This window comes from Rhamphochromis longiceps, linkage group LG16 (assembly GCF_057381845.1).
Source record: "Rhamphochromis longiceps isolate RC_006_pf linkage group LG16, R_longiceps_female_GT1.1, whole genome shotgun sequence".
Classification (NCBI taxonomy): Eukaryota; Metazoa; Chordata; class Actinopteri; order Cichliformes; family Cichlidae; genus Rhamphochromis; species Rhamphochromis longiceps.
In genome coordinates this window covers 15,472,020-15,543,034 of record NC_140572.1, presented here as the reverse complement: position 1 = coordinate 15,543,034, position 71,015 = coordinate 15,472,020, and the positions used below count along the sequence as shown (strand labels likewise).

At 41.0% G+C, this 71,015-nt stretch overlaps 4 protein-coding genes and 1 long non-coding RNA gene across 5 annotated transcripts; 2 read left to right on the top strand and 3 right to left on the bottom strand.

The window, feature by feature from the left end:
- Positions 1-12,816: 12,816 nt before the first annotated feature.
- LOC146650817 (solute carrier family 22 member 4-like) lies at positions 12,817-21,949 on the top strand. Its single transcript, XM_085383984.1, has 11 exons — positions 12,817-13,026; positions 14,877-15,092; positions 17,307-17,410; positions 17,975-18,129; positions 18,397-18,568; positions 19,305-19,431; positions 19,524-19,726; positions 19,973-20,187; positions 20,444-20,626; positions 21,345-21,480; positions 21,841-21,949. The coding sequence occupies exons 1-11, from the start codon at positions 12,817-12,819 to the stop codon at positions 21,947-21,949; spliced, it is 1,830 nt and encodes a 609-aa protein (XP_085240110.1).
- A 1,352-nt stretch (positions 21,950-23,301) lies between these two features.
- Positions 23,302-46,532, top strand: sestd1 (SEC14 and spectrin domains 1). The gene is made up of 19 exons (XM_085383981.1): positions 23,302-23,593; positions 25,173-25,242; positions 25,373-25,481; positions 26,127-26,217; positions 26,316-26,429; positions 31,300-31,413; positions 31,533-31,627; positions 31,740-31,795; positions 33,732-33,803; positions 35,324-35,481; positions 37,677-37,799; positions 37,960-38,154; positions 38,324-38,438; positions 38,537-38,702; positions 39,427-39,508; positions 39,603-39,725; positions 42,801-42,992; positions 43,124-43,227; positions 44,097-46,532. The coding sequence occupies exons 2-19, from the start codon at positions 25,173-25,175 to the stop codon at positions 44,368-44,370; spliced, it is 2,253 nt and encodes a 750-aa protein (XP_085240107.1). The 5' UTR covers positions 23,302-23,593; the 3' UTR covers positions 44,371-46,532.
- A 118-nt stretch (positions 46,533-46,650) lies between these two features.
- On the bottom strand, positions 46,651-52,087 carry dnajc15 (DnaJ (Hsp40) homolog, subfamily C, member 15). Its single transcript, XM_085383987.1, has 6 exons — positions 51,951-52,087; positions 49,868-49,919; positions 49,672-49,745; positions 47,618-47,694; positions 47,448-47,518; positions 46,651-47,300 (listed from the first exon to the last, which is right to left on the bottom strand). The coding sequence occupies exons 1-6, from the start codon at positions 52,053-52,055 to the stop codon at positions 47,230-47,232; spliced, it is 450 nt and encodes a 149-aa protein (XP_085240113.1). The 5' UTR covers positions 52,056-52,087; the 3' UTR covers positions 46,651-47,229.
- A 2,417-nt stretch (positions 52,088-54,504) lies between these two features.
- Positions 54,505-57,119, bottom strand: LOC146650814 (uncharacterized). The gene is made up of 3 exons (XR_014907863.1): positions 57,038-57,119; positions 55,316-55,511; positions 54,505-55,191 (listed from the first exon to the last, which is right to left on the bottom strand). It is a non-coding gene; the product is annotated as an uncharacterized LOC146650814 (long non-coding RNA).
- A 2,959-nt stretch (positions 57,120-60,078) lies between these two features.
- Positions 60,079-65,790, bottom strand: LOC146650813 (CD209 antigen-like protein C). Its single transcript, XM_085384712.1, has 6 exons — positions 65,721-65,790; positions 65,529-65,630; positions 64,256-64,453; positions 61,552-61,694; positions 61,327-61,430; positions 60,079-60,229 (listed from the first exon to the last, which is right to left on the bottom strand). Exons 1-6 carry the CDS (start codon positions 65,788-65,790, stop codon positions 60,079-60,081), a joined length of 768 nt encoding a protein of 255 aa, XP_085240838.1.
- Positions 65,791-71,015: the final 5,225 nt, after the last annotated feature.

The following is a 71,015-nucleotide window of genomic DNA, read 5'->3' as shown; positions in this document are numbered from 1 at the left end:
GCACTGTGTAAAACAGTCCCCCTGAAAGCTAACTGGTTTAGCTTAGCAGAGTGGTTTAACTCTCTCTGCCATTTTTTCCAACAGTAGAATCCGTCTGTTTTCTTTTGATTTGTGCAACATGAAATCAGACACTTGAATGAAGCTATTAAAAAATATTTTGACACAGGCATGATCAAATGAACAGCAATATGTGTTTGTAGGCGTTTTAATTTCCTGCTCTCTGTTGTTATTTTTACACATGAACTCAGGTTCAGGTGAATGAAGTCAGGACATCATCCTGAAGTTGCCCTTTCTCACACAGCAGAGAGTACACTCTGTTTGGTTTATGTCAGGGTGCTGCTGGGTACAGCACGTAGGAGGCAGACTAGCTCAAATGCAAATGGATGGACTCTGGTGGGTTAAAGACTGCTCCATCTGAATGCACCTGCTCATTTGAATTTTCATACACTCATCCACTGGGCAGTGCCGTTGTCAAAGTTCAAGTCAAAACAGATAACTCAGCCTCTAAAGGTTTATTTTTTTACATTTATTATTAAAATGCTTCCCAAAATCCATCAAGAATATGGGAAATAGACTAGTTCATTATATGGCACACTTTTCTAAAGCCTGAGTGCTTCCTGTCTAACATTCACTCTCCGATGAACACATTGGGAACAACTCTTCTCACCCAAGAATCATCATGGCAAGCAGACTGGAGCAGCCAGGGATCAAACCACCAACCTTCGTGATTAGTAGATGACCTGCTCTACTTCCTGAGCTACAGCCACCCTGAACTTTATATTCACAAAAACCTTAGCTATACTGTTACACATGTTCACTATGTTTAACCCCTTAATGCCTCATGTATCATATTTCATACATTTAATTTTTGTGAATTTTTGAGACACTATCTGAACAATGAATATATTCATATGTGAGCATGTGTGCTTGTTTGGAATAAATGTTAGCTAATTAAGTGTTACTTGTGGATTTTATCTTTAAACATTTTAAGCTGTATTTTGCCAAATATCTTTTAAAATGCATTCAGGTTTTGAAGCTGGAAGATAAAGTGTCCAGAGTTAGTAAATTCCACTAACTAATCATTAAAGAGGGAAGATTGTGTATGTTAATCAAACATCATGCAACATTTTTCTTATTTTATTTCTGTTATTTTCTTTTAAACTCATGTCATACATCTACCATTTTATTTTCTATTTGATAAAGAAATTCCTTGATACAGAACAAAAACAAAACTAGCCAGCCAAAATTAAGTTATGAACTTAATATTGTAATATATTTCTATAAAACTACTTGTTTAACTAGAAAACAAATAAAAATGATCATAAAAACAAAATCATTTGAGCTAGCTTATGCTAGCTCTTAGCATTAGCTAAATATAATTTAGCCACTTCTTGAAGTTGAAAAAAATCTATTTTGTGGCTCAAACATCTTATGAAATGATTTAATTGATAAATGTGAAAACATTTCAGTCATAGTTCATGGGTTTTAATGCACAACTGCATAAAATAGAGCTGCTGAGAGCTAACTTGCTCAACAGACTTCTCTGCAGTGTTTGCCTCCACTTTGCTAATCCATGTGTTTTTTGGTAACCCATCCATCCATCCATTTTCATCCGCTTTGTCCGGGGCCGGGTCGCGGGGGCAGCAGCCTAAGCAAAGAGGCCCAGACCTCCCTCTCCCCAGCCACCTCCTCCAGCTTATCCGGGGGAATACCAAGGCGTTCCCAGGCCAGCCGAGAGATATAATCTCTCCAGCGTGTCCTGGGTCTGCCCCGGGGCCTCCTCCCGGTGGGACATGCCTGGAACACCTCACCCAGGAGGCGCCCAGGGGGCATCCTTGTCAGATGCCCGAACCACCTCAGCTGGCTCCTTTCGATGTGGAGCAGCAGCTGCTCTACTCTGAGCCCCTCCCGGATGGCCGAACTTCTCACCCTATCTCTAAGGGAGAGGCCAGCCACCCTTCGGAGGAAGCTCATTTCTGCCGCTTGTATCCGCGATCTCGTTCTTTCGGTCACTACCCACAGCTCGTGGCCATAGGTGAGGGTAGGGACGTAGATCGACCGGTAAATTGAGAGCTTCGCTTTTACACTCAGCTCCCTCTTCACCACGACGGACCGGTGCAGCGTCCGCATTACTGCAGCTGCAGCCCCAATCCGTCTGTCGATCTCCGGCTCCCTTCTCCCATCACTCGCGAACAAGACCCCGAGATACTTGAACTCCTCCACTTGGGGCAGGAACTCATCCCCGACCCGGAGTGGGCACTCCACCCTTTTCCGGCTGAGAACCATGGCCTCAGATTTGGAGGTGCTGATCCTCATTCCCGCTGCTTCACACTCGGCTGCGAACCGCTCCAGTGCGAGCTGGAGGCCCTCACCCGATGAAGCCAACAGAACCACATCATCTGCAAAAATCAGAGATGAGATTCTGAGGCCACCAAAGCGAAAGCCCTCCGCCACTTGGCTGCGCCTAGAAATCCTGTCCATAAAAATTATGAACAGAACCGGAGACAAAGGGCAGCCCTGGCGGAGCCCATCACCCACCGGGAACGAGTCCGACTTATTGCCGGCAATGCGAACCAAGCTCTTGCAACGGTTGTATAGGGATCGAATGGCCCGTAGCAATGGGCCAGACACCCCATATTCCCGCAACACCTCCCACAGGACACCCCGAGGGACACGGTCGAATGCCTTCTCCAAGTCCACAAAACACATGTAGACTGGTTGGGCAAACTCCCATGCACCCTCAAGTATCCTGGAGAGGATAAAGAGCTGGTCCAGTGTTCCGCGACCAGGACGAAAACCACATGAAGTTTTTGGTAACTTCAAGTCAAATTCTTGAGTGTAGCTATTATTATTATTTAAAAGAAATGCTTGTTAAGACTTCAAAACACTGACTGCTGCTGTAGACAAATGCCATCACTGAACAGATATCAGCCCTCCCCTATTAAATATCAGGGATGTGTGTTTATGCAGTTTTTAGGTACTTATATACAGGGAGTGGAGAATCATTAGGCAAGTTGTATTTTTGAGGAATAATTTTATTATTGAACAACAACCATGTTCTCAATGAACCCAAAAAACTCATTAATATCAAAGCTGAATGTTTTTGGAAGTAGTTTTTAGTTTGTTTTTAGTTTTAGCTATTTTAGGGGGATATCTGTGTGTGCAGGTGACTATTACTGTGCATAATTATTAGGCAACTTAACAAAAAACAAATATATACCCATTTCAATTATTTATTTTTACCAGTGAAACCAATATAACATCTCCACATTCACAAATATACATTTCTGACATTCAAAAACAAAACAAAAACAAATCAGCGACCAATATAGCCACCTTTCTTTGCAAGGACACTCAAAAGCCTGCCATCCATGGATTCTGTCAGTGTTTTGATCTGTTCACCATCAACATTGCGTGCAGCAGCAACCACAGCCTCCCAGACACTGTTCAGAGAGGTGTACTGTTTTCCCTCCTTGTAAATCTGACATTTGATGATGGACCACAGGTTCTCAATGGGGTTCAGATCAGGTGAACAAGGAGGCCATGTCATTAGTTTTTCTTCTTTTATACCCTTTCTTGCCAGCCACGCTGTGGAGTACTTGGACGCGTGTGATGGAGCATTGTCCTGCATGGAAATCATGTTTTTCTTGAAGGATGCAGACTTCTTCCTGTACCACTGCTTGAAGAAGGTGTCTTCCAGAAACTGGCAGTAGGACTGGGAGTTGAGCTTGACTCCATCCTCAACCCGAAAAGGCCCCACAAGCTCATCTTTGATGATACCAGCCCAAACCAGTACTGCACCTCCACCTTGCTGGCGTCTGAGTGGGACTGGAGCTCTCTGCCCTTTACCAATCCAGCCACGGGCCCATCCATCTGGCCCATCAAGACTCACTCTCATTTCATCAGTCCATAAAACCTTAGAAAAACCAGTCTTGAGATATTTCTTGGCCCAGTCTTGACGTTTCAGCTTGTGTGTCTTGTTCAGTGGTGGTCGTCTTTCAGCCTTTCTTACCTTGGCCATGTCTCTGAGTATTGCACACCTTGTGCTTTTGGGCACTCCAGTGATGTTGCAGCTCTGAAATATGGCCAAACTGGTGGCAAGTGGCATCTTGGCAGCTGCACGCTTGACTTTTCTCAGTTCATGGGCAGTTATTTTGCGCCTTGGTTTTTCCACACGCTTCTTGCGACCCTGTTGACTATTTTGAATGAAACGCTTGATTGTTCGATGATCACGCTTCAGAAGCTTTGCAATTTTGAGACTGCTGCATCCCTCTGCAAGATATCTCACTATTTTTGACTTTTCTGAGCCTGTCAAGTCCTTCTTTTGACCCATTTTGCCAAAGGAAAGGAAGTTGCCTAATAATTATGCACACCTGATATAGGGTGTTGATGTCATTAGACCACACCCCTTCTCATTACAGAGATGCACATCACCTAATATGCTTAATTGGTAGTAGGCTTTCGAGCCTATACAGCTTGGAGTAAGACAACATGCATGAAGAGGATGATGTGGACAAAATACTCATTTGCCTAATAATTCTGCACTCCCTGTATTTTGAGTTTGTCCGGCCAGCCATTCTTGCAGTAGAGTTTGATTTGTTTTAGTGTTTCGTCTTTGTCTTGCTGCTCTCTTATTTGTTGTAGTCTCTCCTCTGTTGCAGGAAGACCTGAAATCACCTGATGTGCATACAGATTCATTTCGTCTCTTAATGTCTCGTCACAAACAGTTTTTTCTGGTGCTCTGGACAGCACGTCTGCAGTTGCAATGTGTTTGCCTGGGACATGTGAGATGGTGAAAGAGTACCGCATTAATCTCATTCTCAGTCTTTGTACTCGTGGTGGCAGTTCGTCTAAGTTCTTGGAGCCCAAAAGTGGTACTAAAGGCTTGTGATCTGTCTCAACATGGAATTCAATGCCTATAAGAAAATCAGAGAATCGCTCGCATGCCCAGGTTATGGCTAATGCTTCCTTCTCTATTTGAGCATACCTTTGTTCTGTGGGGGTTAATGCTCTTGAAGCGAAGGCCACTGGCTTGGTTGTGTCATCCTCTTGTTTCTGAAGTAGCACCGCTCCCAGTCCATAAGAGGATGCATCAGCTGATACTGCTGTTTGTGCTTTGGGGTTGTAGAGTGCCAAGTTCGGTGGTTTACTCAGTTCTGCCTTAATGTTGTTAAACGCTGTTTGTTGAGCCTCACTCCAACACCACATGTTTTTGGTACTGAGTAGTTCTCTCAACAGCTGTGTTTTCTCTGCTAAGTGGGGAAGGTACTTGCCTAGATGATTAACCATTCCTAGGAATCGTCTCACTCCACCCACATCGGTGGGTGCCTCCATGTTGCTGACCGCTTTCACTTTTTCTGGGTCTGCTTTGACTCCTGTAGTGTCAATGATCTGTCCGAGGAACTTGATTGAGGTCTTTGCAAACTCACATTTCTCACTTTTCAATGTCACCCCTGCTTTTGTGAGCCGTTCAAGGACTGCGACCAGTCTCTTGTCGTGCTGGGTCTGTGTGTCAGCATAAACCAGAATGTCATCCATCTGGCAGACAACTCCGTCCAGCCCCTCCAAAAGCTGAGACATTCGTTTTTGAAAATGCTCAGGGGCTGAGGATATGCCAAAACAGAGTCTATTGAAACAGTACCTTCCGAATGGTGTGATGAACGTTGTGAGAAGAGCTGACTGCTTGGACAAAGGTATTTGCCAAAACCCTGAGTTAGCATCGAGTTTTGAGAACAACTTTGCGCCCTCTAGCTGTCCTAGGGTGTGCTCAACTGATGGCAACATGTGTCTTTCTCTTTTCACAGAATTATTTAGTTTGGTCAAGTCCACGCACACACGCACTTCATCTCTGTTTGCTTTAGGTACTGGAACTCCTGTGTCAATTTTGAGCCAGCAGTCTACATGGTTAACTTTTATTTTAGTCAACCACGCATCCTCAGTTCTCTCTGAGGCTACTGTTCCCAAAAATGCTACCTCCCTTTCTTCACTGTCACCACCTGCTGCACGTGTTTCTCCTACTGCCCCAGACCTGCACACTCTTGCATAGTGACCTTTCTTTTTACACTGATTGCAGAGTACCTCTTTGGCTGGGCACAGGTTCTTGCTGTGAAAGGGTGTCTTTCCACATCGGTTGCATTGGCTTTTCACATTCCTCTCTGTGGTTTGTGGCACAGTCTTTCTTGGTTTAAAGTATTTTATTTTTGCTTTAATGATGTCCACGTTACAAAGATTTTCCTGCTTGAAGTTGTTTTTAAGAAGATCCTGCTGCTTCTTAACAAGCTCACTTTGGCGAATCCCTATCACTGCTTTTTCTAACGTGAGCTCCGCGTCCATTTGCAGTTGCTCCGAGAGCCTCTTGTCTCTTATTCCGACAACGAGTCTGTCTCTTATCATTTCACTGTGCAGCGCCCCGTAGCCACAATGCTCAGCCAAGGCATATAGGGATGTAATAAACCCGTCTGCAGTCTCTCCTGCTTCTTGCTGCCTTTGGTTGAACTTTGCACGTTCAAAGATAACATTTCTTCTGACTACAAAGTGTGCCTCGAGTTTGTCTTTGAGAGTGTGATACTCACTCGCCTCCTCTTCGGTCAGGTTCAACGAAGTGATCACGTCTTCAGCTTCATCGCCCATTGTATATATCAGAGTGTTAACCTGGTTTTCGTCCGATTGTAGCTCGAGTCCGGATGCTATCCTGAACCTCTCAAAGCGTCGGATCCATTTCAGCCACTCTTCTGGCTTTGAAAAGTCGAACTTCGGCGGCGGTGATACTTGGAAGGCTGCCGGCGCGGCTGCCATGCTGCTCGCGAGATGCTAGTTAGCATTTGCTAATTTGTTAGCTTAGCTCTTACTGTGGCTGTTAATGCAAACTTAATTTTATTAATCCATCGGGTGGGTTCCTCCAGGGTTTTCACACAGCTGAATAAACATCAAACAGAAAACTGATTAAACAGAAGTGTGAGACGGTCGAGAGTATAAGTCAGCGCCCGGTTATATTTTAGATAGCAAGGAGCAGACGGCAACATTTCACTCTACCGAGGGAGCTCGTGACGTACTACCCGGCTTTCTTTAGAAAGGCCGGGTCCTCAGGTGGAAGCAGCCTCTGAATTTGGACACCCCCGCTGTTTCCAGGCCGGGTACATTGGGTAGGATGTTTTTCCAGGTAGGATGGATTCCCAGAACACCGGCCAATAATAATGGTGACATTTAACGTATTTTATCCGATAAATAAACACTGTAAAATGTATTTATCACCCCCCCACCCCAACAGCCCTTTTGAATATCTCCCTAATTCTGAGGTCTCAAGGTTGGCAAGTATGGTCACAACACCTCACTTTTTGTCACATGTATAGCAAACCACGTCTCAGCTGTTTGTGGAGGTAAAATAAGTCCGCACAATTACGCTAAGCCATTGTTGTGAGTTCGCGCGCCAGCGGCTGCCAGACATTAATACAGTGTATTTCGCACATAAGTATGAAGGCGGAAGAGGAAGTAGTTCCTTTGAATGTAGACAATCCGAATGATGTAGTTTCTTTCCACTGTGTTCCTGTTAATGACAAACTACAAATTTACCCTAAAGTACTAAAATATCGATATTTTAATGTGAGAATCGATTCTAGAACATAAATGATTGGTACCGGAGGAATCGATATTTCAGGATCGATCTGCACATCTCTAGTGGAGACTTTACATGACGATAAAGCAGCTATGTCTGAAGCAGGCAGATGGACCCACATTAATTTTAACGGCTTCCTTTTGGAGAAAGCCGTCAGATTTCAAGTGAAGAGAGACCAGCGACTGACCTATGGGAGCATCAGGAAAAGAAGCCCTGCACTTGCCCCAGCCAGAGGGTTCAAGAAAAGAGCTTTCATTTCTATCTGGGATATCAGCAAGAATGAGAGAGGGATATAACTGAACGCCATCAACATCTTTATCAACGAGGGTACCTGCTTGGACTTACTCTTCAAATAAAGTAAGCCTGTGTCTGTTATTAACCTTTTATTAATATTGGCAGCTACTTTCCTGTTGTTGTTGCTTCTGTTTGGTTGTTCTTGGATTTTGTTATTGTAGTTTTAATGGAAATATTTATGGACAGGTATTGTGCCAAAAACTCATCTTATGTCAAAAAGCGATTTTCGGTACTTGCCAAAAAATGACTGCTAGAATTTAAAGTGTTATAAATGACTTGTTGGCCTTTAATCTGTCAAAAAATATCTGAAACATGTCTCTCACAAATAATATCAGGTCATTTTGAGCCAGAAAGAATATTCCTATCACAAAGTAGAATCTGCAGTCAGTTTTTGCAAAGTTACTGTTGTTTTTTTGTTCTTTTTAAAAAGTGTCAGTGACATCAAAAATGTATTTTTCAAGAGAGATCTGGCTAAGAGAGGGCAACGGAAATTGTAACAAATATAACATCACAATTCTGTAAACACACTTTTAAGTGAAAAGAACTACATACAATAGCCCAGATTCATAACTTGCAAAACGGGCCATTTCTTTATTTTATATATAACCCATTCATAAGTCCTGATCTCTACTGTCTATTTACAAATATTAGTAAAGGTATCAGACATAAAAGAAACATCAAAATATCACTACACAGGTAATCAAATATCAGATAAGGTTACCTGATGATAGCTTTGTGGGATTGCCTGTGTTATGTGTTATTTGTCTCTTTTACTCAAGCAGTGCAATCACTCCTAATGACATGTATCCTGCTAGGGGAGTGTAATTGTGACTGCAGTAAAGACATAGATTAAGTTTTGGCATTGTATTATTCATCATACATCAGAAGTACTTGACATAAGAAATTCTCACTGGTATTTGCATCCTAGCATCATGCCAAAAAAATAATAATTTTATGTGTGTTTTTATGTGCAGTAGTTTTGGCTTATATTGCTAAATAAGTTGTAGTAATAGATAACATTACAAAAAGCCCTATTTTGCAAGCGTCCTATAGTGTCACGGCGAGTGAGAGGAGCCGTGTGGAGGAAATGAAGGAGGATCCAAACGCAGGCGGTAGTGGAGAAGTGAGGGTGGTTTATTGAGCACAAAATAAGGACAAACAGCAAATGGAGCTCGAACTAAACTATACTGGGAAACAACTAAACTATAGCGCAGAAACCAGAACATGAACATGAAGCAGGGCGAGCAGAGGCAGACGATGGTAGACAGCAGGGTGAACACACGAGCGAGACACGATGGTTACACAGACGGACCAGCAACTACAAACACAGAAGGCACGCCTTAAATACACTCAGAGAATCACAGGGAGATTACACACAGGTGGGAGACACAGCTGGGAGTCATTAACGAGACGAGAGGTAAAACTGAACACTCACATGAGACGCAGACCTTCACAATAAAACAGGAACAAGAAACCATCACACTAAGACACAGACTTGACATTTGAGAGACAGACAGAAAATGTCACATGGAACTAGACATATACTAAGCAGACCCAACCGAAGAACAAATCCTAAACACAAACAGAAACATGAAACTCTAATAATAAACATCATAATCATCATCATCATTTACACAACAAGAGAACAATAAAACAATCCCTGATGCAAAATTACACCAAAACATAATAAACTCAAAATACTGGGTCCAACGGACCCAGAACCGTGACATATAGCCTCTGCATTATTACTCTGTTTGCTGCATTATAATCTGTCAGTCATCTTGGGCCACTGGAAATATCTTTATAGATCTCTTATATTTGTTGCAATTTGTGCTCCACTCTTGTCAGGTCTCTTTATAAAGATTTTTTTAAACTTGAGACTAACTACAAAAAGAAAGTAACAAGTCATTTATAGCAGTTTTAATACTTTAAATCACTGTGAAATTGGTCTGACTGCCTGCCAGACCCAAATGTTTTGAGGTCTGCATGTGGAAAAAAGGGTAATTCAGTCTTAAATATCCCTTGTTTTTGGTTTCACAGTGGGTTAAAGCATATCAGAAACTATAAGAGATCTGCAATATAAAGCCTCTCCCGAAGTCTATAAACACTTTCCACTGGCTACTCACAAACTGATTGTATTAAAAGGCTGAGGATTGCCTGCATAATCTTATGCACTGATAGACCTTTGGTCTAAGCCAGCGGTCCCCAACCCCCAGGCCATGGACCGGTACCAGTCTGTGAATGTTTGGTACTGGGCCGCGAGAGTTGAGGTTCGGGTGTGAAATTTATGGTTTTCAGGGTTTTTATTGGTTTTTATCATTATTTATTTATTTTTAATCGTTTTTATTAACCATTAACTTGGTTTCCCTGAGTTTTTTCCCATGTGTTATTAATAATTCCTTTTTTTGTGTACCGGTACTGGTTTTATTTTGTTGTATTTATCCACGACACATTAAACGCAGGTCTGTGAAAATATTGTCGACCATTAACCAGTCCATGGCGCAAAAAAGGTTGGGGACCGCTGGTCTAAGCTTCATAGTCCTTGCCTCAGTATTTTTCCTTTGAAGGGCTGAGTGTTTTCTTTTTAATTTTCACCCGAAGGCAAACATCCCAAATTCCAACAGTAACTGTTTAACATCCGTGTAGCCACACTAAATAACCGTGCATGCATGGACGCTTCAAGCAACAATATCTACCCGTTCACATGCTGTAGCGGGAACATAAGAAGAAGAAGAAGATAACTGGCTATTATAACAGATCAAATATATTAAAACAGTTTTAAAAATTCTCAACTAACAGATTTGGATGTGACAGAAATCGAGCGCAGTTATTCTGCGCTCTATATAATCAGGTTAGTACGAACTGTATATTATAATGGATTCATGATATCATTCAGCCATATGTGACATAGATTGGATGAGATTCTAGTAATTTTGACTGTGACAGTTGATTATAGCGTAAAATCAGTAGTTTACGTTGTGGAAGATAGGATTGTAAGACTCTTATTCTTTCTTTCACAGATTATCGTATGAGCTCAAATTTTGTATAATCTTAAAAATATTCATTGAAAGACCGATGAGGGCAGCCTTTAAAGCTTTGCTTGGGAGCCACGTTATGAGCGAAGCTGTTTAATGAAATGTTCATAGTGAACAGAATCATTCTTCCAGTAATCCAGTGTTATATTCAACACACGTTGAACAACTTGGCTAACTTCTTTGTCTAACATTGTATAACCTCTGATGACAAATCGCTCACTCTCGTCCTCCTCCCTCTCCTAGTAATTCAAAATCTGCAGACGACTTCCAAACACCAGTGTCAAGGTGTAGATCGTGCTGTTGGTTTGTGTTCTTGGTGCCACTACAGAAGGGCAAAGGCAGTTAAAGAAAGAGAAAAGCTTTGAATCTGAGCTGAATGAACAAAGAAAATCAGAAAAAGAGCTGAAATGGCCTCTTAAAATAACCCATATAGTAATAATAACTATTAAAGAGATTTACTTTTATTCTTATTCTATTACTTTATTAATCTTCTGACACTGGAAAAGACCCAGTGCTTTAGCCCTTCACCTAAAGCTGGAAGACTATTCAGGAAGGTATTTTAAAAAGTGTTTATCGAGTTTTCCTTCCAAATAACTGAAAAACAGTCTGTCCAGTCAGCTCTTATTAGGTCAGCCGCAGCATCTCATTTAATTCATGGCAGCAGTTCTCACTTCAGGTGGGGTGGATGGAATAAGGAGTGAAGAGAAACTGAATTTGTTTGTTTTGGATGAAATTTAACCAACAAGAGTTTTCTGGTGCTATAGTTCTTGCTTTTACTGCAGTGAAAGTGATAAGTGATTGTAATCGTGGGCTGTGGGGCATTACTTTTTCAGACTCTGATGGAAGGAATATCAGGAGATGTTTTTCAAGTTTGAGACTCTATAAAAATGCCCTTTTTTTCATTTACCAATTGTTGATTAAGTTGTGTGCTTTGATTCATTTGTCTTGTTGAATCACCCACGGACTTCTAACCTTCAGGTGATGTCCTTACACCTTCCAGTAAAATTATTACCATTATGACTACAAGGCATCCAATGTCCCGAGGTAACAAAACATCCCCCACTGGTTTCTTTTGGGTGCTTTTGCCCTTTAGTTCATTTTTTTTTTTTTGTCTTGTAGTGGACGTTTGAATCAAGATTTGAGCAAGCTGGAGCGATTCTTCTCACAACCTTTGCTGGTCACAAACTCTTGTGAAGAGTAGCAACATATTGTTTTACAGAAGACTGACATATAGACTGGATCTTGAGATCTTTAGACATTTCTTTACTTCATATACAGTATCAGTCCATATGGTGACTCTCGGTGAACTCCACAACTCCCCACTGTGAACACATTTTGTGCATAAACTAACCACGAATGAAACACTGTCCAAATTCCTTTTGTCTGTCTTCCATTTGTGTACTATGTGACAAGGCTGTGTTACCCATGTGGCTGTCTTAATCTTAAAAGCAACCCACTCAAAACTTGACACTTTAACGTAGTACCTTTCCCCCCCTTTTTTTCTGAATATAAATGTCCTGGAGCTCAGGGGCAGTGAGTAGTTTGTCCTTTTGTGTCCTGCCCCTTTCCCCTCTCATTCACACATGTGGTGAAACGCCTTGCCATGTGAGAAAGCACATTATGGTATGGAGTTAATATTATGGAGGAGTTAATATGCACCGAGGGTTTTAGAATTAGTAGGATGAGAGGTGGAGTCTTTCTGTCTTGTCTGGGATAAAAGATCTGAAGCTGCGGAGCACTTGTTGAGAGAGAAGCTGTGACTGGCGCGACCCGTATTCTACTTTTTGATACGATTTTGCTGTTTGAAGAGAGAGCTGACTTTGTCATTTTTTTGAGTGACAGCTGAAAAGAAGAAGAATACAATAGAATACCAAAATGAGGGACTACGAGGGATCCATTGCGTTCCTGGGGATCTGGGGCTGGTACCAGGTGAAGGTCATCTTCTTCCTCTGTACCCTCAGCTTTCCTGCTGGGTACAACATCCTGTCTGTCATCTTTCTGCTGGCCATTCCCCCACACCAGTGCTACATCCCAGCACACAGCAACCTGAGTCAGGACTGGATCCAGGCTAGTATCCCGATACAGGTGAGAACCAGTGGCAGGCCTGATCAAGCTAAATGATTTTGAATGATTGTTTGAGTGAAGGACAGCGGCTAAGAAAACTCAGATTCAGCAAGTATTATTTTATTTTATTTTTCGGTAATTTAACATTATTTTGTTAACTAACTCCTCAACCTTAAGTTTCTATCATTTCTTCTGCCTTTCTATTACACACATGAGAAAGCAGTGATACATTTTGATCACTTTAGCAGTAGATTTAATAAAAGCTTGCCTCTCTGTTCCAGCAGACGCCTGCTTCAAGTAAAACACCTCGAAAAGAAAAACACATCCAGTGCAGGACCAAACATTTGAAAGATCCACTCAGCAGCTAGCTGGCAAACATAATGAAGGACTAAGCTTGATTTTCCATGAGGAGGTGGTTCCAAACACTGTCAGCTACAGTGTCTTGTCATTAATATAAAAAATATATATTTTCCTCTTAATGTCTTTTAACTGTCTTTGCTAAATATTCTCGGTGGTGATGGTTATGTTTAAACCTTCATTAGACTTTCTACTCCTGTGAGTCTGCTAGGATACAATTGGGTTTGTCACGGGGATGTGGGGAAAAGGAGGACCCAGGCGCGGTACTCTGTGTATAAACAGTGCGTTTATTTACAGTGATGGAAACAATAACAGTAAATCCCCGTGCTCTCCCGTGACTCCCGTGTCGTGTCTTCCCAACAAGTCTGTGCTCCGTGTTCTCCACTCTCGTGTGTCCACACACATCCCGTGCCTGCTGCCCTCCGATGTTCCACGCTCCTCCTGAGGGGAAAATGACAGAGGCAGCCGTCAAGACACATAATTCCCGTAGGCATACACTCACAGACTAAACTGAACAGAAGACTAACGTGGAGTCTCATGCAATGATCCCGCGTCGGTGGGAGCTCCAAGACTCTCTTAAGTAGCTCCCCCGACGAGGCCTGATCAGCAGCAGGTGTGTGGCTTCAGGTGTGGCCAGTCCCCTTGCAGGGCCACACCCTCCAGGCCTGACGCCGCCTATAAACAAGTGCTCAGCCACCCACACACACATATACACAAGCACAGAGAAGGGGAAGCAACACCAAAATACACAACAATAACACAGGTCCATGACTGCCCAGGGGTCCTGGGTCGCCCAGTCCCAGGACCCTGACAGGGTTTGAGTGATGCAAGTTGGTGTAAGGATCCATGCAGACGTGCTTGACCTTGGTGACTCTAGGTGTGCGTGTGCGCCGCAGAGTATAATCAAGGGTTTAACGACTCGGCTGTTCCTAGGGTGTTTGCAGCTGTAGTTAAATTATATTTTTGTAAAGCCAGTGTGAGAGAACCTTACACTGAAACGCTTAGTTTACCTAAATCTGCAGCAAGTCACTTTCCCCTAAAGCATTCTTGCGCCGCAGATTCACGTCATCACGACAGTTATTTGTCATTAACGTCTTGTGAAGTTCCAGTGTGGCGGGTGCAGTAGAGTGTACAGTGGGTCGTGGGTTGGATTTGGGGGACGATTCACATAGGAATAAGTCACATAATAATTTGTATCGCCAACTCCAGTCGATTTTCTTTGTGGACAAGCTGCGGTTACCTGAAGTGTGCTTCTATGAGTTTTACTGCTCTTTGTAGATTTAAAAAGCGGATGTTAAATCAGCTGTCATGGAAATGGTCTGTACAGAATATTGACCCACATCTGGTAAAAGCTTACTGATTATACAGCTCACAAATAAGATTTTAAAGGCTTTTTTCCTCTGGCAGTTGAAGTCTACTGTTGACTTCGACGTTATAGAATTCTCGTATAAATTTCAATTCAGGACTCTTTCACTGTCTTGTCTGTCTCTTATAATATCTCTGCTGCTGTACAGGGTCAAAATCTGGAGAGAAGCAGTTGTAGCCGCTATGAGATGCACATGATGCAGAACTTGTCTGCACTCGGAATAAAACCCAACCTTGCCCAGATCCACAACGATTCTGAATTCGGAGCAAGTGCAGGGGTCATGCTGTCCAACCTGAAGCAGGAGGAGTGCAAAGATGGATGGATCTACAGCACAGAGCACTACAAGTTGACTGTAGTCACTGAGGTACTGTTACTGTCTTGATGATATTGTTCAGATCCAAGTCTCCCTGGATCACAAAGGACTTCCTGGTTCAATTACTTATACAAAAAAAACACCCAGCACGCCCCTGCGGGCGGTTTATCCTTCAAGCTCGGGTCCTCTACCAGAGGCCTGGGAGCTTGAGGGTCCTGCGCAGTATCTTAGCTGTTCCCAGGACTGCGCTCTTCTGGACAGAGATCTCCGATGTTGTTCCCGGGATCTGCTGGAGCCACTCGCCTAGCTTGGGAGTCACCGCACCTAGTGCTCCGATTACCACGGGGACCACCGTTACCTTCACCCTCCACATCCTCTCGAGCTCTTCTCTGAGCCCTTGGTATTTCTCCAGCTTCTCGTGTTCCTTCTTCCTGATATTGCTGTCATTCGGAACCGCTACATCGATCACTACGGCCGTCTGCTTCTGTTTGTCTACCACCACTATGTCCGGTTGGTTAGCCACCGCCATTTTGTCCGTCTGTATCTGGAAGTCCCACAGGATCTTAGCTCGGTCATTCTCCACCACCCTTGGGGGCATCTCCCATTTTGACCTCGGGACTTCCAGGTTATACTCGGCACAGATGTTCCTGTACACTATGCCGGCCACTTGGTTATGGCGTTCCATGTATGCCTTGCCTGCTAGCATCTTGCACCCTGCTGTTATGTGCTGGATTGTCTCTGGGGCATCTTTACACAGCCTGCACCTGGGGTCTTGCCTGGTGTGATAGACCCCAGCCTCTATGGATCTTGTACTCAGAGCTTGTTCTTGTGCTGCCATGATTAGTGCCTCTGTGCTGTCTTTCAGTCCAGCTTTGTCCAGCCACTGGTAGGATTTCTGGATATCAGCCACCTCCTCTATCTGCCGGTGGTACATACCGTGCAGGGGCCTGTCCTTCCATGATGGTTCCTCGTCTCCCTCCTCTTTCTTGGGTTTCTGCTGCCTGAGGTATTCACTGAGCACTCGGTCAGTTGGGGCCATCTCTTGGATGTTTGTTGTCTCATCCTGGACTGTGGTGCTGACACTCACCAGTCCCCGGCCCCCTTCCTTCCGCTTAGCGTACAGCCTCAGGGTGCTGGACTTGGGGTGAAACCCTCCATGCATGGTAAGGAGCTTTCTTGTCTTTATGTCAGTGGCTTCTATCTCCTCCTTTGGCCAGCCTATTACCCCAGCAGGGTACCTGATCACGGGCAGGGCGTATGTGTTGATGGCCCGGATCTTGTTCTTACCATTCAGCTGACTCCTCAGGACTTGCCTGACCCTCTGCAGGTACTTGGTGGTTGCAGCCTTTCTAGCGGCCTCTTCATGGTTCCCATTTGCCTGCGGGATCCCCAGGTACTTGTAACTAATAGGATGAGGGACCTATGGATATATATATATATATATATGTATATATATATATATGTATATATATATATCGTTAGCTTCATAGCATAATTGCCTAAGTCATTGACTTAGTCAAATGACTTAGGCAATTATGCTATGAAGCTAACGATATGTATATTACCCCGTGGTAATCGGAGCACTAGGTGCGGTGACTCCCAAGCTAGGCGAGTGGCTCCAGCAGATCCCGGGAAAAACATCGGAGATCTCTGTCCAGAAGAGCGCAGTCCTGGGAACAGCTAAGATACTGCGCAGGACCCTCAAGCTCCCAGGCCTCTGGTAGAGGACCCGAGCTTGAAGGATAAACCGCCCGCAGGGGCGTGCTGGGTGTTTTTATATATATATATATATATATATATATATATATATATATATATATATATATATATATATATATATATATGTGTGTGTGTGTGTGTGTGTGTGTGTGTGTGTGTGTGTGTGTGTGTGTGTGTGTGTGTATAATATATATATATATACCTCATTACAGATGATGTGTCAGTAAAGGCAACATTGAATCCCTCCATCACACAGTAATTTATGAGAAGCTATTGCTTAAGGATGTCCTCTAAAGTTTACCTTAGCCTTATGCCACTTGTGGTCATACAAACAGTGACAGGAATAAGAAGTCAAACAGCCTGAGGAGTAAAATATGGACAGAGACAAACTCATGTTACACACCCATCAAAACAAAGCAACATGGAGGCTAATGAAGCAAACAGTCTGCACAGGGACTGCTGGAAGACAGAGATTAGTGCCCAAGTATTTCCTTCTATGTTCTTATGCCTGCTTTAGATCACCCTTATGTGTACCCTGTCTTCTAGTTTAACCTGGTGTGCGACAACAAGTGGAAACAGCCAATGTCCTCTCTCATCTACTTCCTGGGATCACTTTGTGGCTGTTTCCTCTCTGGACAGATCTCTGACCGGTAAATTCACAGTTTCAGCTCAAGCAGTCTCTAAAGTTAGCAAACCTGCAATGTTTTTCACTAAAATATGTCTGCTAGTTAGCTGTGAGCTAACTCATCCAGGACTAAATAAAATAAAGGATCTATCTTCCCAAATCTCGGTTACCTTTAAGTTTGAGCTAAATGAACTCCATTTTGTTGTTGATAAATCCTATTGTAGGTGCACTGAGCACATGACTCCTTTGCTCTTGGTTAATAATAATAATAATAATAATAATAATGTATACTTTATTGATCCCCATGGGGAAATTACTTGGTTTTTCTCTGCATTTGACCCATTCACTCAGTGAAGCAGTGGGCAGCCACTAAGCAGGCGCCCGGGGAGCAGTGTGTAGGGACAGTACCTTGCTCAGGGGTACCTCAGGGTAGCTGTCATGCTAGCTGCTAAAGCCCTGTTGAGGCTAATGGGCCTATTTTGAGGCTGTTGAGGCTAATGGGCCTATTTTTTAAGCATTAACATCTAAATAGAAAACTGTATGTGCCCATGTTGTGGCTGATTGCTGTCTTGCTGTATTTTTACTGTAGGTTTGGCAGGAAACCTGTTCTGTTCAGTTCCATTTTCATACTAAGTGTCTTCAACATCGCTTTGAGTTTTGCTCAGTCCTGGGCCGTCTTCAATGTGCTTTTCTTCATGGTGGGCATGGGTCAGCTCAGCATTTACATAGTTCTTCTTGTACTTGGTAAGTGTGTTTCTTTATTTCTAGGATAGTCTGCTCAACTGCTGCTGTTTTTAATGTAATAAGCCTTCGGCCAACACCTAAAATGAAACAAAAAGGAAACCACTTGTCTTGTATTGTCAACTAGTCACAACCTTTGACTGACTTTTCTGATTTACACATGTGCAGTAAACAGATAACAGAAAACAAAATATTTTATTGGACATTAGTTGTAATATAACATTAAGTACAACTTCCTGATTTCCTTTAAACTTTGCCTTTTCGTCACAGGTTCTGAGCTCCTAGTTGATGTTCCAAGAGTTCTCTTCAGCAGCCTTGCTTTGAGCTTTTTCTATTCAGCTGGTATGGTGGCATTCCCTGGCACTGCCTACATAGTCAGGAACTGGAGATATCTATCAGTGTTAATGGCTTTGCCTGGTCTGGCCTGTTTCCCCCTTTGGTGGTAAATTGACCTCAGTACACTACTAGGATTTTTGTTTCTTGAGTATTTGCTGATTTTTTCAGCAGATTTTTTTTGTTCAGTATATAAAAGGTTGTTGAGGAATTTGTTGAACTGTGGAATGTGTTAAGCTAATGTAAACTAAATGTGCGCCTCCATCCATCCATCCAGTCTTCCATCCATGCATCCATCCATCCATCACTTTGTTCCACTTCCTCAGATGCCCTTTTCCTTCCATTTGGGGGATCTTGAGACAAAAGAAAGGGATTTATAATTTTTTATTCCAGTTCCCGTTCTCCCCATAGATCTCCTCCCAACTGAACGTTGTTAAAGGCTCATTTCTGTTTAAACCTGTTTTGATTTGATGATCAAAGTTCCAAGGTTGTATCTGCAATCTCATTCATTCAGTCACAGTCAAGCATAAAGTGTTAAATAAAAAATCTTTGGCTTCTGGCAAAGTACATTTTTCACAGATTTTTACAGTTATCATTATGGCACTCAGATGATCCACTGTGGCCACCCGTACAGGGACAGCCAAAAGAAGACGTTCGTGGCATCCAGATAATTTCTAACTCATCGCATCCAGATAATTTCTAACTTTTCCAGCATCTGCTTGATGAATAAATAATACTCTCTCAAACACAGATAGATGGAGCAGGAGGCTCTTGTATTTTTCTTCAGTTTCCACCTGTGCTGACTTGACTAATGAACTACACATTTGTGTCTGTCTGTCCACCAGGCTGGTTCCAGAATCTTCTCGCTGGCTAGTGTCCAAAGGCCGTTTTAAAGAAGCAGAACTCTTGCTAAGGTTTGCTGCTCTGGAGAACGGAGTGGAATTTCCATCTGACCTCTTTCGCTCAGCAAAAGTAAGAGCCTCTGACCTTATCCTTGTCCAACGTGTACCACACTAAACTACATTGGCTAATGTAATGAATTTTCTATGTGGCACATTGATCAGTCTCAACAGTCTGAACAGTCGCAGCAACCCGAACAACCTCAACAGCCTGAACAACCTCAGCAACCCGAACAACCTCAACAACCTGAACAACCTCAGCAACCTGAACAACCTCAGCAACCTCAGCAACCTGAGGTTTCTGGTTACCTGGGTCTGCTGAGGAACACAACCACTCGAAGTATCACACTCGTAGTGTGGTTTCTCTGGTGAGTTAAAGCCTTCCCCATGAATCTATGAACTCAACGAACTGAATATAAACCAGACTAAAACCACACACAGAAGTACACGTGAAACTAAAACTAGAGAATAGAAATATAAAGAAAACTCAGAATGCTGGTTTTGGGCATCAGTGACTCTGACATGTTTTACAACTGCCTATTGATATAATTGACTGAGCGATCCTAACAGGATTCATTTTATTTATTTATTTTTTGTTCTCTTGTTGTTTGCAGGTTTTCTTTGAATGTGAGCTACTTTGGATTGTCATTCAATATGACTACTCTCTATGGCAACCCCTTTCTGAACTACGCCTTGCTATCACTAATGGATATCCCGGCACACTTGGTCAGCTGGTTTAGCGCAAAATATTTTCCTCGCCGCGTGTCCTTTATTGACTTCTCCCTGCTGGGGGCGCTGGCACTCTTCATCATCCAGATCACTTTGCACAGTAAGTGAGACCACTGTCCTTTTCTTGCTCTCTTTGTGAATATAACTGTCATTGTGTTGAAAAATATCAACACAATAAGCCTTTTCAACAAGGCCTCACACACACAGCCTCTATGTTAGAGGTGCTGCCCTAAATGAGATTTATAGACAAAATAGACAAAACAAGATTATTTGAGGGAAGGTAAACCTGCTCACCAAATGTTTGAAAATAACTTGTTTCACTCCTTGTAAGCTTAAAGTCCTTCTCCTCCCTTCAGAGTATCACAACATCACCCTCACCCTGGTGCTGATAGGTAAATTTGGAGTCCTGGCTTCTGAAGGAATCCTGCACCTGCTCACTGGAGAGCTGTCTCCCACAGTCATCAGGAATACGATGTTGTCGTCTGCTGCCTTATTCTCCAGAGTGGGGTCCTCTATCACCCCATACATATTGCAGCTGGGTGAGATATTTGGCATCACAATCACCCCATTTCCCCCCAACAAAAGAAAAAAAAGAAGAAGAAAAACGTTAAATTTGGGACAACTGTTACAACTGACAATACTCGTATTAAAAATGTCCTAAGCTTACTCTCCAACACTTTCTACTGGTCTTGGGTCTGAGAAAAGAAGCTATGGAGTGGGCTATGATGAAAAAAAATCTCTTTAATCAAATAATCCAAGACAGTAAATGTTGAAATTAAGTCAATTTTAAAAACTTCGCTAAACTTCGTTTTGAGGCAAGAGCGAGAAATGATTGAGAAAGTTGTGCAGCGCATCAAAAAACAGCAGATGGAAAACTGAACAACTAATTCTGTTTCAATATGTTTTTGTTACGATGTCTTTGTGCTCTATTCAGTGCCCTGTAAGCTTCTAATGATCTTAATAGCCGTCTGTTTTTCATTTACATGTTTTCAAAGCATCCCTACTTTTGTGTAAACATCATACTAGGATAATTATTCTGCAATAGAGCACTTTGTAGTGTACACAGAACCTTTGTGCCTTTTTTATGAGACAGGTGTCATTGTGTAGAGATGAAGTTTTAGTTCACTTTAATGACAAAAGCATCCTTAATGCTCAGCTTCTCAACTCTAAATCTAACAAACTGACCTGCAGCTCAGTGATGACAGAAGTCTGTAGCAGAGAAATAATCTGAATAATGGGCTCTGGTTTTGTCTGCAGCTGTGTTCTACGAGTTCCTGCCGTGGTTGACTGTGGGTCTCCTGTTAGTCATCGGTGTCTTTGTCTCCCTTTTCCTTCCGGAGTCATTTGGAAAAACGCTTCGTGATACCATCGATCAGATGCAAGTCATTAAGAAGTAAGCTTGTCTATTGATTATGCTAGTAATGCTGCTTTTGCAGAGTGTATATTCAGGTGCGTTCATGTCTGCACTCTATATAATAGATATCCTATGAATGGATTGTAATAAAAAATATATAAATAGGGAAATCTGGTTTGATTGTTTACTGCACTGCGGTCTTAAAGTGTTATGTGGGTAGGTCTGTGTCATGAGACCAGAATAAGAAATATACAGTTCATTTTGAAATATCAAAAATAAAGGTGGGTACAATGTGAAAAAAACTGAAATGAAAAAACAAAACAAATAATGCAAATATATATGAAATATCTATTGTTTAATATTGCCTAACTGATGCAGCTCTCCTCATTTGGCTTCCAGGTTCAAATTTAAAGGGCTCTGTCGCCAAAAGGATGATGGGAATTCAGCTGAGGCTCCAGCTGTCAGCGAGACTTCTCTGTCTGAGATCAAATGCTCAACTGCCTTCTAGAGCTTGAGATGCAGAAATGAACAAATGATTTGAATTTGCTTTTCTAGTCTTGTGTTAGCAATTGTTAGCCACATTTTTAACCATGTGTATGTTCTTTTTATTCTCTAAACTTTTTTTTAATATATTCCCCCCCCCCAATAAACTATACAGTGTCTACCTCATCATGTAGAAAGGCCCCAGTCATGAGACCAGGAAGACCAGGAACCTTCTTGTTGTGAGGCCGCAGCGGAAATTACCACAAAAACACTTATTCATCCTGAGCAGGAATATGGAAGTGAAACAACAAAAAGAAAAAAATTAAAATTTTTAAATCAACTTGAATTTAAGTCGTGTGAGCAGTTGCCATGCTTGGATTATACGATTTAAAATTTGTGTTTAAAACTTACAAATTTTTTTATATCATTTTGATGAAATAAAAAGACTTTGATTGGTTACTGATGCTTTGGATTGTTGTTGGTTACATAATAGAAATAACAATAATAATAGAGATGATGATAAGAACAGTAATATTAATAATAAAATCCTAATAATCCTGATAAGAAAAAAATGTGACTTGTGTGTATTTTCTCTTTCTCTATGCCGTCCATACAATAATAATTACAAAGACTAAAACTAACACTGAAACCAATAAAAGGTAAATTAAAAAAAAAAATCAAAATGAAGTAAATAATAATAATTATAATAATGATAATATAATACAAAACGAAACCTCCCATAGAGGATGGGTGCCAGACTAGAATTTCTACTACACCAATGTAATAATTCACAGATAAACAGTTAAATTAAACGTTCTTTTTTCCCCACTATCACAGTGGGTCCATAGTTTTGTTTGTTTGTTTTTCAAGGATTTTTTCAGTCAATTAAGAAAAAGTTTTATAATTACATGACATGGTATTCTTTGCACTGAACTACCGGAACTTTTTCTGTACTTTTACACATTTATCATGTACCACGATATTTATATTTGTATTTATATTTATTTATTTAGCAAAGTGGCCACGTGTGTGCCCTGATGTAAAATGAATACTGAGGAAATGGGGAAAATAAAACTTTACACACACACACACACACACACACACGCACACACACACACACACACACACACACACACACACACACACACACACACACACACACACAACATATTTCCAATGTTTCTGAAAAAACCAAACGAAAAAAACAAGAGGGCAAAAGTGTGCAAATCGTGGTTGTAAATAAATGCTGATAAGTAATGCATAAGTAAACATTGGCTCCTCTATAAAATGTGGTGAGAAATTGTTCCTCCAGGCATTTATTCGGAAAGTCGTTTTCACCGGAAGTCGCGTTCTTCGATTTGGCTACACTGAGGCTGCGCACAACAGCCAGCTCCAACGCCTGCCTTGTGAGTGTGTGTTTGGAGTAGGACTGCAGCGGTGTTGAAAGCGTACTGTGAGCTCGTTGAGCTCCTCGGTGTTTTTCATGGAGAACAGATTCACTATCTGCTGATAAATCCGCCCGAGAGGACACAGAAGAGGAGGAGTAGGGAAGAGAGAGGAAGAAGGGAAAAACTGCAGAGGAGAAGAAGCGACAGAGGAGAAGAGGAGGGGGGACTAGGAGGAGGAAAAAATCGGGACAGGGAAAAATGCCGCAGATTTGACTGAAAAGGTAAGAAAACGTGCGGGATCGATAGCTGCTGTTGTGGATCCCGGAGCTGCCGAGGCTGGGCGGGTCGAGGTTTGCGGTGAAGGGGAGGTTACGGCTGCAGCAGCCGCAGTCTGCAGCTGTGAATGTAGGTCATTGTGTCTGTGGGCCGAGCCGAACCAAGCCGAGACACACCGAGCTGGGCCGGATAAGCTGCAGGAGGACGAAGGTGAAGCCCCATCAGCAGCAGCACCAGGAGGAGATAGACACAGACTGGTGCTGCAGGGACCAAATCATTTAATCTAACTAATACTACATCTGCTGCAAATAGCACAATGAACACCTTTGTGCCAAATCATAAATGTGACGCAAAGTTTAGCAGAGGAGTAGAACAGAAGATAGTGGAGCATGAGTTTATACTTTTTTTTTTTAAAAAAAGAGGTAAAAATGATAAAATATGTCATGACTGAAAGAATTTTGTTTTTCAAAATCTTCAACTAGTCAGAACTGTGTGATCATCAGATGTAATAAAGCAAGGACCCCACAGCTCTCCAGAAACCAGATCGACATGACTCACTGTAAGGCCAAAAACAAGAATACTGCAAACACAAAGCTTTAATATAACTCCAAGTTAGAAGCTCGATAAAGTGCTGAGTGTCTGTGTGCCACATCACGTCAAGGTCACTATGTGAACTGCATGATTGCACTCAGCATGCCGTGTGTAACTGAATAAATCCGAACACTACACTAAAATTAAAGGAGTTGCAATCCTGTGTTATGGCTTGCATGGGGGTGATTGCTGTGTCTCAAATTACAAGCAACAGAAAGCAGCTTAGATGGTAAGGAGCTAAATCTACAAAAACACTGAGATGGAATAAAAAAGGAATAGTTTGACATTTTTCTGTAGAGCCTACATTAAGTCCTCCAGCACTGCTGTAATTAACTGAAAAGCCCAGACTGTTCTTTAAAGGAGCACAGCCTTTAATAGGAGAGTGTGAGAAACAATGCAACAACTGTAGAAAGGGCGGGGGTTAAAAAAAATCACCACAGATGTTAAGTCGGCCGATAAGCTGACAGAAATGCAAACTGACTGATTTACTGGCTGACTGCTTGAACTGTGCTGACATGCCGATGAGGCGGGCAGTAAATCGCAGGCCGAGGCCGGAGCCAAGAATCTGAATCGGCCGGGAGAAGCGCCAGCTGAGAGAAAATCCGTACACGAAAATCACAGTGCTGCTTCGCTGATATTGCTCTGACACTTCGGAGCTGGACGCAGCTTTTTAGCAGCCACCCCCAGAGCTGTTTTTTATCACCTATGGCTGCTGTGCTCCTGCACTGACTTGCAAGGACGCTGTAAACTCGTTAGCTGCGGGATTTCTGTGTAGTTTGTGCACATTCTGGTCAAGCACCTCAGAGCTGTTAAAGTGTGAGCCTGTGGGCCAACATCTGATCGTGCAGGTTTGAAAACTGTGGTCTAGTGTTGGAGTTTATTGACTATCTCGTGTAACAGTGGGCCTCTTTTCCACTAACTCACACTGCTTTTAGCTTTAGAAAGGATACCTTAGACTTAAGGAGGAAAAACTGTCTGCATGTGTGTTTACAGATGTCTGCTGTCACAATGGAAGCGACCACCATCCTCCCCATTCTCAAGAAGAAGCTGGCCTTCTTGTCAGGTAAAACACTTGGATTTAAAAGAAAAGAAAATGAAATATCGACACCTGTTTCCTCAATCCTGTGGTCATCCCAGTTTGAGCTGTAATCTGATTCCTCCCCTCTCCCACCCGTCTGCCTGTCACTCTTTAGGGGGTAAAGACCGGCGCAGTGGTCTGATTCTGAACATCCCTCTCAGTTCAGATCAGACCAGCATGGAGGAGCTTAGCGCCACGCTGGACTACCTGCTTAGCATCCCAAGGTACACACAGAGACACGACTGAGGACAGTCTGGTGTGTGTCCCAGAGCAGTTGTGTCACCCAGAGACTGTTGGATTTCACTTTTAATGCTTTTAGACATGTTTGGGTTTTGGCTTGTCAGCGAGGAGCTGCTGGATTTGAACCCTGTGGCTCGAGTGTAGAAATCCAGCTTAAAGGATGATTCTAGTTTATTAAGTGTTACTATTTTTCAACTCGTCCTTTTTGAGCGTCCCCAGCACGATCTGACAGCTGTAATTCTTGGCAGCTCCACAGGTGATTCAGTCCCATTTTCCATATCTGGCCTCTTCAGCTCACGCTTCGTTTCTTCCAACACACGCTAGATGAGCTGTTTAAGCTCCTGTAGGTTGTTTATAGCTGACAAACTGGTATATAGATGGACTTGAAAGAGGAGCAGAAATATACCCGATGCTGGGAATGTGTGAAAAGCATATAAAACAAATAAAAAATAGTCTCAGGCTTTATTTTTGTTACCATTTGTACTTGTGAAGAAAACATAAAGTAGCCTCGGTAGCAGCAGCTTGGTGAGCTGGCTACCCAAATGATGCTCAAACAGGAAACTGTGTATGTAAATGATGGGGTGTGCGTGCGCTGTTGGTAACACACTCCCTCTCTTTGTCTGTGCCAGTGAGAAGTGTAAGGCTCGGGGTTTCACTGTTATCGTGGATGGACGGAAGTCTCAGTGGAACACCGTGAAGACTGTGGTGCTCATGTTGCAGGTAGAAACACATTTAGGCTTAAGCTGTGTTAATGCATTGGCTGCTATGGGTGTTCTTTAAAAAGCAGCAGGCTAATGATGGCGTTGATGCTGTTTCAGAATGTGATCCCACCTGAAGTGTCGCTGGTCTGCGTGGTGAAGCCAGATGAATTCTGGGATAAGAAGGTGACACACTTCTGCTTCTGGAAGGAGAAAGACCGTCTGGGCTTTGAGGTGAGTCTCTGAGCTGCTTCAGCTTGCAGCTAACTTTACACTTAAAGCACGATCTCTCTCTGTGGGTTTGTGGATGTTGAAGATTTGTACCTCAAATGAAAACAAGTCATATTTTGCCTCACGTGAAGCTGTGATTTTCCCCATCTGGGGCCATTTTAAACAAATGGCCGGCGTGTGAGAAGCATTTCTTGTAAACCTCAGATTATTAGAGTGGGGTTTGGTTCCCTTCATCACTGCTCCAACTTTCCATGTTCCATATAACCTTAAGAAGAAACAGAGACTAACACTGTTCTTTTTTGCAGTATTATACATGTTTTGGTTTTGAGAAAGCTCTGGCTTTAGATTTCTGTCACACGTGGTGTAAACTCTTAGTTTCCATCTCCAGCCTGTCAAAAATCAGGTTGATTCCCACATGTAGACTTTTAAATTCACAAGCAGCTGCTTGCAAGAGAGGTAGTCCTTCCCCTAGCACTTGAGAGGGCCTAACAGATATGGTGGCTGCTTTGTTTGCTTATTTTTACACATGCAGTTGTTAAGTTTGCGTGTCGGGATACCTGCTTGTAGGGAAATAACATCTGCTTGCAATCATGTTTCATCATGCTCATCATTTTATGACGGAAATCCATGGCCACACATCGGCATCAGGGCAAAAACTTACAAACACTTTGTGCTTATGCTAAACTATAGAGGTGGTAGTGGGATACCTGTAAAACCTAACCTTGTTAGTACTGGTCATTATCAGCAGGCTGCTTGTGCTTTTTCTGGCATCTCTCGCAGTGCAACGCTCTGCCCTAAGTATAGCCCCACACAGCTGCGTGGCTCCAGACTCCTGTTACTGCGGCTGTGAGAAGTGGTTCTAATAAAAGCGCTATACAAATGCAGGCCATTTACCAGTATTGTATTTATTTTCTTTTCACTTTGTTTTGTGCTGACTCTTAACTCAGTCACTTGTGCACTGGTTACTTCAGGGCCAGTTTATGCAAAATAATCAGTTTTACTATTCATCCTGGAAAATCTTTGGTTCCTACGATACTTGAAAGTAGAATGGGAGGCAGAGCCTTGAGGTTTCAGGCCCCTCTTCTGTGGAACCAGCTCCCAGTTTGGATTTGGGAGACAGACACCTTCTCTACTTTTCTTTAAGATTAGGTTTAAAACACTTCTTTTCGATAAAAGGATCATGTGGCCCTGAAATCCTCTCTTAGTAACTCTGCAGGAGGCTGAGACTGCTGGAAGCTTCCCATGATGCACTGTTTCTTCTTCACTTTCTATGTGTTTATACAACACTTTGTATTTAATCATTACTTAATATTAAGCTCTGGCTCTCTCTTCCACAGTGTGTCTTTTGTCTTGTCTTCTTTCCCTCACCCCCAACCAGTCACAGCAGGTGGCTGCACCTTGCTGAGTGTGGTTCTGCTGGAGGTTTCTTCCTGTTAAAAGGGAGTTTTTCCTTCCCACTATCACCAGGTGCTTGCTCAAAGGGGGTCGTGTAGTTGTTCGGGTTTTCTGTCTGTTATTGTATGGTCTTTATATTACAGTATAAAGCACTGTGGGGTTACTGTTGTTGTGTTTTGGCATTATGTAAATAAAGTTGAATTGATTTCTTCTCAGTCATCAAAAGGTTGTTGGTGCAACTTTGTGTCCTCCCCGTCTTCAGACAAAAACAGTGTAACTGCCACACCTAAAGGATGAAATGGCTGCTTTTACGTGGAGGACTTGGACCAGTGTGAATGTCCCAGTTTTTCTCCAACATTGGAATGAACCAAACGATTTTTTTCATTCTCATTTTCTTTTCCTCTTGATTTTTGGTTTAAAACGCACACGTACCCTTCTGATCTTTGTTGTCACCCGATATCACGCACAGAGCAAGTACGCCAGTTATAATAACCTTAAGCGTCGTTAACTGTCCTGAGTGCTGCTGGAAACCTGAGACAGGATCAATGGAGTGTGAGTGTGTTTGTGTGTCTGCCTCCTCCTCTATTACAACAGATGGTTTTACCGACAGAGATCAGTAGTCATTGTGACCCAGATTTCCACAGCCACGTTGGCTCCACGATTGTTACCATGGCAACCGGAGCAAGTTGGTTGATCTGTATCGACTTGATAGTTGTTAAATAAAGATAATCCGTCACAGCCAATGTTAAGGTGACTTTATTTTAGTAGTGAAATTGGAGCTTTTTTGGTTTTTGTTCTCAGGGCAAGAAATCTCCCTGGTGGTGCGTTTAAGGACATGTGAACATTTCAGAAGTCAGCTCATGAGCTAAATATTTAAAATAATATGGTCAAAAGAAAGAGAGCTGGTGGTCTCATAAATTACATCTGTCTCATTCAATGCACTGGAGTATTACCGCTCATACACAGACCATCATCACTGAGCTTGTGGCTGATTGCTGGTGGTCTTGCGGTTGCATAGCTAAACCTCTAATATATTTGTCACACTGTCATATCTCAATCAGTTATTTTTTGTCTTTTCTAAATGTATTAACAGTTGCTTCAAAGTTTAGATAAGTTTTAAGTATGCACTGGCATACCCAGCAGTTATTTATTTATTTTTATTTTTTCTGTAGTCGCTACAAGTTGCTGAATTTCATACATGCTGCGTTGTCACTGGTGGCCACATCTCTGCTGTGCACGCCCCTCTGCGCACACGCACACACAGTTGTTAGAGATTCCAGTGATGGTGCTGAAATGTTACTATTCCGAACTATGGAGTGTCTCTGAGGGTGACACAGCAGGGTGTGGGTTGTACAGCTGCTCAAACATCTGACCTCACATTTAAATAAACATGCAGACACACGCTAGCTGAGTCCAATTCGTCTGCCGGCATCTGTTGCAGTGACAACTGGAAGTTCGACTCGACGTCAGCTGTCTTAGCAGGTTTACTTACAAAGCAGCAATTAAAAAAGCAAACAAAACAAAAGGCACTTCATATTTGTTTGTTCTCTTTTAAAAACTACATTTCAGGAATGCTGAACGCGCCACCTTCAGATTTAGAAAGCCAAAAGAGAAGTTTATTGTGTTCCAAGCACTCCGCTTGGTTGATGGATCCAAACAATCAGCACTCAGTGCAGTGGCTTCTAAATGTCCTCTGAAAACAAGGACTAGTTATGCATGCCCTTCCTCAGACATACCTATGTCTCACAGGGCTCCTGAGACATGAACACACAGACTGGCTGCCTGGCATGTGGCAGAGATTGAAGAAACTGTGTTTAATCCACCAATCACTGATATCAGAGCCTCAAATTAGACAGACAAACATGATCTTAAATGTAAGGATTGTTTATTGGATTAGAATCCGTAGCAGCCAGTGACTGACATCTAGAATCCATGGACATCACCATATTCTGTGTTTCCTCCCTAAAGCTGCTCTGCTGGGCCTTTGCTGCAGACGCATTCAGTCACTGCATGTTTGTGAGTCTTTCTGTGTTCAGTTTTGTATTTAATAACTGAAATGCACGCTCTGCTGGGCTGAAATCAGGTGACTGACTTTGCCGCTGAAAAAGTCTTGATTTCTTTGCATCGAGACACTCGACACTTGTTTTTTTTGCTGTATGCTTTGGGTCATTATCGATTTACACAGTGAAGTACAGTCCCATCAGTTTTGCAGTATTTGTCTGAGCAGAGTCTTTAGCCCTGTACACTTCACAATTCATCGTGCCTCTCCTATCAACAGTCACATCATCAATAAACACATCTTCATCGGTTCAGGACTGTGCAGGTGTTATTTTTTCTTTTCTTTTCTTCCAGTTTCAGGTTCATGCCAGAGGACTAATTGGGATTCTATGTATTAAAACCTGTAATTCCATGGAGTTAACGCAATGCTTTAATTAGTTGAATTCAAGCTGATATTCTGCACTTCAGTGACATGTTGTCACATGTTGTTTGATTGAAAATCCTCTGTGGTAGCAAAAAAATTTGTATTTGTCCAACAAATGATGGACTTGAATATATACAGTTTATTGACATGCCCTACTTCAATCCAAATAAAATATCCTGGGTGGATGCTCATTCATGTCCCATGTAGCCTTACGTTATACATTTACACATTGATCCACATAAAAGCCACAACAAATCAATAGATAATCAACAAGTTGCCTTGGTGTCTTACCACTTAGCCATTAATGAAACTTTGAGATTCGGCTGATAGAAAGATATTTTATTCGTCGTTGTGTGTGCCTGTGTCTTTCTGAAGACTCTCTTCCAAGTCTGTAGCTTAGTTTCCCTGCTGGTTGTGTGGTTTCAAAATCCAAGACATATAAGAGTGTCTCGTGGTAAATGGATGCAGCACCATATGTAGCACCTAACAACCATCTTGAAATCGTCTGCCCTCAATGTTCCTTTTTCTCCTGTGCCTTTTTTATTTTTTTGTGCCTTTTTGTATTAGCTTGCAGGTACAATTGAGTGCGCCTCTATTTAGTTTTGTGGTGCGTGCGCGTTGCATATCGATGTGCAGATCACAGCTACAACTAGTACGGACAGATTTATAGTCACTGGAGGCCAGATTTGGGCCCTTAGGCCTTGCGTTTGATGCCTGCTGTTACATATATGTGATGAAGCTATGGACTAATTAGTAAATGCTTCTAACAAAAGGTAAGATTTCCAAAACATTAATAAAGCATTTCTTTTAAAAGGTCACACAAACTGTAATTCTGAAAGTAATATTGAGTGGCTTTATGATAGACTGTCTGTTCTGGCTGACTTAGATGTTCTGAAGTGTTCTGTAGTTTCGTGTTAGTTTCTATAGTCCAGGTTGACCTCTGTGTTACTTCTATATTGAAACCTACATGACATTTCTCAAAATAGCACACAGTGTGTTTAGTGTGTTTCTCCCTACTGATATGTGTTGCATGTTGGCATCACTGCTTCCTGTCAGGTGATCCTGGTTTCAGCCAATAAGCTGACTCGTTACATTGAACCGTGTCAGCTGACGGATGATTTCGGAGGAAGTCTGGACTATGACCACAGCGACTGGCTCAACAAGAGACTGGTATCTATCTATTTATTTATTTATTTTTTTTTTTTATGCTTTCGAGGGATTTCTGTAACTTAAAATATTTGTTGCCATGGTAACCTGGCACCAGAACTGAGTGTTTGGCTTTGTTGCAGGTTTTTGAGAAGTTCACGAAGGAGTCTACGTCACTGCTGGACGAGCTGTCGATCATCAATGATGCTGATAAAAGCAGCTCAATGGACAAGGACAAGTAAGTACACACACACACACACACACACACACACACGTACGTCTACAGTTTAAACTAAACTGAGGGCAGACGGGTGAAATCCAGAGCCGTGTGTCTTGTCTGTCCTCTGCAGATCTGCCGACTGTGCCCTCTTGCCATCGTTTGACCCTGAGACTGTCCTTCAGACTGGTAAATATACATTTTCTTTACTTTATCCTCTTTCAGGAACTAAGATAATGTAAATGTGATTGCATTTGTACTGCTGGACTAGCAGGTAAAATACATGCAACTCTCGATAGTAACAACACCCAGCGTGAGGAGGCATTCGACTTTTTTTAAGCCTCTTTAAATGATTCAGTGGATTGAAAGGTCAGTTTAGCGTTGACCTGAGGAGTGATTAAATACTCCTGATAAGATGAGCAGTGGTTTTGAAAATCAGGTAGTGGACATTTGTGAATGGAAAAATAATGTAGTGCATTCCTCTTTTCCCCATTGAGGTCCAACCTACTTCTTCACAAAGCACACAGTGATTTCTATGATAGCTCCTAAAGCACAACGATAAACTGTATCAAGCTTTCAGGTCAAGCAGGCGGCAGGAGGGGAGAGAATATCTCGATAATGAAGCACAGACATGATGGTTGACTGAACAATCATTCTGCTCTTCTTGCTGCAGAAACATACAATTCTAACACAGGAAAAATTAATAGAGCATGTTTAAATACATCAAATGTTGACTGGAGTGCTTTACAAAGACGTGACAACTACAGCTTGCCAAGAGCACAAACAGTCTGTCTGTGAGTATTTGGGCAGTGACACAATTTAAAGTAATTTTGCTTTTATAGACCACTGCAGCAGAATGATCATTTAGGAAGTCGAGGCATTTTGCATAATCTTTGCTACAGTGTGCTTGGGTGTGTGTGGGTGCTGCACACTGTGGAAATAAAAAAATAAACACAGATATTTCTTAAAGATTTCAAAGATGTCAGCCACGCTGGGTACTCTAGTGGAGCTGTTTCTAAGGTTATTTGCTGATTAAAATCTGTATTTTAACTGGTAATGTTGAATGAAAAGTGCTGATTGATAAGGCAGGTGGGCGTTCCACTCCCACTCGAGACTCTATCCACTTGATTGAGTTCTTGGATTCTAGAAAGCGGTGGTTTCGCAGTTCAGTAACTACAGCGGAGGTATTAATGATTAGCCAGTCAGCACAACACACTTGGCTTCTGCAGTCCTGAGCCATGGGCACAAAACTGGAAGAACACACACAACCATTTTTCAAACAGTAAAGACACTATTTTTTTTTTCAGGTTATTTAATGCAAAAATAAATAATTTTGTACTTATAAATATACACAAATATATAACACAGGCTGTCAGCAGCAAAAAAGGCAGTGCTTGCTGACAAAAGAGTTCAGGACATCCTCAACATTCACCTCAGTATCGCTGTCATCGAACAGAAGCGATCTTCACTAATTCATCAACTCATATCGGACTGCTTTCACAAAGTTTTACGGCTTCCTCCAGAGTAAAGGGATGTGGACACATATCGATAGCTGGGTTAAACAGCAAACTGACAGCCTACACTTACTACGGATGAAGGGCAGCCAGAGTTGTTTGTCCTACAGTGGCTACTGTAGCTCGGATTATGCATTCGAATTGGGAGCGGAAAGAAAACAGGACTCAGCAATCTGCAATTTATTGAGATTTACTGGTGAGATTTTACTCACTGTACCTTTAAACAAAGCAAGCTGTGTGGTTTTTGTTTTGATTTCATCGTTGCATTTACAAGGAATGTTTTTAAATTGTATTTTTTAAACATGTTTTCCCCATTGCAAGTTTGCTACCATCAAAATCTAAAGAACACACTGAAAACACAGGAAGGATGGATGTGTTGACTGTACAGAGGGGCCTATGATTGTGTGTGTGTGTGTGTGTGCGCGCGTCTTGGGCTGAGGTGAAAGGAGTCTTTGTTTGTAGTACCACCCTCCTCCCTCCACCAGATCCTTTCGTAATTTAGCAACATTTACACAAGCATTGACTCATTATTGCTTCTGATGCTTTTTTTTACCACCTTTTTAAATTTCAACTCTCCTCTCTCTCTCTGTCTCTGTGTGTGTCTGCTGAAGGTCATGAGTTGCTGTCGGAGCTGCAGCAGCGACGTTTCAACGGCTCAGAGGGAGGAGGAGGAGGACAGGGAGGTGAGCAAGCAGCTGTCAGTCACCCAAATGTCGCTGTGCTGGCTCAGCTCAGACAGAAGGGTGATGCACAGATTAATTAAGAGGTGTCCTTTGTTTTCTCTGGAGTTTGGCGCATGAATGCAGCCATTCATTTCCTGGAGAGTACTATGCACTGTGTACAGTACAGTGTGACGCAGTGTAAGTGGATGCTGTGTTGGCTACTGGAGTTCTGTGTAACATTGTTTAAGAACTAAGAAACATCACAGCTGAGGCCTCAGCATCCACTAATTCAGTTCATGCTGATCTGCTTCTACTGTGGTATGTCTTCAAGAAGCTGCACATGTAGAATCATCACAAAATGCTGTGAGGTAAATGCAGTATAGCATCGTCAGGCCTGATGGGACTAAACCTTACACTGGCAGAGAGCCAGAAAAGTTGCTATGGAAGTATAACCATGGAAATGAAAGTAAATTTAGATGGAGCCCTTCTAAACTCTGACTAAGCTTAAAGTTTATCAGTCTCTCTCATCACTGTGGAAGAATTCTAGCCCATTGTGTTTTTTTGTTTTTTTTACACCATTGCTTCAGTTTTTTGGATTTGGAGCATTTGTTGATGCACAGCTCTCTTAAAATCCCAGCTTTTCAAGCCGGATGAGCTCTGGATCTTGGATTCTTTTCTTTTTCAGTCATTCTGTTGTGGATTTGCTCCTGTGCTTGGGATCATTGTCCTGCTGCATAATCCACATTTGACTAGAATAATTTGTATGCAGAGGGGTTCATGAACAATTCAGTGACTGCAAGCTGCCCAGGTCCTGTGGCTGCAAAACCAGCCCAAATCATCACTCCTCCATCACTGTGTTTGAAAGTTGGTAAGAGGAGTTTGATTTTCACCAAATGTGGTGCTGCGCGTTACAGCCAAACATCTCCACTGTGGTGTCGTTTGTTTGTCCAAAGAGCATTGTTCCAGAAGTGTTGTGGTTTGTTCAGATGCAGCTTTTCAAACCGTTGTGCTGCTATGCTTTTTTTTTTTTTTTTTTTTTTTTGAGGCTTTCGCCAACCCTTCAACACAAACCATACTTGTAAAGTCTTTTCTAATTGCACTGTCATGAACTTATGAGATGCCACTTTTGAGGGTTTTTTCCCCTGAATATATTACATGGTCAGACTTTAGAGTGAATTTGCTGGGACATCTATTCCTGGGAAGTTTGAGACATTGTATTAAAAACAACTGAATGTTCCAGTGCAGCAAACGTCCCAAACTACTACTTTAGAGAGGTGATCACACTTGCAGATGATCAGTTTAGTTTATTTCCTCAATCCACCTTAGCTCAGTTTTCCTATTGTGAATTAATCATTAAAGTTTAGAGAAACAGTGATAAAGTTTTATTTGAACAGTTCATTTTATAGTGCCGGGGTATCCTACACGAGAGAGCTGATATTTCAGTTTCCTGATGAGGAACCATTGTCAGCACGTTTTGTAAGAGTAGATGTGAAATGCTAAAATCCCACAGACCTTCTTCCTGACCTCTCTCTGAACTTCAGGTCCAGCCTGGTGTCCAATGGAAGAGGAGCTGCTGGCTCAGCCTCAGGTGATGAAGCTGCTGGACTCCCTCAGAGAGCAGTACACCAGATACCAGGAGCTCTGCAGGCAGCGAAACAAACGCACCCAGCTTGATGAGATCCACGCCAAAGTCATGCAGGTAACGCGCACACATGCATCGAGTGTCCATCTCAATATATTTCAGTTTCATGTGCAAACACTGCTGCGTTTCATCCTTTTTAGCAACTTTTATTTTTGACCCTTGGTGTCAGTGAGCTGCCTCACTGCTCAGCAGCACTTGAGGGCGAGATGAAGTAAACTCGCTTGTTTGTGGAGTTCTTTCAGCTGCAGGGGCTGATGGTTAACACCAGTGTCTTGGAGATGAGCCTAGGGTTACCATAGTAACTGAAAAATATCGGTCACTAGCTCGGAGGATTTGAGGTAGTTGTGGAAAGTTGGCCTAGATCTTGATCAAACTGTTCATGTGTGTGCCCAAGCTCTTCAAGGCATCACTGACCTGATAAATACAATCAAGTTATGATCCTGACACACACACACACACACACACACACACACACACACACACACACCTGGATAAGCGGTTACTGTGCTGTATAAATACAAGCACACAGACAGCCTTCATACTGATAGCTGTTTTTAGATTATTGAGTAAAATGATGATCATGCAAATACTGCTTTCCAGGGAAACCTTACACACATTTCAGACCCATCACCAATTCTGCACATGAAGCCCGCTTTCTTGATGTGATGTCACAGGTGTTGGCATCCTGGTTTTTCCTTGTATTTAAAACTCACTACATGAACAGGCAGACTGGGTTTAGAGTTTGTGAGAAGGAAACATTTACCAGACAGAGGTAAATGCTTCCTTTTTAAAGAAAACGTAGGTTTTGTTGTGGAAAAAGGGGGGAAAAAGAAAAAGTGTGGCTCCACTCTTTGATGTTGACAAGGAGAAATCCTTTTTAATTGCTTACACATTGGTTTACTTTACACTGATCATTCTAATTTAATTCTCAAGCATGTGATGATCTATACTGATATCACGTCTGGCAGCAGTAGGTTCAAAGATCCTGCTGGTCACTCTGCTGCTCTGAGATGCACCAAGGTTCCTGTTGGAGAGTGAAATGATCCAGAAGTGCATGCAATCCAGATGCTTGAGTGGCTCTACTACCTAGGCCGTTTGAGTACAGTAAACTCATTGCCATGGTCAAGAAACCAGTTTGAGATGATTTGAGCTTTGTTACATAGTTGGCAGGAAAGAGATGGATATATATACAGTTAGGCTGTGGCGTTTAAACGATGCTCTGTTTGATGTAATGGGCCTAAAGTGTGGCAAGAAAATCCCACACCATTAAACCATCAGCAACAGCCAGCATTTTTAATACAATGCTGCTTTCCTGTTGTTTATGCCAAATTCTGACCTTATCATCTGAATGTGACAGAAGACAAGGCAAAGTTTTTCCGGTCTTCTCTTTCTGATTTTGTGAGCAGCTGTGAACTGTAGCCTCAGCCTCTGCCTTTGGCTGACAGGAGTGGTACCCAGTGTGGTCTTCTGCTGCTATAACCCATCTGCTTCAATGTTTTATTACGTTCAGAGATGCTCTTCTGCATACCTTGATTATAACAAGAGGTTATTTGAGTTACTGTAGCCTATTTTAACCCAGAGAACTACTGCTGACTGGATGTTTTTTCGTTTTTGGGCCATTCTCTGTAAACCCCAGAGATGGTTTTGTGGGGGGAAATCCCAGCAGATCAGCAGTTTCTGAAATGCTCAGACCATCCTGTCTGGCATCAACAACCAAGCTACGCTCAAAGTCTTCAACGTTCTCATTCTGATGCTCACCTTGATCACATTTACAGGCCTAAACACATGGAGTTGCTTCCATGTTATTGGCTGTTGATTTGTATTCAGTGTGCCTAATGTAGTGGCCCATACGAGGAAAGACTTTATTTTTATTTATTATTTTATTAACATCACGTTATTAAGGAGTGTAGTTAATGTAGTCAGATTCTTTAAGCACTGGGCTTTGCTGTGGTTTCCCTTAAGTTCTTTCAAATTCTCCTTCATGCATTATCGACCTCGCGTTGAAGTTGCTGACAGTTTCATTGCTTTTTAACTTGAAGCATTAAAGAAAATGGTAATAAAAACAGCCAAATTCAGCACAGATGCTTCAGTTTCAGTGTACTGGCTCTGCGTGAGATGTCAACCAAATGTACATGTTTCCTTACATTTTTATGGTCACCATTTTTCAAGTTTGCCGGCTTGCGAAGGTACCCAGAGTAGATTGTCCTCCTGACTCTGTAGGAGATCATGTATTTTGTGTTTCTCTCTTCCAGGTGGTCACCTGGCTGCAGGGTCCGGGTTCAGAGCTGCTGAAGACTCAGCAAACGATCGGGGACTCGATTCGATCAGCTCAGGCTCTGCAACAAAAACACGAGGAGATCGAGAGCCAGCACAGTGTAACGAAACACACACATCATGATCAGATACATGTGATTTGAACAATCTGATGAGTCGGCTGCTGTTTTTAGTTTCCCTGTTAAAAGATCACAGAAACTCGCTTTTGGTGTTTGAGGACTGTGAGGCATGAGCTAATTCTGTCTCTCGCTGTGTGTACAGGAGTGGTTTGCTGTTTATGTGGAGTTGAACCAGCAGATTGCTGCCTTGCTCAGCACCGGAGAGGAGGAGGAAGTGGCCGAGCTGAAGGCGCTGCAGCAGCAGCTGAGCGACGTCTGCTACCGCCAGGCGGCTCAGCTGGAGAGCCGACAGAACGTCCTGCAGGCAGCACAGGGCTTTCACAGCACCACGCAGGAGGTAAAGCACAGTCTTAGCACTGCTAGGCTATTAGCCTAGCTCGACAGCAGAAATCTACTCTAACCTGTAATGTTGTCTTGCTGTTATCCAGGATGGGTAGACCTGTGAAAATGCTAATGACTTCTTCAGACTGATCCAGGTTTTTTTTGTTTGTTTTCTGTCTCTGCAGTTGTCTCAGCAGTTGGACGGTCTGCTGGGCATGCTCTGCGCTGATGTGGCTCCAGCTGATGGTGCAGCTATTCAACAAAACCTCAAACTGCTGGAGGAGAAGCTGCAAACCGTTGGTTTGTACCCAGAACAATCAATCCCCTTATTTTCCGTCAGGATAATTAATAGTTTTCATGAAGGTGCTCCGTCACATTAACAATCTCCTCCAATGCAGAGGCAGGTCTTACCTCGCTGCGACAGAAGGGGGCGTTGTTGCTGGAGCAGATGTGCAGCCAGCCGTCCTGGCCTCTGGAGGAAACTGAGAGTCCAACCACAGAACAGCAGGACGGCGTTCAACACATCCAGTCTGTGATGGAGGACATGCAGCTTCGCAAGCAGAGGTTACTTTTGTCTTGTTTTGCTACAGGGAGGGGTGAGTGAGGGTTTTTGGGGGGCTTTTTTGCCAAGAAGGAAGCTGTATTTAACTCCCCACTTGAAGCTAGAGTCAAAAACTGCCTGTTCCCACTCCTAACAGGATAAAAACCAAAGCCGATATCTGAAGTCCCCGATCCTGATTGTGATTCTCTCAGATCTCACTCATGCGATAATCCTCAAAAAATGAGTGAATAAAGCTTAATGGCTAAGGAAAAACAAAGAGTTGTTTGCTTCTGTGCAAAATGCAGGTGGATATTTAAAACAAATACTGCTGTCCTTTTATTTATAATTTAACAAGGCTAATATCATGTTTTTTAAAAATTCCAGAAATATCAAATGTTTTACACAGTGAACTTTCCAGTTTTGGGCTTCATCTACATTCTGGGTTTTCTCATTTACACCCACAAAAAAAGGGAACTGTTCAAATATTAAACTTTTCTCTTCCCTGTCCTCTGGCTCCACCTTCAGGACAAACTTTGTATTGCCGCTCCAGTAATGGTTCAGATTCTGAGGTATGTGGTTTGTTTGTGGTAGTGGCAGCGGTTTACACAATTACCTAACAAGCAAACCCCCCCAGGAGATTAGACACAGTTCCCTGTGGTGTTGTGTCAGCAAGAGCATGTGGTGTGAAAATCTGTTCTGCTGTTTGTTTTCCAGACTTGAAGGCATATTTAACTGTGTGTGTTGCAGATGTGAGGACATGGTGGACGTAAGGAGGCTGAAGATGCTACAGATGGTCCAACTGTTTAAATGTGAAGAAGACGCTTTGCAGGTGAGGAATGCAACACAAAACGCAACAAAACACACACACATATGTGGATTTCATGTGTTTATGTTATGATTAATTTGTGCATGCATCTGGTTAGGCAGTGGAGTGGCTCAGTGAGTTGTTGGACGCCTTGTTGAAGACTCACGTCAGACTGGGAGACGACTCTCAGGAGACCAGGACCATGCTGGACAAACACAGGAAGTTTGTGGATGTCGCTCAGGTGAGACGCTTCACTTGATCTTTAGCTAACATAAAAAATCCAGCTGATGTACCTAAACATCAGCATGACAGTGTTCATAACGTTTTTGCCTTATTCCTCATGTCTTAGTGTTTTGTGTGTTTTTCACACTTAAATGTTGGAAACCATCAAACAAATTTAAATATTAGACGGAGACGACCCTGATTATTGCCAGAGCTGCTGAATCAAGACTCATCAAGCCACAATCTAAAGAAACAGTTTGGAAAAGGTTACAAAGTCATTTCTTTTTTTTTTTGCCTGTCCCATTTGGTTCTTTAGCCGTCAGAATTGTTGTCTGAAGACCAACAAGGATACCCAATGGATTTACTTTGCCAAATGGATCATCATGGCCTTGCCGTATTGGTGCATTTGATTGACCTTTGTTGTTATTTTTTATTTTATTTTCAGTTGTTACAGACGGGACAGACATGACTGAGGGATAGGAAAGGGAGAAAGGAAGATGAAGGAAAAGAAAAACAGAAGGGGAGAGGGACAGTGAGAAAGGGCACTTAAAAAGAGAAAGAAGAGAAAAAAAAATCTCCTGGATCACCTGTTGAGAGAAAAAGAAGAAAACAAGCAAAAAAAAAAAACAGCAACATACTAAACACAACACCATCATGTTAGTTTAGCTAAGTGTAAACAGCAGTAAATACTAAATATTGAATGTTGTTGTGCAGCACGTAGGACCGACAGTGCACAATGTGCTTGGAAATAGCAGCCAATAAAGGTGTAGTTTATGTCTATGAACAGTGAACACCCGTGTGCACACCTGTGTGGATCAGCACGCTTCAATTCAAATGGTTTCCCCATGTAACGGTCTGTTAGAGGATGTAGAGAGCCATAGCCCCGTCTCCCAGGGCATGAAGCAGGCATGGAGGAGATCCAGGCTCCAGACATCCAGAGGCCCCAGAGTGCGAGAGCCCAAGGAGGACCACCAGAGGGGCATCGTGCCACCCTCATGGGAAGAGCTGATGACAGCCCCAGATGAGGGGTCACCCAGTAGCCACGGAGCAGAAGCCAGAGGGGGCTCCACCGGCGTGCCCGCTGGCTCTGCCGGCAGCCAGCTGTGCCAGAGTGAACCGAGCTGCAGGCCCAGAGGCCGGAGGCCCAAGGGCCCCCTTTGCCCCGGAAGAGGCCTGACCGTGCAACAGGCACCAGGCCCCGCCAAGTAGTCACCGGGAGTGAGCTGGTACATACCTGAGCGCCCAGCCCCGGACACCAAGAACCACCAACGCACCGACCCCTGAGGGCATCAGTTACCGGCAGGGAGTGTGGTGAGATAGGCCTTTGGAGGGCCTGGGAGTTCCCAGAGAGGTGGAGTCTAAGACCCGACCTGACATATAGACACAGACAAACAGGCACACACAGACACAAACATGCGTTCCCACCCTCATGCACACATATACAAATACTCAGCACTCACCCAACGTAGGGATAGACATACATGGACATGTACACACAATCACACTCCCCAAACAAACTCTATACCCCGGGTCCAGGTACCCTCGCCCATGGAGGGGGAAACGGCACCTAGACCCAGGAGATGCTACCCTTTCCCCCGGGGTGGAGGCAAGCAGACCGCCCCAGGCTCCGCAGCAGCAGGGAGGCCCCGCATCCCAGATCCCAATGGGACGGCCAACACCTCCTCCCAGCCCCCCCGCCCCGATGGCCAGCAGAGAACAGGGGTGTGTGAAGACCCCAAACCTCCCTCCTCTCGCTCATGTGTAGTGTTGCTGTGTGTTCTAAGGTTCATTTAAAACACGGGCGAGCTTGGTGCTGCTGCCAGAGTGCAGCGGGTGTTAGCACGGCCCCTCCCGAGAGCCCTCAATGCCTACATGGATTTAAAATTGAGAGGTGGTCACCGGCGCCAGAGGTGGGGTTGAATACACAGACCGTCCACTGGACGCCGTTAACGTGCCCACCCTCAAGGCCCTATATATATGTGTTATGAGAGTGTGAGTAATGTGGATGTCTAAGTTGTGGAATAAAATTGAGGCACAGGCAGCCAGAAGGGGACGGGGGGAGGGATGCCTCCCCTGCACCCTGGTGACACACCCGCACCCCAAGGCCCTACTTGTGTGGGTGGGTGTGTTGGAGCGGGAAGAGGGAGGCAAAGTCATTTTTAAGGCTTTGGGTACTCCAGTGAACCACAGTGAGAGCCATTATCCACAAATCGTGAAAACAGTGGCAAACCTTTCATGAATGGCCTGTTGACCAAAATTACTCAAAGTGTGCAGCGACGACTCATCCAGGAGCTCACACAAGAACACAGAACAACATATCTAAAGAACTGCAGGCCTCACTTGCCTCCAATAAGGGCAGAGTTCATGCTTTAACAATGAGAGAGACTGAAGACTGACCAAAAGAACTCAAAGGTTCGTCGCACAATTGTCAAAAAATATCTTAATGATCCCCAAACTTTTGAGAAAATATTCTGTAGACTGACAAAAGTTTAACTTTTTGTGAGGTTTGAGTCCTTTTACATCTGGAGTGGAACTAACACACCATTTAATAAAACAAACATACCAACAGTCAAACCTAGTGGTAGTAGTTTGATGGTCTGTGGTTGCTTTGTTGCTTCAGGACAAGCTCAAGCACACCTGGATTATCTAGAAGGAACATGATCTTAAACACAACAGCAAGTCCAAAACACGAAAAACAAAATGATTCTTTTGGAGTTGCCTAGTCAAGTCTGGACTTCAATTCAAGATGAGATGCTTTAGTATGACCTTAATAGGCACTCAAACTCTCCAAGTAGCTGAAAATTGAAACATCTTGCAAAGAAGCCATACTAAATTAGTTTCATCTCGCTGGAAGAGTGTCCAAACCAGTTTCATGGAAATCTATTTGCTAGTTTAAGGCTGGCTACTCAAAACCAAAACTGTGAAGCTAATGATGCCGAAGGATCACAAATGTCGTTCGGGTTTCATCATCCAGGTGCCGTTTCTGTCTGAATGTCTGCACAAAATGAAGTGCAGTCAGTCTAACAGATTATATTTAAATATTAATATTAGATGTTATTGAACTGAATATGTTTCTGTCTTCTTGTTCCTTCAGAGCACCTACGATTATGGCCGCCAACTGCTGCAGGCCACCGTCGTCCTCTGCCAGTCTCTGCGCTGTACGACGCGCTCGTCTGGAGACACTCTGCCTCGCCTCAACAGAGTCTGGAAACAGTTCAGCGTCAGCGCCGAGGAGCGACAGCAGAGACTGGAGCTGGCTCTCAACTTCCACACTGCTGCTGAGAGGGTGAGAAAAACACTTTTAAACTGTCAGATGTTACATCAGTGTCGAGTCTGGACGCGTCAGCATGCCATTATTGACTAAAAATAAGCCACACGGTTATTTAAAGTCTAAATTGTATGTTTACTATGGTCCAGGTGTTACAGCAGGAACGTGTGGAGGCGGAGTCTTTAGATGAAGTCGACTCTTTGGGCAAAACTCTGCTGGACAGACTGACCATGCCTGTGATCTTCCCTGATGGGTACGTACACATTCATTTGATGTACCTGAATTATGACTTTATATGTTTAATGCTATCCTAAATCATACAAACACTTATTTGGCTATTTAGAGCCACATGAATTCACTTTGCTTTTGTTACCAGTAATTACTGGCATAAACCTAACATAAAGAGCCAGTTATCAACACAGAAATGTAATAAACTACCTCATGGCTTACAGGTGTCATGTCGCAGCAAGGTCCTCTGAAACATGCCTGCATTATCAAACCTGAGGAGTTCAGTTTTCAGTTAAATTCTGTTTTATTTATATAGGACCAAATCACAACTGCAGTCAGCTGAAGGCTCTTTATATTGTAAGGTAAAGACTTTAAAATAATACAGAGAAAACCCCAACAATCAAACGACACCCTTTGAGCAAGCACTTAGCAACAGTGGGAAGGACAAACTCCCTTTTAACAGGAAGAAACAGGGTCAGAGAGGGGTGGCCATCTCACACAATCAGCTGGGGATGAGGGAGGAGAGGATAAAACACAGACTGTGGAAGAGAGCCACAGATTAATAATTACTAATGATTAAAAGAGCAGTGCTGATTTCGCATGAAAGCTGAAGGCTCTGCCTCCCATTCTACTTTTAGATATCTTAAGAACCACAAGTGAGCCTGCAGTCTGAGAGTGAAGTCCTCTGTTGTGGTGATATGGTACTATAAGGTTTTTAAGATGAGATGGGGTCTGGTTATTCAAGACCGTGTGTGTGAGGGGAAGGATTATAAATTTGATTCTGAATTTAACTGGGAGCCATTGAAGAGAAGCCGATATGGGATGCTCTCTACTTCTAGTCCCTGTCAGTAATGGTGTAAAAGCAACTCATAATCGGGGTTCTTGTGATTTCAGGAGCGAGCAGTTCTTTGGGAGTCCCACTGACACGGCGGCAGCAGCAGAGGGTGTCAGAGAGCGCCTCCTGTTGGTGGAAGAGCGGCGGCTGCAACTGCAGGAGGCGAGGCTGCACAATGATGGGGATGAGAGGGAGGAAGAAGTGTTGAATGGGCAAGATGCAAGACTAGATGTAATTGGAGAAGAACTTAGTGAGAAAGAAGACCAAGATGAAGAGGAGGAGGATGTAGGGCAGCAGGAAGAAGATTTGGAGAGGGCTACACAGGATTGCTAATGGATCGCTGACGATGTTAAACCGAGCAGCCTTAATGAAGCCTGTCAGCGAAGGGCTGCTGATTTCTACAGACCTCTCGTGTTCTCTCCTAGGGCAGGATCGCCTTCTGTCGGCTGCTTCTCTTACTGCAGCGGCTTTTCCCTACATTAAGACTACACTGCACCATCAGCATCACTGCATAACACTTCCTGCAAGAGGATAAACATGTTGGACACCTTTCCTCCATCTGGTTCTGGAAGATCAGGCATAACAAATGTAAAATACTGGAATTGTTTACTGGAATGTCTACTCCTTTGATGATAATCAACTGTAAAATAATCCATTTCAGGTGAGAATAGTCCCAGCTTGTATCTAACTGCTTCCTCCTCCTCAATCCCTACAGTAGACAGAGCTTCTATGGTGCTTCCTGTTGGTCTCATTCCTGCATCAACAGTCCTGATACTTTAGTACTTTAGTACAAACAGGCTGGAAAAAAAGCTTCTGTCCAGCTTTCTGGAACTCGAGGAAATGTTTAAAGTTCAAAAAGGCATCAGGAACAAATTTCATTCGGTGTAAAGTAAAAGGTTTGTACTCGTTGGAATTTGTTCTAAAGTCTGCCTGAAGTTTAAAATTTTCTCTACATTAATCACCTTATTCCTAGCCTCATGTTAGCGGCGTGCTACACGTGTCATTCCTTTTTTCCAGCAATAAAAACTCTTATAATAATGAATAATGCAGGAATACAGCCTGTTACACCTTAAACAGTAGATCATATATAGAATAAGGACACCTGCCTTCTGCTACCAAGGGTTCACAGAAAGTGGCATCAGAGTAGTAAACTGCATTAACTAATACTCAGATAAATTATGCTAAGTGAAAATGGCGTTTAGGCTCTTATTTGGATGAACTTCTTTCTGCTTTAACATAAAAAAAAAACAAAAAAGCAAAAGTCCAACTTTATTTTCTTGGACACAGGAAAAAACAACTTTGACCTGCAAGAGCAGGGCTTCACAGACAGAGGTTAGCATTAGCATAGCAGAGCTTTTCAGAGGCTTCATTTTATGTTACATGAGCCACTTTGTAGATGGCAGAGCTGTGTTCCTGCAAACATCTTAGTAAAGGTAAACATGTACTAAAGGACTGACTTAAGTAACCAGCAAACTTTGCATCTGTAGTTTAAACAAAGTAACATGGGAGTAGGAAAAGGTGTCTATGAGTCAGCTTCTAGGAGGCCATTTTTTCATCAAGACTCACCATCAGGTACTGTTTTAAAGATCATGAATGTGCATACTTTTTTCAGTTTCTGGATGAGTGGCTACCATTATTTTATGCTAATGAGTTTTAACTCAACAGTGAAGGCAGAGACTGTTTGACGTGGCTAGCTTTAGTGTGGCTGAGTCAGCAGTTCTCACACTGCTTTGTACAAATGAGTGGGTGTAGTTTCTTTTTCAAGTGATCCCATTTTCCTGTACGTGAGTCATGATCCAGGATAAGGAGATGGATCACTCTGACCATAGCTGGGGTCAAGCAGTGTGTGTGACTACAGCGGTTAGTGTGATGTAATAAAGTATATCAAATGTAAATGTCAGATTATTCATTTATTACAGTTTTATATTGATCATGGACTGACATGCTATATCCAGATATATATTTAGGGTTTTGGCTGTTAGAACACTGCCCCGTTTTTTTTTTTCTTTTAAAAACATTTCTTCAAAATATTGTTTTTGTATTCTTTTTGGGCCTTCATATCTGTAGTTACACATTCGAACAAATAAATGTGCATAAAGGAGAGCGATTTCTTTTTCATTTCAGTTGGACTTTAACTTTTTCCCGTTGATGCAGTCTCTGGGACGTCATCCATCACTGTTGTAACATTGTGTTCATGACTCTTACGTCTGTCAAGGACTTGAAACGTTAAACTTCCTATCATAGTGGAAATCAGACCATGTGCTGTTCACTCAGAGGCCAGTATCTGGTTGTCATTAGCCAACGTAGCAACATCCCAAAAGGACGGATTCTTTTTTTTTCCCCTGACATTTTTCAAGCAAACCTCTCAGTAACTGGTTGGTGTTTGACCAATAATTGCTGCTGTAAGTGTAATTGCTATATGCTTTGTTCTGTCTATTCACATGTACCATGACATCAATACAGCATCCTTCTCTAAATAAAGCTTTTGAACTTCATGGATTTGTCGCTTTCATGATAACAATTTTTGTATCAAACAGCAAAGCATAAAACAGGTTAATGGGTAAATGTATGGCTACAGGTAAAGAAACAGCAGGTAAATTACAAAATGTATGGTTATTTTAAGGTTTGAGTTGCCAAAGGCAGCTTTATTGTTCAACATTTCTAATAGAACAGCTGTAAGATAGCTCTGAAACTTTAAGTTGAATACATTTCAAGAAGTGCACTGATATCTAAAAATAGATCCTACTGTGAATATTTGCAAATTAAGTTTATTTTTTAACTTCCACATTAAAACATTGAAATATGAAAACAGAGTTTGTTCTCTTGCTGCTTAAATAGATCATTATTCATTATATTTACACAGCCAATAATGAACTCAGCACAATTACTGTTCCATTTTCAGCCAGCTGCCACTAGGTGGTGTATATATCCTTTCAAACCCCTTCATTTAAATACAACACATTACTTCTATGTGTAAAATAACAGCAGGTGGTTTTAAGGATGGATTAACCTTATAATCACAGGGGTGACAAATTCAGTTAAACACAAGTTACTCTGGCAGCTTAACAAAGAATCCTTTTAACGATCCTCTTGAACTTTAGCGGTTTCCCCTGTACGGTATTCATGCTCATTCAAGCAGTACTTTGAAGCTGAGGGGGGATGAAAGTCTTTAGTGCTCATTGACAGTGTGCATCATCGGCGAGTCTCTTTGTCCAAAAGGTCTTTAGCTTCGTTGATCTTGGCAGCGAGATACGGGGAACCACCTGCAAACACAAAAACAATTTTGGTGCAACTCACTAAACCGGCTCTACATGCAGTCTAACAGACAGGTTTTGGTTAGAGGCAACTTTATCTCTTGAATTAATATCACAGATAATCACAGATAACAGATCGATCTGGTTTAGGTTTACCTTTATCCGGATGGTTCAAGACCATAATCCTCCGATGGGCCTCTCGTACCTTGGCTTTAGTGCTGGCTGGGCTGGATGTAACATAATACATCCATGTGATTAATTAGAAATGATAAAAATATGCCACATTTTAGAAGACCAACATTATTTATACCAAAAAGATGCATTACCTGATGCCCAGAATGAGACTGGCCTCTCGTTTGGACATCTTCTGCTCAAAACCTCCTTTGTAGTATGATGAAAAAGTCTGAGGAGACACCACAGTATTAGACCTTTGATTATGTATGCCAAATAACTTTATGATAGAACAGATTTTTTTAGATCATTCCTCTAAAGACAGGCTAAAGCTACAGCACCCTCTGGCTTTCTTTAAAAAGGTTAATAGTCTGAGGAGGAATATATTTCAAACATACTTTTTAAATGACGTGTGAAACATTCAGGGTGACAAATGCAGAACATTTATAAAAAACAGCACATAGAATCTATACCACAAGTGCACACGCAGGCAAAAAAATGCATAAAAGTTCATCAAACCTAAAAATAGTTCCCTTTATTATTTACATGGTTTGGGTAATGACAGGTGAAAAAGACTCAAGACCAGTATTTCCTGAATCCACCTGCCTGTAATATCTGAGATCAACATGTTAACGTGGCACAGTGTGTAGCAATTAGGGCTGCTCGATTATGGCAAAAATGATAATCACGATTATTTTCACTGAAATTGAGATCTCGATTATTTGATGATATTTATTTAACCCTTTAAGACCTACCATAGAACCAAGTCCGCCAGAGCTTATATTATTATTATTTTTTTTTTTTTTTTTTACATGCTGTAGTGCCATTTTTGGGAGCATTTCAAGTTGCTATACATCAATACAACTGTTATAGCCCATATTTTAATAATATGTATGCATTAAGTCCATAGTAATTACATTAATTGCAAAAAAGCGCAATAAACTACAAAAAAATTGAAAGTCGTTTTTGGTTTGTTTTTTTACATATATTTCTACTTGAGGAAATTTAAGAGGTTTATCCCTCAAAACTTTAAATACAAAAAAGTTGCAAAAAATAGTTTCCCACCACAGGAAATTTATTTTGAGTGTCTTCATAGTTTTATTTTGGAGATACAGCAATTTTTATATACTGCAGGAAAAACAAAAAAAACAAACTATGATGCAAATTTGCAAAGAAAACAGCAGGTGCATCAAAATAAACTATTTCCAGCAGTGCAATTTGAGTTCTAAGCATCACAGAAACTATACAGAAAAGTATAGAGTCAAATATGAATTATAAAAACACCAGTATAGGCTTTTAAGGCCTACAAGTAAAAAACTACATTTTCCGCGAAAATGATGTCACTTCCGGTTTCGGACAGGAAATGGCAGACATGCGGTAGTTCGCATCGACGTCTTTTTCAATGTGGGAAGTGTTACAAACAGCTGATCGGATCGGCAAAGGTGTTTCTGGAATATTATGTTTTGTTGCTGCAAGCGCTTTTTATGCAATTTCTGCAAAGCTTTATGTGGAAGGAAACCGTGACCGAGGACAAGCTGATGACATAAGATGTAAGTACAACTCCTCCGGTTTCATATGCAAAACAAATTATTGCGCTAGCTTACAGGGCTCCGGTTCTACAGGGGTTTAAAGGGTTAACAATAACAATGTATTGAATAATGACTTTAAAAAAAATAATATAAAATAGTGTGCAAATACTGATAACAGTGCAAATGTTTGCAATATAAAAAATAAATGAAAAATGTAAACATCTACGTTTAGTGAACTTTGCAGTGTTGCTCTGTGGTGCAGCTACGACACTGTAGCAAAGTTTACACATTATGTCTACTTGATCCACGTCTGACTCCGCCAACCCATAATGTTTCCACACCACTGAAGTTTTTTTTTTACCTCTCTTTTCAACCAAAGGCAGTCACTCTCCTCTCCAAATAACTTCTGCTTAGCTTTCCGAGCTTCCTTTCGGTCCTCTTAATTGTTGTGAGGCGTGTTCGAAATGCAGAGGTACGCTCGATTTGCCACACGGAGCAGCGCGAGAGTAAAGCACGAGGGAGGGGCTAATAATCGGCTCAGTCATTTTTAATGATCGTTGAAAGCCCAGATCATAATCGTGATTAAAATTCGATTAATTGAGCAGCCCTAGTAGCAATTATTCACCTGGAGTAGATATAAGCATTACAGTGGATGTGCAGGATGTTCATCATTTACTTACTGACGAAGGCATCTTCTTCACAGTTTCAGAGAAGACTTGGCCAAGAGGCTTCCAAAGGTGGAAAGCATACCGGCCTGTAGATTAAACACAAGACATGCACAAGAATTTTAAACCAGAAAAAAAGAAGAAGAAGAAGAAAGCTTTCAAACTACAGAAATAAAAAAAAAAATCAAATTCAAAATCAAACCATTATTACCTGCAAACCCTGCTGCAGCCACACCAAGACCAACTGCAATTAATGTCCGTCCCTGTCACCAAAAACGAAACATCCAGCTGTTAGCACACTGGGTCAGACAGGTCATTCGACACAGATACTTGAGTAACTTCACTATTTAAAGTTAAACTTTATTGACTTGTGTCTGCTGATCATGTTTACAGTGTTTTAAAGCAAATAACCTTTGCTTTAAAACAGACACCTTTTCCTTTGGAGTTCTCTCTATCCCCTCCCATGATCCATAGCTTCAAAGCTGACTCTGGCTTTTCGTCATGTTTCTACAGAAAAAAATAGGCCAAAAATGATGCTTTTCTTGCATCATTTTTGAATAGCCATTTTAAACTTCTAATATCTAGAAACCTACTTCAGCTAGGAACTTAAATTTTTTTAGGGTGTATATCTGGTACTAGAGCGCTACGAATACAGACCTCAAGGTGAGTAATTATGCCAGAATGCCAGATGCTTCAAGCCCAAACTATTTGGACCTCCGATATCTAAAAACAGACTTTGAGGCGTGTTGCCGATTGTTGTTTACAATTTCTCATATTCGAGGTGTTTTTGTTCCCCCCCCCAAACAGTCCAAATGAATGTGAAACTAAATGGTTGCACAGATATTAAAGCCTCATTATCAAAAATAAATAAATAAAAACAAATAAATAAGAAAAAATACATTTTCTTCCAGCTTCCCTGTAATACCAAGTATGACACCATGTACTAAATCCAAATGAACTTTTTTGAAGGCACAAATTTCTCTTCATCATTATATCCTCCTGCCTCCTGACCCACGTTAACACATGGACTGAACATACACACACCCACAATGGACAACTGTACCCTCAAACACACAATAATAACATGGACTGAAACACCACTCACAACCACCAGCACTTTATATAGCCTCTGTAGGAATTATATCTCACTTATCATAACTGCACTACTGTATGGCTCTGTAATAATCATTCTGTACATACGATAATTTTTAACCCTACAACTGTTTACAACTTGCACAGTTCCCATTTCTGTATAGCTGTATATCTCAGATTCTGTAAAGTTATTTATTTCATATTCTGTATAGTTTTTCATATTTACATCCTGTTCATAGCCTGTACATAGCTTGTACTCACTACAGCCTGTACATACTTATAGTTATAGAATATTCACAACATACTTCATACCGTGTACATTATAACATTCCATAATAGACCCATTTCTGTAATATACTCACATATCTATATTATTGCTAATATTTATTGTAATATATCTATATCACTAAAGCACTTCTGGATGGATGCAAACTGCATTTCGTTGCCCTGTACCTGTGCATGTGCAATGACAATAAAGTTGAATTCTATTCTATTCTATATCCAATATTCATCATGGTGATCGCTCTTATTTTCCCAATAACATTTTTAGAAATCATCCCAGTAATGCAACTTGAACTTCTCCGTGTTCATAGTACCAGATATTTAATATAGAAAACTGAAGTAGTGGTAATTTTCTAATACTGATAGTTTACTGTTTCTCGATGCCAGAGATACGTCTAAAACAGCCCTACCTCCATAATTAAATAAATGGGACCTGAAAACGTGCATTTTTTTAAAGCGTGTCTTTCCCCTGTTTAAACCTCAGTATATTTTGCATCGTATTTTTTAAGCCTCACAATAAATATTAATGACATCTAAAAGAACCTCTGCAAGGGCTCTTGTCACACATGGCCTGCACTGTGTTAACCCATCGACATACAAACGTCACTGTTCCTTGGAGTCATACATGTAACCCACATGTAGCTAGTTTTGGCTAACCAGGTTACGATTCCTCATCTACTGTTGTTTAACCCAGAGAAAATGAAGATTGCACCAATTAGCCCTGAAAGCTCGTGTCTGTGAGACATTCTTTAAAGCTTACTTTGCTCAGGTTAGTTCGCTAGCTTCTGTACCTGATGCAATAGACCGACGTGCCGTTAGCGGTCATTGAGGTTACTTAACAGAAGCGTCAGCTGCTATCCAACCACCTCGATTTAGTTTGACAGACACAAAAGTCCTAAGTATTTAAAACAGGTATTTACCAGCTGCCTGTCTATCTCCGCGTCACTTCTAACACTGGTTTTTGGAGAGTACTCAGTGTATCGCATCAGGTCTCCATCCACGGTCATTCCACCGGCGTTCGCCATGTTGCCTCACAACTGTTAAACCCAGAAATGACTTAGAGCACATCCGGTTGTGACTTTCACAATAAAGTCGTCATCTTTGTTGGAATGGGGACTGTGTGGCTAATTGCAGGGAACATTGAGATTTTTTTTTGTTTAAATTAACTAAATGCCATTAAAAACTCATTTTCTTAATTTAAATGAAATAAACAGAAATGACAGTATGCTTCAAAGTAGTTCAGTTAAAACACTGTTGGAGAAAAATTATTGGATCTCATGATGAAAATGCAAGTTTGCTTACTTGAAGTACAGCATTCCAGTCAAGTCATAGCAAACACCATAAATAAACCAACACTCACCCTACCACAACCCCCCCGGTAATAATAAAAATCGAAATAAAATCTGATGTTTCATCTCCAAAACATAAAGCCACAACATTATTGAACATGTGTGCTCATGTGTCAAACAACGCTTTTTTCTGAATACTATTTTCATGTTTAGCGCAGAAGAAACTGTAAAAATAGTGTTTTCCAAGGACAGCACAAAAAAGAAAAGCGAATTTTAAAAAAATGCCACGGCTTTCCTATTGGTGTAAAAGTGAATCATGTCGACCAATAAAAAAAAATAAAAAAAAAAAGATTTGGCAACACGTGGGATTTGGTTATTTAGTGAGAGGGGAAAGTTTTGGAAGTGACGGCAGCAAAAAATCCACCAATATAGACTATATTTATATGAAACGAGTATACTTACTGCATTTGGTGTATTTTAACCATATATAATGCATATTACTCGGTTGTCTGGCTGTTATCATTTCTAACTTACTTAGCTGACTATTACAATGACAGGGACACTGTTTGCTTTTTAATGTAGACAACTTTATTTTTACTTCAAGACATGAAACTGATCATTTCAATTTTTCTGTGATGCCAATTCACAACAAAACTCGCCTGAAGGAACTTTATACCGTAAGCTGAAAACCCTCCATAAGGTGGAGAAATCCCCGACAATCAAGTGAAAGCATAGAGAAAGGAGAGTATAGAGATGAGAAATAACTAGTGGAAAGAGAAGACAGACATTAATGATGTGCAGTGGTGGAATCACTGAAATACAAGATTGAGAAATGGACCAGGGAAACCTATAGAGTCTGACAATGTTAGTGACATTACACACTGATTCAATATTAGTTTTAGTGGCCTCATTACTGCTGAGATGAATTTTAACAGTCTGTTTTTCAATAGCCAAATGTTTTAAATTTGTTTAAGTGAGATTAAGTGAGGCACTCACGTCATGTAAGAAAAATCAAGTGTTACTCTGCTTGCCCTTCTTTTGCTTCTCTGCAGCGGTGGTCCTCAGCCCGACTGTGATTGAAGGTGTTAACGGACATGTGGCTCCTGCCATCTTCGTAGTTTGCTCTGGCCCTCTCATTTGATCTGTCAAAGCAGTTTTGGTCTGGCTTCCTCTTACTCGCCAAGATGGAATTCTGTGTCCTGTAGCCACTGGTTGAGCAAGATGAACCCGCAGAATGATGGTATTTCTTCTGGTCATGATCTGACCTTTCACGTTGGTATGTTTTTTTTTTTAAGATCTGGGTCACTTGTATCCTTTTTATCTTCTTCCAGATGTTTTCTTTTAAAGTGTGATTTGATTGGAAATATTGGAAATGTGTGAGCAGTTTTACAGTGACTGGGCCTGATGAAGTTCAGGCTGCTCCTCTGAGAAGAAGGATGGAGGCCAAGGGTGGGAGTTCTTTTGGGCAGGTTGTCTGGTGTCAGAGGTGGGCTGGTGCAGAGACCCACACCCTTCTGTCCCGCTATCTGACATCCCTGTCTTCTATATTTTAAAGCTATTAATGTGCTCATAGCAGGACTTAACGCTGCAGACAATGAATCATGCCATATGTTAAATTACTCATTTAAATGATAACAGCATTTTCACATAAAGCAAAGTAATATGTAATAAAATAAAAGACCAGATTATTTTTAATAACCTTATTACTATTAGAGTTCAACAAACATCAGGAGATCACACATTTCTGCAGTTTTATCTGCATAATCCTGAGGCTCGGTGGGGTGGATCTAAAGGGTGATCTGAAAGCAACACAGCACAGCTAAAGAGACTTTGTTTTTTGCCCACTATATGGTCAAAAAGTATACTTACATGTAAGAGGTCATCCAGAGATTTATTCATCTTTTCTCCACGAACTGAATACCAGACTCTTGGAAATACAGTTCAGATGTCTGAAAAGACAGTCTGAAATTTTCTTTGGGGGTTGTCCTTGAGTCTCCATCATGTATCTCACCTGAGAGCACAGCAGAACATGTAATCAAACAAGGAGTCCAGCACAGACTTTTAACTGACATACATCATGTTATCAATCTTTTCTATTAAGCTTGAAATCAAATTCTTCAGAAGAAATAAAAAGTGCTCTTGTATTGCTTTACTTACCATGGCATACTCACTGTACCCAGGGTACAGCAAGGAACCAGTGTACAGACTCAGCCACGCAGCCCAGGGACCATACATCTATGGCTTTTGTAGATGGAAGCCCCAGAATAATCTCCGGAGACCTGATGGATGACAAAGAGAAATGATTGTCACATTTTTTGTTTATGTTGACCATTTGGATAAGTATTATTTATACTACAGCTGAGAAACCCCTAACAGAAATCACAAACACTGGAGTTTGTGTAACTGTGTGAGGAAGAGATTCAATTTGATTCCAGCTACTTACCAGTACGGACAGGTCTGAATGTAAGAGCCCCACTTTGGCAGCTGAGGTGTCATAGGCGAGGTCAAAGTCAATAATTTTATTCAGTACGGCTCTTGGTGATATTTCACCAACATTACATTTTATAATTTCAGGTCTGTGTGTATTGTTCCAAGAGACTTGAGGTGATTAAACACTATTCCCGTCTGAGAGGTATCAAAGAATATGTCATGTTACGATTCAAATTTGATCAGTATCCATTTTCAGAGCATTAATGTAAAGAATCATGGAGTTAATCATACCTGCACGATGATGGGATGAATTGCCTTTTAATTGAGCAGTTTGAAATTTATTCCTTTCATGAAGTCAAAAAGACTTTTTAAAGATATTCAAACTCAGGAATATATTTGGTTTGTTGGAGTTACAGGCGTTACGTTTTCACATGGCAGTGAGCTAGAAACATGAGATGGTTTTTACATTAGTTTAACAGAAAAAAACATTTTATAGGCATTTCATCACAGTCCTTACATCCACTGCACACATCTTTCTAACTGAAATTCTAGGGAGCAGTTTTTACCTCTTGGTTTTCCAATGGGTCTTTGGGTTCTCGTTTTTCATAATGGCTACAGCCTTTTTGTCAGCCATACTGACACATTTTGCAAATGTGCCATAAGACCCTTCTCAAAGGAGAGTTCAAATTTGGTACTTGGAGGATCTGGAGGTGAGCCAGACTCCTGGGACTACCTTGTCCTGGGCATTGTTGGGGGACATGTCTGATAAAACAATAACAGATAGAAGAGAAAAGCAGATTTAAACTTAAATTATAATAAAATAACATAGATGGTAAATACTAATGCGAATAGAAGATACTATTATAGACAAAAATACTAGTAAAGTATTGTGAGTGTAAACCAATCTGTTGCAAGCTGGATGAACAGACAGCAGATTATACACTGTACACACTAACCAAATTAATGTTTCTTATTTCTTCTTCAAAATGTAAGATGTGGTCAGTGTCATGTCAATCACAAATTTAACAATCCAACCAGAGAACAGATGGGTTTGGCTGTCGGAGTGGTGCTTTACTGAGCTTTCAGGTCCTAGAAGGGTAACCAGTTTGAAGCTGGAGGATCTTTAAATAAATACCCCATAAGGCTCATACAAGCTAGGTCCCTTAACTTTGGTCTGTAAAAATTGTAACTTGTGTAAATATTTTTTTATAAACACAAATTTTCGTCTGTAGATGCACAAACCTAAAATTTTCTGATATTTTGTGCTGTTCAAAACTACGCAGCCTGTTTACAAGTACAAAATATTTATGACCACTACTTGAGCCCATACACGTGGTTCTTTTTCCCATCTCAGCCACGGGACTGAAGGCAGTACTGCTAAGATCAAGAAACGCAGAGAAAAAAGAAGAAGAAGAGGAAAACCCAGAGTTGAACTGTAGGGAAAGAAAAGGCCAGCGCACTTGCTGGAAGTCCAGAGCCGGGTGACTGGATCAAGGAGAGAAGTACAGTTGTAAGATGGGTTATTTATGGAAGCCCGTTTCCACCACTAAAAAAAAAAAAAAAAAAAAAAAAAAGGATCCATAACTCAAAATTTCGAGTTATTTTCTCGAAATTTCGACATATTAACTCGAAATTTCAATTTATTAACTCAAAATTTTGAGAAAAGCAACTCGAAGTTTCGAGTTAGCGCTGCCAATCAGTAATCTACGTGAATGACGTCATTTCCTTGTTACCCGGAAGCTGAAGCCCTCAGCTACAAATGCTACAGCTAAGCTACCGGTATTACATCCAGTCGTGAATGCACAGATTGCTGAGTGTTTTCAGCCTGGCTTCACAAATGATGAAATCCCTGTGTTATTAGCTGAATCACATGGTGTTACTATCAGCAAACGTACTCGCGAACAGTGTTGCCAACTTAGCGACTTTGTCGCTATATTTAGCGAGTTTTCAGACCACTTAGTGACTTTTCTTCTAAAAAAAAGTCGCTAAAAAAAGACGTGAAAGTGCGTATCGCTTTTACTCTCAACAAGCAGCGGGTGCTGTAATGCAGTCAGTTCTTCTTTTACTCTTATGCTGTTTTGTGGATCACAAGGTTTAAAACTACTTATAAACACACACACAAAGTAACTCCACCAGAGTGCCTATTTCGGGTCACTTTTGCCGGTCCAAGCCCGGGTAAAGGAGCAGGGTTGGAATTGTGACATTAAAAAAAAACAATAATTGCTAAAAGAAATTTAATTTGTAGTTCTAAATAAACTCTAAATGCATTTAGGACGCTTTTTACTCACTTTATGTCTCTTCCACGATGTTATTTCTCTCTCCAACAACATAAGTTACAATTAGATTAGCATGACCAATTATGCAAATTAGGCGATGACGTCATTTAGCGACTTTTAGGACAACCAATAGCGATTTTCCTTACTGAGGAGTTGGCAACACTGGACGGAGAAAGGGAGCCAGGGACAACAACATCACATTAGAAAGGTATAGTAATCGTCCACAACTATTTTCAGTTGCGGATGATAAAGGATTCAGAAAGTTTATTCATGCAGGCCAATATGACAGAGAATATGCATCTTCTTTTTGTTTTCATATTGTAATTTATATTTAATTGTGTTGTGGTTTGCAGTGTTTTGTGTTGTTTCATTTAAAATTTGTTTAAAAGGAAAAAGCTGAAAATTTAAATAGTTAAAAGTTGAACTGTGACTAGTTGTTTTTTGTATTATATGATTTATTTATTACATTTTATGTGGAGTGAATAAATAAAAGTATATTTACGGTGGCCCCTAGAGACAAAGCACGTACAAACTCCAAAACACGTACAAACTCCAAAACACGTACAAACTCCAGAAGCACGTAAAAACTCAGAAGCACGTAAAAACTCCAAAACACGTACAAACACAACAGAAGTGCTCCAGGATGCTGGGCGCAGTGTTGAGCTTTTGTTACCTAGTGGCTACACAAGCCAGCAAGTACCAACGACCGGATTTGGTGTGTGGTAGTAACAGGTAAATTAACTTTTTTCTAAAATTATTTGAATATATATGAGTGGTTGTGTATAAATACACAAACCATACACATATGCTTTCAATTGTGTAATTTAAGTGATCTAGTAGCTCTGTTTTGGAAGTTCAGTTAAAGCTAGAAATGTGTTTTGGAGTTTGTACGTGCTTTGTCTCTAGGGGCCACCACATATATGTTTATATATAAATATATAACTAAAACCACTTTTTTTTACTAAATATATAACTAAAACCACTTTTTTTACATTAGTAATTCCTTTTGTGCATAATTTTATATTACTGTTAATAATAAATAAATTAAAGCAACAAAACAACCTGAAGAGCCGGTTCGGAGCCGAAAGAGCCGGCTCTTTTTAGTGAGCCGAGCCGAAAGAGCCGGTTCTCTAAAAAGAGCCGGAAATCCCATCACTACTGCGAACACGCCCCCCTACACTTTTTAGGTATCCCAGCTGCTCCAGTTTATCTGCTGATGGGTGTACCGTGACTGACTGTGTACGTGACAAATAAAATTTGAATTTGAATTTTACTACTCGTTAAATTAAATGGTAAATGGCCTGTATTTGTATAGCGCTGTACTTAGTCCCTAAGGACCCCAAAGCGCTTTACACATCCAGTCATCCACCCATTCACACACTGGTGATGACAAGCTACATTGTAGCCACAGCCACCCCGGAGCGCACTGACAGAGGCGAGATTAAGGTAACTTAAAAATATGTTTAAATGAAAACAACTTTAATGTTTTCATTTAAACATATTTTTAAGTTAATTAAAAATTAAATCTTTTTATGCCAGCTTTTTGCTTTGCTTGACAGTGTATAGAACAAACCCGATGACACAAACTCCCAGAAAATGTAAACATCAAACACATCCAGACTTTGAGGGCTGTGCAAAAAACAGAGATGACCAACCCACCAAAAAACAGCTGTAAATATTTGTGGCTATTACAGTAAACACTGCGGTGTTTTCCTGTATACTTTATTTTATAATTTGATTTATAGTGAGCAACATGAATGTTAACAGACTGAGAATTTTACAACACCGGTTGTAACAGTCATTGCTTTCTGTCTTTAAGAGTCTCATTTTTTTCCTTCCCTGTTTGTACGAGGATTTCTCCAAAACATGTGATGGTCACAACTATTGACAGTCTGGTTTAATAAGTATTTTTGCTTTGAATTTTGCTAGGCTTTTCTGTGTCATTGGCTGTATCCCAATTCAGGGACTGCAGCCTTAAAAGCCGCATTTTAAGGCCGATTATGTCACAGCAACGCGACGAAGACTGTCCCAATTCGAAGGCTGCTCGAAATGCGGCCCTCAAATGCGTCCTTCATTTCCCTGAATTTCAAGGACGTGGCGGTGTAGACTTCGTGGCCCAACATATCCCAGAATGCATAGCGCGGCGCTGGGTGTGGATAATTTTGCCGAAAAAAAAAAAAACGGCGGATGAGGGGCGCCCGAAGAGTAAACTTTAAGTAAGTACTGAATATTATATCACTTATTTATGTGCAAATGTTTAATAACGAAGAACATTAAAACATTACTGTTGGCCACATGTCGGCAAAGTTATGTGACATTAGTGGCGTTTGTACTAACTTGGTTTTAAAGCCTTTACTTTAAAATACACGCCGTTCAATAGCTGACCTTAATCTTACAGAGAATAATCAAAGCTCATGTAGAAACAAACAAACAAATGAACAAAAGGTTTTCTCTTTCATTTCTGTCAAACAATGCTGTATGAAACGTTTCCAGCTGTTAGTATCATGGTTGCTAGGCAACCTGGGCAGCGCAACGGAGGCTAGACCGTCCCATTTCACAAGCCTCGCACTTCCGGCCTTAGTGGTTTATAAGTACGCGGCCCCTGAGGATCGTTGAGGCTGCGTACTTTAAGGCTGCAGATCCTGAATTGGGATACAGCCATTGTTTCACAGAACAGCATCATCAAGATGTAGTGATAGCCAAACTGGCCAGCAGGTGTCACTGTTGAGATGGTTTTAGATCATTAGATACCCACTGAGCTCAGACTAAATGTGACTGCAGCCATTGTTCTCCAGAACACAAGACTTGAGGCTTTATTTTTTATTTGTTCCCTAACAAGGGATTGATTTTTTTTTAAAATGATATTGGAAAACACACAACACTTCCACAAGTATCTGGTATTTCTACTGGCATAAACATAACTTTAGATTTAAAAGGTTGCACATTTTTAGCTACAAAAAAAGAAGAAGTTAAAATGGAGTGAAAATGACATGTAGGATAAAATAAAAGGCACAGCTGAATTAGTAAATACATGTCAGACAGTGGTCAATGAATTATTCTGTTGTATGTTTTTCACAGATCCATTTTATAGAGGCTGAACATGAAAGATCATTCCACGATGCATCAGTTTGTATTTGAACGCAGTCCTCTTCACCCCACTCTGGGTTTCCACCACCGTTATCCGGTTGTTTTGCCATCCAGTTCCTGACAAGTTAGTGAACAAGAGAATTATTGTATTTGACAAAAGACTTATATAAAGTATTCATGTTTCCCTCTCATCATATATCCAAACCGACATCATGACCAGCAGCTTTACAGCTGTGGCTCCAGCAAACATCAGCTGATACTAGAAATTAATATTAAATAAATTCTAACAACAGCTGATCAAGCTTAAACGTGCTGCTGTTGTTTAGCGTGACAGCCGCTGGTTTCCTCTTTCGGCCGCAAAGTGGGCGATAAACAAACAAGAGAGAAAAGCCGATCAGCTGATCATTGATCAGTTTCATGATTGAAGTAGAAACAGGAGATGGAGGGTGAGAGGATGAGAGAAGAATAGGCAGCTGTGCAGCAAAGACACAGAATAATTCCAGCTTTGTCTTTTTCATTGTAGCTGAAGTAGGCTACGGGACAAACTGCATTTCTTTTCACCTCAATATGAAACACGTAATATTTTCTCTGAATACGAGATAATTTAGTTTTTTAGAGGACGTTGGCAACATCATAGCACCCACCCAGCTGTATAGAAACTCCGTCATGCTAGCTAGTACGCAGTACGAAAATGTCAGCACAACGAAAATAAACTTCATCTAAACTTGGTTTCTATCTGACCCAGATAGACTGCAGGTCATAAATTCTTACCTGAAGTTCAGTTCACCTGACACTCGGACAGGCGGCCACCTCGGATCTCTCCTCCTCCTGCCTCCCCTTCCCTCATCCACCTGCTGGCCTCCACCACTTGCTAATGTTACTGAATCTGTGGAAGCTCAGCGATAGCCACCACACGAAGTAACGAGTAATGAGCCTATCTAAATCCCAGTAACGATTAACGCGTTCCTGATTTTGGCATAATAACTAGTTACCGTGCTCGTTACCACACTAATAACGTAGTTACTGTAACGCGTTACTTAATAACACGTTAGTCCCAACACTGTAAACGAGGTAATAAAAAGGAGTATTTCCTAGGAATTTGTAGTATTCAAACAGCATTTACTATAGTTGATATGCAGATTCTCCTGGGTGACATCACTCAGTTACGAACCTTCCTGAGCAAATGAGACCACTGGAGCAAAGTGAAGACTTACTTTAGATTCAGTGGAGTTCCATCGACCCATTTCCAATTTCCTTCCTCTTCCTTGTCATTCAAACCAATCCAAGCATATTCCTTAATGTAACTAGATATAAATGCCTGTAAAATATTTATTGTTTAAAAGAGTGAGGAAAGTAATTGATATAAAACATTTTGAGGAGTGTAATTTTGAATAACTATTTACAAACACAATGACACATGCATACTGGTTATGCTGTACCTTGTCTTCAAGGCTTTCTATCACCACCAGATCTGCTCCTTTGCTTCTGCAGTCGTCTCTACCTTCATCCCAGGAACCAAGCTTTTCAGATAATACATAACAGCTATGACCGAACATGATCCATCCTTCAGGACACACTTTCTCTGCAAAAAACATTGAACAAGAGGCATTATGGATGCACGGGCCTGGCACATGACAGCTATTTTGTGAATTCTTGATGTCACTCTGTAAACAGGCCAAATAAAATGTACACAAAGATATTATGTCACTGATGTTACAATGTTTTAAATCAAATCAAAATTTATTTATATGGCACATATTAAAACAACATTGTTGACCATAGTGCTTCAGAGTCAGTAAAAGCATGAGACAATTAAAACAAACAATAAAACAGCACAACAAACCATAGGTAACAACACAACAAGCTAGAACAGCCAACTAGTTAGAATCAAAGGCCAAAGTAAAAAGATAAGTTTTAGATAAGACGTGATTTAAAAGACTGGATAGACTCGGTAGTACGAATATGAACAGGGAGGTTATTCCAGAGTCTAGGTGCCACGGTTGCAAAGACCCGGTCACCTCTCGACTTCAGTCGAGACCTAGGTTGTGCTAGGAGCATGTGATTGGACGATCTAAGTGCTCTGTTGGGATTGTATAAGTGGAGTAGTTCAGAGAGATAGGTGGGCGCTAAATTATTCAGAATTTTAAAAGTGAACAAAAGAATTTCCTCAGTGATAGTTTTTTTTAAAATTAATTAATATGTGCTTCACTGAAAGTTGATGTAATCATTAGTTCTTAGTTGAGTTGGTATTTGCTTAAACATTTTTCAGCAGTAGTTGAGTCCTGCACTTCAGCCCTAAAACGAATAAGCAGTTACAAAAAAATGCAAACATGGCCTGACATCCCAGTTAGCAGTTAGGTAGAGAGCTATGAAATGCAAATGACAACTATCTTGTTCTCGTTAGGATTTTATTATAGTAGTCAAAAGTTACAACTTTTACTTAAAGCTACAGTTCAGCTGACTTTCGTTTTCCCCCTTAAAACGAAAGGTAGGGTGTAATCAATTTGATTTGTTTGCTCGTCTGTCAATATCAGGGTTGTCAAACTTAAATGAGCTGTGGGCCACTGCTGACAGAGTCATCGCATTGGCCAATTTAGTGTTCAAGTAGTACAAGACAAACAAGAAAACACACAAATATTTCCAAAAATTTGGTGTTTTGTTTGTTTTTTTCATTTCAAAAATTGTATAACAAGACAACTACAAACGTGAACGCAATTATTTTTCATCTCACTCTTAACTAACCAAAGTCTTTCATTGAACTACCAAATAAACAAACTGGTACTCTCTTTCTGGCCAGACACGTGGCAGCACTTCTGCTATACTTTTGTATGTGTCACGGTTCTGGGTCCGTTGGACCCAGTATTTTGAGTTTATTATATTTCGGTTTAATTCTGCTTCATGGATTGTTTTCTTATTCTCGTAGTGATGATGATTATTTCTTGTTTCTGTTTATCCGTGCTTAAGGATTTGTTCTCAGTTATATCTCACGTTTAGTTTAGTTCAGGTTCCATGTGTCATTCTCTGTCTGTCTCTCAGTGTAAAGTCTGCATGCTTGTTTAGTAATTCATGTGTCCTGTTTTATTGTGAAAGTCTTTGTCTTATGTTAGCTTGGTTCCCCCCGTCTCGTTAACCCTGATCTCTCCCAGCTGTGTCTCCCTCCTGTTGCCCATTCGCTGATTACCACCCTGTGTATATTAGCCCTGTGTTTTCCTGTGCTCAGTGTCGCGTCGTACCCTCAGACCCTGCCTGTGTGTTCCTGCTTGGTTTGGGTTCTGTTTTTGTTTCATGTCAGCAATAAAAGCTGTGGTTTTAGTTACATTTCGTCTCGGAGTCCTGCATTTGGATTCACATTTCCACCTGCCCGCACACAGAGCCCTGACAGAATGTATTTAACAAACTAAAAATCCAGACATAAGTATACACATTAGTTTTTGACTGCTAGTGAAAACTGTTTTCTTTACAAATAACTCTCACCGAACTAGCACGACCAATCCCTCAACGTGTTTGTACTCTCTGCTCAATATGCCTTCATATTAAATATCTTTTGCTTTTTAAAGAACTTATTTTAACATTGCACTAAACAACAAAACAAATCCTCCCTAACAAAAAAAGTAACTTCAAGGGCCAAATTGCATCATATTTCTTCACGTCAATATGCCCAGGCCGCAAGTTTGAGACCCCTGGTCTATGTGTTTGTTAGCAGTATAGTGTCCTCAGTTTTTGAGATATCATTTTCAAATTTTTTGTCATGGTGGATATCAATAACAGCCAGAACTGATTTAATTTAGGTGAAAATCGGGTTAAGGTTGCATAAAATATTAAAATATTAAAATCCATAAAAACTTCATTTTACCTTCATCTTACCTACAATTTTTAATGGATCATCTTGAAACTTCACAACAATATACTAGGCCTTAAGTACCATTGTCGTTTTTAAACCAGTGCACACAATATAGCCAACAATGGCTGTTTTGTACAAGCAAGTGCTAGGAAAAAAAAAAGTCAAAGTAATTTAGTGTAGCACTGAATTTGAGATGCCACATCATTATATCATCACCAGACTGTGAATTTATCACTGAATTTTTCAACAAAACCACAAAGAAACAAAATAAGTAAATCTCAACAGCAAATACAAGGACTCACTCTGTTTGGACAAACTCTGAAGGTTCTTCAGCTCTTTGGTGGTTTCAGTGAGGTTGGCTTGCAGCAGATCTCTCTCCTCAGTCATAGAGGAAAGTTTGTTACTCACAGCAGAGAGATTTGCATTCAGAAGGTCTCTCTCTTCAGTTATAGCGGAAAGCTTGTTAGACTCAGCAGAGAGATTTGTAGCTGAGACATGATCTGAAATAAATCAAAATGAATGATTTCACTCATAATTGAACTGCTTTCTCATAAATCTAAATTTAAATATTTCAAAATGTTACCAGAAGACAATGAAAGATGTTCATAAAATAAATGGTTTAAAGCTTAAGTGTTTTCCAAGTGCTATTAAACAGACAAGGAATTTTGAACACAGCTTTTCCAAAACATCCTGCTTACATTATTTTACTTTGCAAACAGAAACAAAATAATTTTGCAAAAAAATAAATTTACCATGGTCAAAATGATTAGCCCCCTGGGACTAATAGTCAATTGTGTATTCTCCTTGCTGAATAACGGCCTGCAGCCATTTGTTGCAGTCTTCAATAAGTCTCTTACACGTCTCCTGACTAATCCCAGCTGATTCTTGTTAGGCAGCTACTTCTGGCATGGACCTTGGTTTTCAGTTCACCACATATTTTAAATGGGATTCAAGTCAGAGCTTTTTGCAGACCAGTCAGCAACGTGCACTTTAGTTGTCTGGCGATTGTTCTTCACTCAGAGCAATGCATGTTTTGGATTGTTGTCATGTTCAAAGATGAAGTCATGACACAGACCCAGTTGTGTTTCTGACTGCTTGAGGTTTTATTTGAAAATCTTTACGTAGGCTATTTTCTTCATGATTCCTTCCACCTGACAGGATCCCCAGTTAGAGATGTGTTTATGCATAATGCTCCCACCACTGTGATTCTCTGTCTGGACATATTGTTTGAGTTGTAAGCTAATAATTTTGTCCTCATCTGTATTCCGTGTCATATCCTGTATGTATCTTTGGGAAAATGAGAGTAAAAAATTGCTTTACTGTGAATGAGGAACTATTGTTTTTGTGTTCTTTAATAAGGGTCTTAAGGACATTTATTGTCCTTAGGCCTAAAGGTGGATGTCTTTTTAAGCACCCTCCAAGGGTTAAATGTTTTGGATCAGTGAGACTTCTTAAGTTCAAAGCTTGTGTAATTTGTCAAATTAGTTATAGATCGGGCTGATGCCATTCTACTTTTTTTTTTTTAATGTGGGCTGATTAGTGTTTGAGTGATCATTTATGAAAAACCAAACTCACAGTAAACACCGAGGGTGATGAGTCCAATCAGCAGGAAAACACTCAGCATTCCCAGACAGATAATAATTCCTAAATGGGAACTCCTATCACAGCCGCTTGTTCCTTAAAATAGAAATGAACACAGAAACATTCAAGCTGTACAACAGTAATAGATGTTAAAATACATTTTCTTTTCTGTCACTTCTTTCTTACCTGTGTGACCTGGTGAAGGTTTTGAATTGTTATGCTTGGGGTATTCAACATTGACATAAATTTCCTCCATGGTTCAGATGCAGATTATTACTTAGAGCTCAGCTCTGCAGCACAGGACTGATGAACTGTTTGAACACTGTCAGTTTCCTTTGAGGAAGTCACACATTTCAGATATTAATACTTTCACATAACACTATACAAGCACTGAAATGTGAAAAGACAAAAAGTCAAACATCTCTTTGGTTTAGTGTTCATTGCTGTGGTTTATTCTTGCGAAAGATGTAAGGGGGCATTTAGTTTTTCACAGAGGTGCAAAGAGTCCTATGCAAACCCTGTTGTTTGTGTCACTATTGGTCTTACGTACTTGAAAACAAAAATGCATATGTTACGTCCCTCTGCAGCCTCTAATCTGCTCAGTGTGTTCAGCTGGTGCTAATTGGCCACACCTAGTCAGGTGTGGATAAAAGCATACCTGAGGCAAGCTTCCCAGGGAGCTCACTTGTCTTTGCCTTGGTGGCATCAGCCATTTTAGCCAACCTGGTTTTCCATTTTAAGATAAAACCTCTTCTCACCCATACTCTGGTATTCGTCTCCTTTTTTATGTTGCGGCTTTTGAGCCGGGTCGTGACAGCATATAATATAAAGTAGATATCTAGATTATCAATCACTCTTGCTAAAATACTTATAATAAAAATGTTGTCCACCATATATCTGCATGATATTGTTTTCAAAAAGAAAGGGCAGCAGTCTACACCTTTTATAACTGTGACTCAAACTAACGTTTTAGAATGAAGTGTAAATTTATTTCTTCAAAACACAAATTTGCATTAGACTTGTTCCTTTTCACATTTCATTGCTGGTATATTTTTGTGCGAATATAAAGGCTAAATTGTGACTTCCTCAAACTCTCCAAATAAACTAACACGAGTGATATGATTTGCATGTTCTCTGCTGCAGAGCTGAGCTCTGAGATATAATTTGCATCCTTATGAGCCATGAAGGAAATAGATGTCAATGGTGAATGGGCCAAACCTAATAATCATTAAATACCACAGGTATGAAAGAACTGAAAGAGAAGCAAACAGATGTATGTCAACATGTTAGTAACAAAATGCCAACTCAACACTCAAAAATGTTTAAAATGCTGATACTAAAACTGGAGTCAGTTTCCTTTGTCAAGTTAGGGTCAAGTTAGGATTTTTAATATTAGTTTTAACTCGAAATTCAGAGTTTAAAAAAAAAAAAATCACACATATGAATGCCATATAGAGAAAAGCGAATGGTTCAGTCTAACCTGCTCCAGTGAGACATTAAACTTTGCAGCTATGACACGTAACTTTAATCTGAGCCAAATCAATTTGCTCAGTTGTAAATAAAACAGTGAAGTAAACATGACCCGAAAGAAAGAACCTGAGTGAATTAAGTCCAGTGTTTAACCACTGAGAGCTAAAACTCAGTGGAGGTTTTAAAGCTGCGTGCAGGTGACTGGCTATTAGCCACTAATAAAGTGCTCTGTAGTTTTAGGTGTCCATCGCTCTCTGTTTAAATCCCGTTTGTCACCTTTATCCCAGGTCAGTCACTCTGACGGAAACACAAGCTCCAGCAGCCCTGAACTCAGGAAGAAAAAAAAAAACTACATTTATCCACATAGCAAGCAGGTCTGGCCCAGATCTGGTATCAAGCCGGCACTGCTGGCTGACTTCTGGTATGATAAGACATATGTCATCTAGATATGGGCCAGGCCTGGCGTACATGGCACCGTTTACTGTATGTGATGGCATGCCATATCTGGCTCGATTGTTTGTGTTTGGTTTATGTGGCCCAGGCCCATAGAAAACAGGTCTTCCCTGACTGACCGGTGTCATGGCAGAGTGTATGCCAACCAGATGTGGGCCAGGTCTGGCAATGATGGCACTATTTACGTTCATATTTTCCAATTTTAGTTAGAAGACCCAAATGCCATGATACAATGCTATACTGCTATGGTAGCCAACGTTTTAAATGCAGCTTTGACAGGTTTGTGAGTGTACACTTTATCCAAAACTTAGTGCGGGTTTACTCAGATTTACCACTGGGTGGCTGTAGCTCAGGAGGTAGAGCAGGTCACCTACTGATCGGAAGGTTAGTGGTATGATCCCTGGCTCTTCCAGTCTGCATATCAAGAGTGTGAATGCGTATGAATGTGCTTAGGAAGCACTCACTTTAGAGAAAGTGTTTGATTGGGTAAATGCAGCATGTTGTATAGACCGCTTTCAGTGAACCGGGATAGTGAAAAGTGTTACATAAGAATCTGTCTGAACAGAGTTTCGTCATCGATCGATCGATTGCTGACTGTCTTGTTTTCTTCATAATGAACAAGTCTCTAAATCAGCGGGGCTTGTGGAAACACAGACCCAACATCAAGTGGAGCTTGCCCCATTTCTCCAAATTAGTTTTAATCCTAGTAAGTAGTTTTCCTACATTATCAGTCATAATCTCATCAACATTCGGATGAAGTATTATTCCCAAATATTTCATCCCTTTTTGTAACAAATTAAAATTGAAAGCTGACAATGAATTAGCAATACATGTTTGAGATATTGGCATTGCCTCTGACTTATGCCAGTTAATTTTGTAACCTTATAAAGAATTCACCAATAACATTTAGCAATTTTGTTATAGAATTGGTAGGGTCCTGATACATCACCAGAATATTATCTGCATTACAGAAATAATTTTCTCTCCCCCCTCTGTTCACACCCACAATACTTGAATCTTCCCTAATTTTAATAGCCAGGGGGTAACTTTTGACTCTCCTCTCACTTTGGATGTTCATGTAAAATCTCTGATTCAGTCTTGTTTTTATCACTTAAGAAACATTGCTAAACTAAGTCCTTTTGTATCTCGCACTGAACTGGAGAATATTCAATTCCAAACACATTTCATCATATTTGGACTACTGTAATTCCCTGCTCATATGTCTAAGCAAAAACTCCCTGGAACGTCTGCAGGTTGTTCAAAACGCTGCAGCGAGGCTTCTGACCAAATCCTCAAAGTACTCACTTATGACACTGTTGCTAATTCAGCTCCATTGGCTCCCCATTGAATACAGAGTCCATTTTAAGATTCTGGTTCTGACTTTTAGAGCTCTTCATGGATGAGCTGAATTAGCAACAGTGTCATATGTGAGTACTTTGAGGATTTGGTCAGAAGCCTCGCTGCAGCGTTTTGAACAACCTGCAGACGTTTCAGGGAGTTTTTGCTTAGACATACATCTCCACTCAAATGGATTCAAATCCAAACAAATGCATAGTAAGCGATTCAAATCATAACACACCTAAACAATTCCACTCAAAAAATTTCAAATCCAAGCAAATCCCCGGATATCAATTCCTATCATATCAAATCCAAACAACTCCACTCAAATGGATTAAACTCCAAACTAGAGATGGCACGATACCACTTTATGTCCGATACCGATATCATAAATTTGGATATCTGCCGATACCGATATGAATCCGATATAGTGTGTTTTAATCAACAAAACTGTTGTTTTAAATATCTTGCTGCATTTTGTATAAGTTCATACTCAAGTTTAAAACAACAACTACACTAAAGCTATTCTGTTATACCTGTATGCAAAATTTTTTTTTCATAGTTCAGCAATACTGATCAATCTAATAAACTTAGACCTACACCATCCTCCCTATTCTGGTATTTTAAAGAGTACTTAGCGTAAATATTAAGCAACCTAACTAATAGGGTTCCAACTCCCAGCAACAACAAAAATAAATAAATAAAAAATAGGGAACCACCCCTCACGCTCCACCTCATGATGCTTAATCGATGTAATCAACCTTAATTTGATGCAGTGTGGAAAAAAAAAATGCACAGAAATAAATTATTTTTCAATATATTAAAATATTAAATAGATTCAACAAAATTGCAGACTGCACAGATGGTACCTTCCCAAAGGAAAAAGTACTATAGCTTACTAGGGTATATATATTAGACTTAATAGTTACTATATACAGTAATGGACTTCTATTCATTTTGCATCAAATTAAAACTTTGGGTGTCAGATAATTATTTATTAAAAGCTCGACATTTTAAATGACAATAAGAAAGAAAAGTATGTCTTTGTGCCCCCTTTTCCCTGTTCATGCCCTATCGGCCCCCCTGGCTAAACTTTGCTAGATCCGCCCCTGCACAGTTACCAGCCGTCAGCTACGTAGAAAAAGATCCTGGAGTAGAAAGTAATATTAAATAAATTCTAACAACAGCTGATCAAGCTTAAACGTGCTGCTGTTGTTCAGCCGCTGGTTTCCTCTTTCTGGTGCAAAGTGAGCCAAAAACAAACAAGAGAGACGGACTCGCGACAGAAAAGCCGATCAGCTGATCATTAAGCAGTTTCATGATTGAAGTAGCAGCAAGAGAGGGAGGGGGAGAGAAGAGGCAGTCGCTCCATATATCAGTTGTTAAGCTTAACGCAGGAATGCTTTACAAACATTCAGAGATGGACTTACACACTTGCTTTACTTCTCTCGGGAATAACTTTGTCGGAGATGAAATGCCGGGTTGCTAGCAAAGCCCCACATGCTATCCAGACCACCGACAGGTCCCGCATGCCACAGCCGCTCTATCACGTGATGCATACTGCTCCGACGTGCTAATGTTCTGAGGCGAGTTACGGCGTGTTGCAAGTTTTGTGAGGTGCTTTCGTGATATTTAATGGATCGGATTACATTTTTTTATTTTTCTCCGATATCCGATCCAGTAATTTAGGTCAGTATCGGACTGATACCGATACGTAATATCGGATCGGTCCATCTCTACTCCAAACTAATCCACAGAAATCGGTTTGGATCCAAACAAATCCATAGATTCAATTCAAATCATAAAAAATTGAAATATCTCCACTCAAATGGATTCAAATCATAACAAGTCCATATATATTGATTCAAATCACATTTAAATCTAAACAAATCCATAGAAAGCAATTCAAATCATAACAAATAGTATGGAATGCCAAGACTACCAAAATGAATTAATTAAATACACCATTAAATACACCAATAATTAATTACAATTGGAATGAATTGATTAAATACATATTTATAACATATTTATTTAATTAATTATTGACACATTTAATTAATTGACACATTTAAGTAATTATTTCATGATGTATTTATTTATTTCATTTTGGTAGTCCTGGCCCTAGGGTTCAAGACTGCCCAGAATGCATTTCACATCACAAATAGCAATGGCGGTGGCGCTCTAACATGTAAGTTTTTAAATACCCTGTTTGTCTGT

What these genes read in the sequence shown, in the direction of transcription:
- LOC146650817 (XM_085383984.1), top strand. Translation starts at nt 12,817, where the DNA reads ATGAGGGACTACGAGGGATCCATTGCGTTCCTGGGGATCTGGGGCTGG. An exon ending in AGGCTAGTATCCCGATACAG is followed by an intron (nt 13,027 to 14,876) that starts GTGAGAACCAGT and finishes GCTGCTGTACAG; the next exon opens with GGTCAAAATCTGGAGAGAAG. An exon ending in CTCGTAGTGTGGTTTCTCTG is followed by an intron (nt 19,727 to 19,972) that starts GTGAGTTAAAGC and finishes TGTTGTTTGCAG; the next exon opens with GTTTTCTTTGAATGTGAGCT.
- sestd1 (XM_085383981.1), top strand. Translation starts at nt 25,173, where the DNA reads ATGTCTGCTGTCACAATGGAAGCGACCACCATCCTCCCCATTCTCAAG. An exon ending in TCCACGCCAAAGTCATGCAG is followed by an intron (nt 35,482 to 37,676) that starts GTAACGCGCACA and finishes TCTCTCTTCCAG; the next exon opens with GTGGTCACCTGGCTGCAGGG. An exon ending in CCTGTGATCTTCCCTGATGG is followed by an intron (nt 43,228 to 44,096) that starts GTACGTACACAT and finishes TTGTGATTTCAG; the next exon opens with GAGCGAGCAGTTCTTTGGGA.
- dnajc15 (XM_085383987.1), bottom strand. Translation starts at nt 52,055, where the DNA reads ATGGCGAACGCCGGTGGAATGACCGTGGATGGAGACCTGATGCGATAC. An exon ending in CGGAGATAGACAGGCAGCTG is followed by an intron (nt 49,920 to 51,950) that starts GTAAATACCTGT and finishes TTTTGGTGACAG; the next exon opens with GGACGGACATTAATTGCAGT. An exon ending in CTTGAACCATCCGGATAAAG is followed by an intron (nt 47,301 to 47,447) that starts GTAAACCTAAAC and finishes TTGTGTTTGCAG; the next exon opens with GTGGTTCCCCGTATCTCGCT.
- LOC146650813 (XM_085384712.1), bottom strand. Translation starts at nt 65,790, where the DNA reads ATGGAGGAAATTTATGTCAATGTTGAATACCCCAAGCATAACAATTCA. An exon ending in CATCACCCTCGGTGTTTACT is followed by an intron (nt 64,454 to 65,528) that starts GTGAGTTTGGTT and finishes GATTTATTTCAG; the next exon opens with ATCATGTCTCAGCTACAAAT. An exon ending in TCAGAGTTTGTCCAAACAGA is followed by an intron (nt 61,695 to 64,255) that starts GTGAGTCCTTGT and finishes TGTTTTTTGCAG; the next exon opens with AGAAAGTGTGTCCTGAAGGA.